This window comes from Budorcas taxicolor, chromosome 14, assembly GCF_023091745.1.
Source record: "Budorcas taxicolor isolate Tak-1 chromosome 14, Takin1.1, whole genome shotgun sequence".
Lineage (NCBI taxonomy): Eukaryota > Metazoa > Chordata > Mammalia > Artiodactyla > Bovidae > Budorcas > Budorcas taxicolor.
Window position 1 is genome coordinate 58,063,951 of NC_068923.1, and position 72,089 is coordinate 58,136,039.

General features: G+C 40.4%; 1 protein-coding gene across 1 annotated transcript; it reads right to left on the reverse strand.

Annotated features, from left to right (window-relative positions):
• Positions 1 to 15,460: 15,460 nt before the first annotated feature.
• Positions 15,461 to 24,897, reverse strand: FABP12 (fatty acid binding protein 12). Its single transcript, XM_052651935.1, has 4 exons — positions 24,825 to 24,897; positions 22,513 to 22,685; positions 18,976 to 19,077; positions 15,461 to 15,535 (listed from the first exon to the last, which is right to left on the reverse strand). The coding sequence occupies exons 1-4, from the start codon at positions 24,895 to 24,897 to the stop codon at positions 15,461 to 15,463; spliced, it is 423 nt and encodes a 140-aa protein (XP_052507895.1).
• Between the last annotated feature and the right edge of the window lie 47,192 nt (positions 24,898 to 72,089).

Sequence of the window (72,089 nt, forward strand, 5' to 3'; positions counted from 1 at the left end):
ACATACATGGGAATCAGTTCAGTTCAGTTGCTCAGTCGTGTCCGACTCTTTGCGACCCCATGAACCGCAGCACGCCAGGCCTCCCTGTCCATCACCATCTCCCAGAGTTCACTCAAACTCACGTCCACAGCTAAATTGAAAAAACGGACAACACCAAGTGTTGACAAGGATGTGAAGACACTGAAACTCTCATATACTACTGATAAGAATGTTAAATAGTATATCCACTTTGGAAAAGAGTTTGACAGCTTCTTTAAAAGGTAAGCATTCATTTACCATGGTTCTTTTCATTTGCATTCCATGCAAAAGTCTATGTCATGAATGTTTATAGCAGCCTTTTTCTTTTAATATAATAGTCAAAAGCTCAAAAGAACCCCAGAGTACATTAAAAATGAATGACTAAACCAATTGTTGTATGTCTGTGACACCATAGACGGTAGCCCACCAGACTCCTCTGTCCATGGAATTCTCCAGGCAAGAATACTGGAGTGGGTTGCCATTCCCTACTCCAGGGAATCTTCCTGACCCAGGGATCAAACCTGGGTCCCCTGCATGGCAGGCAGATTCTTCACCATCTGAGCCACCAGGGAAGCCCAATGAAATACTATGCAATAATAAAAAGAAATAAATGATCGATACACATATTTGTGATGAAGGAAGCCAGAACAACAAAGAGTAAATAGTGTATGATTCCATTTTACTTAAAACTCTAGAAAATAAAAAATAAATTATAGTGACAGAAAGCAGATTAGTAATTGCCTTCTGATGGTGAGGTGAGAAGAGATGGAGAGAGTGGGGAGGAAAACAAGGAAACTTGAGAGAACTAGATACGTTCATTTTCTCGACTGTGGTGATGGTTTCACAGGTGTATGTACCTTTCAAAGCATATCAAATTGCATAATTTAATATGTGCAGCTACTCTAAGTCAATTATATCTCAATGAAACTATTACTTTTAAAAAGAATAGTTAGCTTAAAATTGAACCAGGAAAACATATGGACAACAAATACCTAGAAAAGACAAGGGACTGAAAAAATAGAAAACTTAGCATTGAATGTATCAAAGTCTTCCAGATAAATCCTTCTATGATGAATGGTAGACATAGTAGGAAGAAATGAAGCAGCATATGGAATATCTTTCAAGAATTGTTCAAAGGAAGATGTGCTTGTGCAGTTAGGTAGAGATAAATGGTGGGCTGAAAAGACAAGAAAGCCAGCACATCCGATAATCTTGTAAAGCCTCTTCCAGTAAAGAAAATAAATCTCAAAGATTGAGAGTTTGAAAAGATTTAAAAAAAAATACATAAAGGAAATCGATCAGCTATCAAGGCAATATTAGAAGAAAAATTATTATTGCTTAAGTCAGCTGTCCCCAACTTTTGTGGCACCAGGGACTAGTTTCATGGAAGACAATTTATCCATGGACTGTGGCGGGGGCGGGGGGGGGGCAATAACAGTTTTGGAATGATTCAAGAACATTACATTTATTGTGCACTTTATTTCTATTATTAGATCAGCAGGCCTTAGATCTCAGAGGTTGGGGACCCCTGGCTTAAGTTACCTTTTATGCTGTACATAGCACCACCTTGAGGAAAACCACAGGAAATGCTATTTCACATTGACGTGAAAGTATTCATCACTCAGTCTTGTCTGACTCTTTGTGGCCCCATGGACTGTAGCCCTCCAGGTTCCTCTGTCCATGGAATTCTCCAGGCAAGAATACTGGAGTGGGTTTCACGTCCCTTCTCCAGAGGATCTTCCCAACCCAAGGACTGAACCTGGGTCTCCCACCCCACATTGCAGGCAAAATTCTTTAACATCTGAGCCACCAGGGAAGCCCCATTTCATGTGTAATAGAGCCCAATTCATTTACTGATTCATTCAACCTTCATTTACCATGTGCCAGCACTTCTAAGTATATTCAGCATCATTCTAGGTGCTTGGAATACAACAATAAATCAAAAATAACAATAACCAAAAAAAAAAAAAATTCCCATCCTCTTAGAGCTTATCTATCAAGGAAAACAACTTTGCTTTAAATAATTCATGGTCATGTGTGAATTCATTTTACAAACTTAAAAAAATATGTACTTTAAGATTTCAGAGGAAGCCTTTGTATGGAAAATAAACATAAAAGACCACTGTATATTTTCAAGTAGTTTTTTCACATAGGGATTTGGATAAATCAGAGGGTTTTTTGGTGCCACACCATAGTCAATTCTAGGATTCTTTAAAATAAAAGGTATTCATTTGTAGTTGAAGCTAATTCTGATTTTTAAACCCTAGTGCTGATCGCCCTCATTCGCTTTTGGAAGAAGGCATAATGATTTACTGAGCAAACCAACTACAAACATCATCGACAAGGGCAAAAACCTACTGGTGTTGTGAAAAGACTTAGCAATTCAAAGAGAGGGACTGAAGGACCAATCTGAACATTCAGCACAAATAGCACCCAGCAAAAGAAATATATTCAGGAAGTAGGGATGAACTTCAAAAAAACCTTTTAGTTACATTTTTAGTGAGAGTTGAGATGCTGTTATGTTGATTTAAAAATATCATTCAGAAAATAATAAAGAATTATTGAAAAGAGAAAGAAAACAAAAATAAAAATGTCCCATACCTCTTTCAGGACTGAGGCGCACATCCATCCCATCTTCAGAGATGTAGGCTTATTTGGACTTACAGCTGTGATTCCATCCTGGAATGATTCTTCAAGCTGGCTTAAAGCTAAACATCAAAAAACAAACAAACAAAAAAAAACAAAAAAAAAGCAACTAAGATCATGGCATCTGGTCCCATTACTTCATGGCAAATAGAAGGGGAAAAAGTGGAAGCAGAGGCAGATTTTATTTTCTTGGGCTCCAAAATAACTGCAGATGGTGACTGCAGCCATGAAATTAAAAGATGTTTGCTCCTTCGAAGGAAAGTTATGAAAAACCTAGACAGTGCATTAAAAAGTAGAGACGTCACTTTGTCAAAAAGGTCTGTTTAGTCAAAGCTATGGTTTTTCCAGTAGTCATGTATGGATTTGAGAGCTGGACAATAAAGAAAGCTGAATGCCAAAGAATTGATGCTTTTGAATTTTGGTGTTGGAGAAGACTTTTAAGACTCTCTTGGACTTCAGGGAGCTCAAATCAGTCAGGCCTAAAGGAAATATTATACTTTTCATTGCCTGAAGCTTTATTTTCCATTTATCTTATTATGCTCAGGTTTTCATTAAATCCTTGGGCATTTCAGCTTATAGGTATACACCATTTTATTGTGCTTGAGCTTGTTGCTTTTTACAGATACTGTATTTTTTCCTTTCTTTTACAAATTAAAGTTTGATGGCAACCCTGCATTAAGAAAATTTATCAGATCAGAGCCTTTTTTTCAATAGCATTAATTTTTAAATTAACGTATATAAGGTTGTTTTCTCAGATATAGTGCTATTGTACACTTTGTAGCTACCATATAGTGTAAATTTAACTTTTATATGCTTTTGGAATCAAAAAAATATATGACTCACTTTATTGAGATATTTTCTTTATTGTGGTGGTCTGGAAGCACACCCAGAACATCTACAAGGTATGCCTGTACTGATATATTTTAAAGGAAGTTTAAAATCTGTATTTGCTAGTTGCATCATCTCTGGGTCTGTTACTATTGATAGATTTCCCCTCTCATTATATATCTTATTTTCTATCCCTTTTTTGGGTTGTGTTTTAATTATTTTGTTTGGATGCCTGGACATAGTGAATGTAACATTGGTGAGTGTCTGAATGCTGTCTTCCTTGAAAGAGTATTGGTCTTTATTGTCACAGGAACTTAAGTTACGGGCAGATTAGTTTAATCCTTCCAAGGCTTTTTTCTTTTTTTTTTTTTTTTAATGTTTGTTTAAGTGCTACTGGAGAAGACTCTTATGAGTCCCTTGGACAGTAGGGAGATCAAACTAGTCAATCCTAAATGAAATCAACCCTGAATATTCAATGGAAGGACTGATGCTGAAGCTGAAGCTCCAGTACTTTGGCCACCTGACTGCGAAGAGCTGACTCACTGGAAAAGACTCAGATGCTGGGAAAGATTGAGGGCCAGAGGATAAGGGAATGACAGAGGATGAGATGGTTGGATGGCATCACTGACAATGGACATGAGTCTGAGCAAACTCCAGGAGACAGTGAAGGACAAGGAAGCCAGGCATGCTGCCATTTGTGGGGTCATAGCAAGTCCATGACTGAACAACAAGGGTGGCCTACCCTCACCCTTACTCTAGAAATAGTTTAGTGCTAGTACCAAGAAAAGACTGTGCTGGGGTCTTCCTGAATGCTGTCGTTGAATGTCAAAGGGCTCCACTCTGACTGGCCAGAGCTTAAACAACTCCCTGCCCTGTATGAGCTCTGTGAGTTCTTCAGTTTATGGCTCTTTAGTCATTCTTTCCATGGTCTCTGAAGTTTTATTCTAGTATAAGCAGCTGAGGATTTTGCCAAGATGGAGGAAGACCTTTAATAGTTTTCTAGAGCTCTTTCTTCTGTAAATCTTTCATCACCAGTGCCCTGCCCTGCATCTTCCAGCTGACTCAAACTTTCTCCTTTTTAATGTCTGTCTTCTCAACTCAGTGAGCCTACTATCTTCTTGTAATTTGCCTCTGTGCATTCCCACTGGACAAGTGTCCCCAGGCAGAAAGCTGGGACAGTGGTGAAGTTTCCCCTCAAGTGTTTCTCTTCTCTGAAACATCATGGCCCTATGTTTCCTGTAAATTCATTATCTAAAAATGCCTGCTTCATATACTTTGTCCAGCATCCTAGCCATTTATGGGGCAAAGGTAAGTCCAAATCCTTGTCAGTGTATTATGGCTAGATCAAATTTTCTTTTGACTTCATCTGCACTTGCAATACAGTGTGAGTGAGGGCATGGCAACCCACTCCAGTATCCTGGAGAATCCCATGGACAGAGGAGCCTGGTGGGCTACAGTCTGTAGGGTCGCCAAGAATCAGACAGCTGAAGCCACTGAGCACACAAGCACGCATATACTAATGAGTACAGATGCTCACTTCAGTAAAGCATATTGCCAGCTTTATGAGACTAGAATTCTTTAGGAACATGTATCTGAGGTCCTAATGCAGGAGAAGACGTAGCTTTTCCTCTTTGCCCATCCTTAATGGAGTAGTGGGAATGGAGGTGGGTGGTGACAGTCAAGACTTGAGATGTTAATACTCATCAATACAACGCACTGCCTCTTTGAATGCCTACATCTGTGCAGGAGATGGTAACTCTCTAGGGAAACAAACAAACAAAAAATGAAGTGTAATACTACAAGAGAAGAAAGGAGCTGGAATCTAGATTGAAGACTATGCTGACCTGAACTGTTCTATTGCAAGCTGTGGGCTTTCCAGGACTTTATAATTTTGAAACACATTTTAGACTCTCCTCAAGGGAAAAGACAAAATAAAGATTACCAAACACAAGATGTTACATCTTGCATTCCTATGTTTCACATGTGATAAATTTGTGCTTGGTATTCATGGGTCACTATTACCAAAAAAATTAACAGAAAATCCCAATACTTTACCATGTGTGTACTTAGTCGCTTAGTTGTGTCTGACTCTTTGCAACCCCCTGGACTGTAGCCCACCAGGCTCCTCTGTCCATGGGGACTCTCCAGGCAAGAATACTGGAGTGGGTTGCCATGCCCTCCTCCAGGGGATCTTTCCAAATCGGGGATCGAACCCTGGTCTCCCACATTGCAGGCAAATTCTTTATCATCTGAGCCACCAAGGAAGGTCATACTTTACCATAGGCATTGAAATAATAGTAATAGGATCCTGGAGAATGAATTACTCTTCCATTCCTTCTCTATCCTTTGCTAGCCTTCAATATCTTTTAAAGTAAAACGTAACACACAATTAGAAATAATCCTGGCTTTAAGCATAATCTCAGAAATAAAGGTGAAAGCCTTACTTTTTTTTCAAAGCCTTTTATCTGACTGCAATGTTACTTAGTGATTGAGGGCAAAGCCTTTATAATGTGATAGCCTGGGATCCTGGATGTGTCATTAGTATCTCCATAATCTTGGGTATTATTTAACTTCAGTGACCTAGTACATGTCTTAACACATAGTAGGCAGGCTTTACCAGTCAGAACAAGTAGAAACCACACAGCAAAGAGATTTTAATGTAAGAAATTGTTGAAGCTGGTATTAGAGAACTAAAAATGTCACAGAGATAACAGAGAGAAAGCAGCAGAATTCAGCTACTAACACTATGGGTTGCAGGAGCAAACGAAGAGGAATGGGGTTTTAGACTTCAATAGCTTGGAGGAAGCCTCCCATATGCTAGGACTCAGACTTCAGAGTAGAAGGCGCACTGCCAAGCTGGTCCTGGCATCCCCTGAGTATATGAAGAGACTGGGTTAGTGAATGAGCTTATCTCATTTGTTTCCCTTCTCTCAGGGATTCCTGTTCTAATTTTTCTGAAGTCCTGTGTCTTACAAACCAGTGTTTCATAGAATGAAACTGTTATTTCAGGTGGGAAGTAAATTTGACCCCTACTACTGGATCATGGCCAGGAAGCAACTCTCTAGTATTTTCTAAGTAAATTAGCCACTTTGGGCAATCAGTTTAGCTGGTTTTCATGTCCTGTTTAGTTTTCCAGTGAATTTATGAAATCAGACATTATATGGCATAGCTTAGAGGCAAAGTTACTTAATAACACATCTCTCTAAAATCTAAGACCAAAACGTTTTAAATCATGCTTAGCACTCTCCTTTCAAATTCAATCTATCTGTAAATTCTGTTAACTCTAATTTAGAACTGTATTCCAAATTCCATGACCTCTTGCTATCCCCACTGCCATCTCTATTGCAAGTCACATCATCAACATACCTGAATTATTGTTTCAACTTCCTGACTGATCTGCTTAAACGACAGGCTCATTCCCTAACTCCCTCATGTGCCACGTCGCTTCAGTCATGTCTGACTCTTTGAGACTCTATGGACTGTAGCCCACCAGGCTTCTCTGTCTGTGGGTTTATCCTGGCAAGAATACTGGAGTGGGTTTCTGCGTGCTCTTCCAGGGGCTCTTCCCAACCCAGGGACTGAAACTGCATCTCTTACATCTCTTAAATTGGCAGGTGGATTCTTTACCCTAGTGCCACCCGGGAACTCGCTCCGAGCTTTACTCAAATGTCGTATGTTTTGTTCCTGCCAGCATGGCCCAGCTATACTTCAGACTTCCAGCAGCAGTAGGTTGCAGTAGCTGCATCTGATTTCAGTTCAGTTTTCCAACTCTCTCAGAACCATGGCATCCCAGCAGAGGAACCAGGCCCACTCATATGGAGTCTCCTTCTCAGAAATCTGGGTCTCAACCCCACCGGTCTCTCATAAAGGTGGCTCTCAGCAGACGGGAAGTGAGTAAAAGGTGTCCTATAGAACACCACTCCCCAGCATCTTTGGCACCAGGGACCAGTTTCATGGAAGATAATTTTTCCACAGGTGGGCGGCGGAGGTGGGGTGCAGGGGTGGGAAAAGTCGGTTCAGGTGCTAATAACAGTGTGAGCAATGGGGAACAGCGAGGAGAGGCAGGGGAAACTTTGCTCTCTTGCCCCCTCCTCACCTCCTGTTGTATACATCCTGTTGCTCCTAACAGGCTGAGACCAGTACAGGTCCTCTGCTGGGTATTGGAGACTCCTGCTCTAGAACCTTGCTAGAACATGGGAAAAGCCAATGGAATCATGCATGGGATTTTGGGACCTCCTACACAAACAGAAGAGTTCTGCATTGATCTGTTTTATACATTAAGGCTCTGCATACAATGTATTTGGCAAAACTATCAATTAATAGAAAAAAAAGATGTTGAAAACTGCCTGTGACCAAAATCAGGTCAATCAGTTTTGCAGCGTATGCAAAGAAGTGCTCAGATCACAAAATAAGGCAGGTATAATTCTTTGCCATAAGGCTTAAATGAGCCTCTTTCTGTCAGCTAGAGTCATGTATGTATCTGGTGCTAGACTGGATTCAGTATATTCATTTTGTTAAATGTCAAAGCTCATCAACAATTCTGCTCAAAGTAGGTTTAGACTAGTGGCTTTAGTTTTCCTTTCATTTTTTCTATAGGATTCCAAATGGTCTCTAGCAATTGCCAAGAATAAATCTGCACTAGACACCAGAGAGCAGTCAGAACTTGGACAACCACAGACAAGACCTTGCACCTTCATCCTCAAGGGCACCTCAGTTCTCCAACCTCTTGAGTGAGAAATTCTATTTTATGAGCCTCAGAGCCCTGTCTCGTACTAACAGCATCTTTCCGTGTCTTCTCCACACTGAAAGAAAGTGAAAGTGAAGTCGCTCAGTCATGTCCGACTCTTTGTGACCCTATGGGCTGTAGCCCTCCAGGCTCTTCTGTCCATGGGATTTCCCAGGCAAGAATACTGGAGTGGGTTGCCATTTCCTTCTCCAGGGGATCTTCCCGACCCAAGGATTGAATCTGGGTCTCCTGCATTGCAGGTAGTCTCTGTACCATCTGAGCCACCAGGGAATCTGTGTCAAGGTAAAAATTTCCCAGATTCATAGCATGCAACTGTAGTCTTCCACTGATTCTTATTACATACTTCTTATCTACAAATGCTAAGCTAAAGCTTACCTGACCTTCTGTTTCTCTTAGTCAGCTCCTCCAGTCCCCGAATCTTAGATTTTATTCCTTTTGTTTGTACACTGAGCAAGGATTTCCTGACAAATCTGTCTCATACAAGGATAGATTAGTCATTGTTTGGCTGCTTTTGCTTCTTAAATCTTCAGGTAATCTTTCTGAACAGCTGAGGGCATGAGAGTTTAGGTAGGGCAGGTTTCTCAGGCTTTACATGTTCAGATAAATGGTTTTAACTATGCATTTATTTGTATTATTATTACATAGAAAGACTCTCAAAGAAACTCTAATCTTGATTTCTGGGAGGGGCATTCTGGCATCAGGGTTAAAGAATATAGACTTGGAGTCACAGAGAACTTGCTATGAACTTAGACCATGGTATTGATGAACTGAGGAACTTCAAGCAAAAAAAAATTAACCTCACTGGGTTTTAGTTTGTACCTTTGTTAATATTGTACAGAAGAGAAAGAAGATGAAGTTTGCACAAACAGTGGTAAACACAGTGTCCGGCCCTTAATAACTACTCAAAAAACAGTCTGCTATTAATATTATTATTTTATTTTCCATCTCAAATTACTGAATTACTCAAAAGGAACATCATTTTTCCAAATGTGTTTACCAGAAAGAAAATGCTCAGCATTTTTAATTCTACTGTTTAATAAAACCCAAATATCCTTCCTTTCTGTAGTCAGTGGTATTCTGATTTCTATTCTAGTAATATTTTGACCAAATCTGAACCAAAGAATATAATTTAAAAAAAAAACAATAAAAATACTTTAAACATTTTTAATATTTATTTTTTGGCTGCGTCAGATCTTAGTTGAAGCATATGGAATCTTCAACCTTTGTTGTGGCAGATACAGCATTGGGCATGTGGGATCTAGTAATAGTTCCCTAACCAGGAGTTGAACTCCCTGCATTAGGACCAGGGAGTCTTAGCCACTGGACCACCAGGGAAGTCAAAAACTTTCCCAGCTTAGGAAATACAGGTCAGGTCATGTCTTTCTAGGAATACCTCCACATTCCCTAAGTATACTGAATAATGATCATTGACTTGAACTGTGTTGGTGCAGTCCACACCGAGGCTGCAGCCCAGAAGGCTGAGTCCCTAGGACAGATGGGAAGGAGGACACAGGGTCCACCTGTTCTCCTGCTGCCACGAATGCTGTCCTCATCCTTGCTGCTCCTGCCACCCTGATTGTTAATATTCTTTCCTCCTGAGCTAGACAGTTATTCACCAAGAAAGTGGTATTAGACCTTCCTTTCCAGGTGGAAACATTTGTTTTAAAATCTGCTGCAGATCTTCCTTGACTCACAATGGGGTTACACGCTGATAAACTCATTGTAAGTCAAAAACATCGTGTCAAAACATGCGTTGAAAACATTTACCCTACCAAACATCATAGCTTAGCCTAACCTACCTTAAAGGTGCTCAGAACACTTATATTAGCTTGCTGCTGCTGCTGCTGCTAAGTCGCTTCAGTTGTGTCCGACTCTGTGCGACCCCATAGATGGCAGCCCTGGGATTCTCCAGGCAAGAACACTGGAGTGGGTTGCCATTTCCTTCTCCAATGCATGAAAGTGAAAAGTGAAAGTGAAGTCGCTCAGTCGTGTCTGACTCTTCGCAACCCCATGGACTGCAGCCTACCAGGCTCCTCCGCCCATGGGATTTTTCCAGGCAAGAGTACTGGAGTGGGGTGCCATTGCCTTCTCCTACAGACAGGCAAAATCATCTAACACAAAGCCCATTTTATAATTATATATAATTTTTGTATATTTTATAATTTTATAGGTATATGCATATTTTTTAGGAAATATATGGCAAGAATACGGGAGCAGGAAATGGCAACCTACTCCAGTATTCTTGCCTGGAAGATTTCATGGACAGAGGAGCCTGGCAGGCTATAGTCTATGGGATTACAAGAGTCAGACATGACTTAGTGACTAGACCATCACCACCAGACAGGGGAAACAGATCAAAATTCAAAATCTGAAGTACAGTTTCTACTGAATACATATCTCATTTGCACCAGTGCAAAGGTGAAAAATCTTGCTTGGAACTGTCATATGTTGGGTCTTGTCTGTATTTATAGATACCTTGATATTAGCATACTGATGTGGTACTTTCCAACAGATCCCTTCTCTTAAGAGTCAATCCAGGACAGTGAACACAACTTAGCTCTTCTTCCATCACCAGTTCTCACACGGTGCCAGGTACATATTGAATGTACAGTGAATCCTGAATTACAGCATCACTTTAAAGCAGTGGAAGTCTTGATGGATTTGGTTATAGATGGATTGCCAATTTTAAATGGATACCTGAGGGATATTCTATATCCATCAGCCAGAGTGAGTGACCCTTTATTTTAATAATTTTCAGTCAGGTGAAGGGGTGAGAACAAGGTAAACTGTTCACTCCCCCTCTTGGAAAACTTTTGCTTGCTGCAGTTGTATTTGTGAATGTATGTTTTGGAATACTCTAAAGTCTCTAGACTTGATCAGATTGTTGATGAAATCATATTAACATCAATATTCAAATGCCCAGGAGTCATCAGGGGGTCCTGTGTTCTGCTGGACACGATACCTATCCCTGTAGCACAAGGCTTCTTGCACTGGCTCCTATGGCCCACAAGACTACCCCCTACCAATGCAGACAAGAACCCCTCATACCAAAGACAGAAGCACTGATAGGGATGGTCCCACAGCCACTGACCCCTGTGGTGTCAAAGCGGTGCTGGGTTCATTTCCAATGGGGGAGAAGGGTCTTTCCTATCTCGATGCAGCAAGCTGTTACCTGGGCTCCACCACAGAGCTGCCCACATCCACAGCCTACACCAGGTCCTTCAGCCTCTGCCTAGACTCTTTCCTCTGTCGACTCCAAGAAGTCCAGAGGATGTTTTTCTATGTCTTCCATTGTCTTCTGCATTGTTCCAATATGCCCAAAGCAAGCACTTCTCTCACTTCTCTGGAGTGCCAAGACCCCTTATAGACCAATGCAGGCAAATAAGCAATGACATGCCATGAGTTCAAATGGTCAAACTCCATGTTCTCACCTGGACAAAGTTGTAGCACCCCACCGCATGTTTTAAGATGAAGAAAACCTTATGTGTTCCTTAGTTTGATATAGTGTTATATTTGATTTGTGCTATACACTGTGAACCTGTTTCTACCTATATTCCCTTTGTATGACTGTGGGGTAAATAATTAGGAAACATGGATTCCAGTTTCCAGTTCTTCCTGAAACCATTGGGGTGATATTGACATGTACAGTTTGCCAGTCTGGATCTGTTTGCTAATCTGACCTACAAGATAAAGTGATGAGTCCACATTTGATGCAAATAAAACAGAATATATTTTCCTTTGTGTTGGTTTTCAGTGATAACTTAGATGATCAGTTATTGCTCTCCTTCCAAACCTTCTCACATACAGCTGAGATATAACCTGTGAGTTATTCTCTGTACCAATTAATTTCTTTAAAATTTGTATTATTTTCCCAATATTGTGGAGTTCATGTTCATGTTGAAATTAAAAGATGGACACAATACGCCCACAAGAGAAAAGTTAACCTGAATCCATATCCTCAAATATATTATAGCAACTCTGACTTAAATAGGATGTATCATTCCAGTTTCTCATAGCAGCCAGTGCCAAAGTACTCTGTCAGTTTAGTGCAGTCTCCCAGGCATGTCTGACTCTTTGAGACTTGATGGACTGCAGCACGCCAGACTTCCCTGTCCATCACCAACTCCCAGAGCTTGCTCAAACTCATGTCCCTCAAGTCGGTGATGCCATCCAACCTTCTCATCCTCTGTCATCGCCTTCTCCTCCTGCCTTCAATCTTTCCCAGCATCAGGGTCTTTTCCAAGGAGTCAGTTCTTCAAATCAGGTGGCCAAAGTATTGGAGTTTCAGCTTCAGCATCAGTCCTTCCAAGAATATTCAGGACTGATTTCCTTTAGGATGGACTGGTTTGATTTCCTTGCAGTCCAAGGGATTCTTGAGAGTCTTCTCCAACACTATGGTTCAAAAGCTTCAATTCTTTGGTGCTCAGCTTTCTTAAAACAAAACCTTTTTTTCTTTCAAACAAAACCTTGTGCTCACCAGAACCCAGGAGAAAGGAACAGTGACCCAACAAGAGACTAACCCAGACTTGCCTGTGAGTATCCAAGAGTCCCCAATGGAGATGTGGGTTGGCGGTGGCTTGCTGCAGGATTGGGGGCACTGATGCAGCAGTGTGTGCACAGAGCCTTGTGAAGGAGGTCACATTTATCTTCACCTCCACCATAGTTTGGTTTCAAGTCAAACAACAGGGAGGGAACACAGCCCCGCCCATTGACAGAAAATTGGATTAAAGATTCCCTTATGATTATACAGTGGAAGTGAGAAATAGATTTAAGGGCCTAGATCTGATAGATAGAGTGCCTGATGAACTATGGAATGAGGTTCATGACATTGTACAGGAGACAGGGATTAAGACCATCCCCATGGAAAAGAAATGCAAAAAAGCAAAATGGCTGTCTGGGGAGGCCTTATAAATAGCTGTGAAAAGAAGAGAGGCAAAAAACAAAGGAGAAAAGGAAAAGCATTGGAATGCAGAGTTCCAAAGAATAGCAAGAAGAGATAAGAAAGCCTTCTTCAGTGATCAATGCAAAGAAATAGAGGAAAAGAACAGAATGGGAAAGACTAGAGATCTCTTCCAGAAAATTAGAGATACCAAGGGAATATTTCATGCAAAGATGGGCTCGATAAAGGACAGAAATGCTATGGACCTAACAGAAGCAGAAGATGTTAAGAAGAGGTGGCAAGAATACACAGAAGAACTGTACAAAAAAGATCTTCATGACCCAGATAATCACGACGGTGTGATCACTCATCTAGAGCCAGACATCTTGGAATGTGAAGTCAAGTGGGCCTTAGAAAGCATCCCTATGAACAAAGCTAGTGGAAGAGATGGAATTTCAGTTAAGCTATTTCAAATCCTGAAAGATGATGCTGTGAAAGTGCTGCACTCAATATGCCAGCAAGTTTGGAAAACTCAGCAGTGGCCACAGGACTGGAAAAGGTCCGTTTTCATTCCAATTCCAAAGAAAGGCAATGCCAAAGAATGCTCAAACTACCGCACAATTGCACTCATCTCACATGCTAGTAAAGTAATGCCCAAAATTCTCCAAGCCAGGCTTCAGCAATACGTGAACCGTGAACTCCCTGATGTTCAAGCTGGTTTTAGAAAAGGCAGAGGAAGCAGAGATCAAATTGCCAACATCCGCTGGATCATGGAAAAAGCAAGAGAGTTCCAGAAAAACATCTCTTTCTGCTTTATGGACTATGCCAAAGCCTTTGACTGTGTGGATCACAATAAACTGTGGAAAATTGTTCAAGAGATGGGAAGACAAGACCACCTGACCTGCCTCTTGAGAAATCTGTGTGCAGGTCAGGAAGCAACAGTTAGAACTGCATATGGAACAACAGACTGGTTCCAAATAGGAAAAGGAGCACGTCAAGGCTGTATATTGTTACCCTGCTTATTTAACTTCTATGCAGAGTACATCATGAGAAACGCTGGGCTGGAAGAAGCACAACCTGGAATCAAGATTGCCGGGAGAAATATCAATAACCTCAGATATGCAGATGACACCACCCTTATGGCAGAAAGTGAAGAGGAACTAAAAAGCCTCTTGATGAAAGTGAAAGTGGAGAGTGAGAAAGTTGGCTTAAAGCTCAACATTCGGAAAATGAAGATCATGGCATCCGGTCCCATCACTTCATGGGAAATAGATGGGGAAACAGTGGAAACAGTGTCAGACTTTATTTTTTTGGGCTCCAAAATCACTGCAGATGGTGACTGCAGCCATGAAATTAAAAGATGCTTATTCTTTGGAAGAAAAGTTATGACCAACCTAGACAGCATATTCAAAAGCAGAGACATTACTTTGCCGACTAAGGTCCGTTTAGTCAAAGCTATGGTTTTTCCAGTGGTCATGTATGGATGTGAAAGTTGGACTGTGAAGAAGGCTGAGCACCAAAGAATTGATGCTCTTGAACTGTGGTGTCGGAGACGACTCTTGAGAGTCCCTTGGACTGCAAGGAGATCCAGCCAGTCCATTCAGAAGGAGATCAGGCCTGGGATTTCTTTGGAAGGAATGATGCTAAAGCTGAAACTCCAGTGCTTTGGCCACCTCATGCGAAGAGTTGACTCATTGGAAAAGACTCTGATGCTGGGATGGATTGGGGGCAGGAGGAGAAGGGGACGACCAAGTATGAGATGGCTGAATGACATCATGGACTCAATGGACGTGAGTCTGAGTGAACTCCAGGAGTTGGTGATGGACAGGGAGGCCTGGCGTGCTGCGATTCATGGGGTTGCAAAGATTTGGACATGACTGAGCGACTGAACTGAACTGAACAGAGCATGGCCCAGCCCATCAGAACAAGACCCAGTTTCCCTCACTTTCAGTCTCTCCCATCAGGAAGCTTCCATAAGCCTCTTATCCTTATCCATCAGAGAGCAGGACAGAATGAAAACCACAGTTACAGAAAACTAATCAAACTGATCACATGGACCACAGCCCTGTCTAACTCAATGAAACTATGTGCCATGCTGGGTAGGGTCACCCAAGATGGATGGGTCATGACAAAACGTGGTCCACTGGAGAAGGGAATGGCAAACCACTTGAGTATTCTTGCTTTGAGAACTCCATGAACAGTATGAAAAGTACTCTATGGTACAGGCGTATTCAACACGGCATCCAAAGCTACCGGCATTTTTGCAAAGATTCTCTCATATTAGCTGTCATAATATTTTTATTTAAACAGCCTTGGCAGTTTGGATCACAGTTTGAGAGTGCTTAAGAGTTTGAGACTCGGTTTGTTTGTACTCTCTCATATGTTCGTGTGCAGGTAACATTGTTCACCATACTTTCCTTGAAGACAAACAAAGGATAAGATATTTCAGTACTGCTGATGAAACTGACATTTAGAAAAAGGCAAACTAATTGCTATGCATACATACATTCCTTAAAAATCTGGAAAAGAAATCTATAGACAACTATAAATCAAAACTATTTACTGAGTGAATTTGCCATGTCTACATATATAAGATTTGGCACTAATAAAACAGAATATTTCACTTGTGATAAAGTAATATTCTACTTAAAGGGTATATATATATCAGTTCAGTTCAGTTCAGTTGCTCAGTCATGTCCGACTCTTTGTGACCCCATGAATCGCAGCATGCCAGGCCTCCCTGTCCATCACCAACTCCTGGAGTTCACTCAAACTGACATCCATTGAGTCCACGATGCCATCCAGCCATCTCATCCTGGGTCGTCCCCTTCTCCTGCCCCCAATCCATCCCAGCATCAGAGTCTTTTCCAATGAGTCAACTCTTCACATGAGGTGGCCAAAGTACTGGAGCTTAAGCTTTAGCATCATTCCTTCCAAGGAAATCCCAGATTTGATCTTCAGAATGGACTGGTTGGAGCTCCTTGCAGTCCAAGGGACTCTCAAGAGTCTTCTCCAACACCACAGTTCAAAAGCATCAATTCTTCGGTGCTCAGCCTTCTTCACAGTCCAACTCTCACATCCATACATGACCACAGGAAAAACCATAGCCTTGACTAGACGGACCATAGTCGACAAAGTAATGTCTCTGCTTTTGAATATACTATCTAGGTTGCTCATAACTTTCCATCCAAGGAGTAAGCGTCTTTTAATTTCATGGCTGCAGTCACCATCTGCAGTGATTTTGGAGCCCCAAAAAATAAAGTCTGATAATGTTTCCACTGTTTCCCCATCTATTTCCCATGAAGTGATGGGACCGGATGCCATGATCTTTGTTTTCTGAATGTCGAGCTTCAGGCCAACTTTTTCACTCTCCTCTTTCACTTTCATCAGGAGGCTCTTTAGCTCCTCTTCACTTTCTGCCATAAGGGTGGTGTCATCTGCATATCTGAGGTTATTGATATTTCTCCCGGCAATCTTGATTCCAGGTTGTGCTTCTTCCAGCCCAGCGTTTCTCATGATGTACTCTGCATAGAAGTTAAATAAGCAGGGTAACAATATACAGCCTTGACGTGCTCCTTTTCCTATTTGGAACCAGTCTGTTGTTCCATATGCAGTTCTAACTGTTGCTTCCTGACCTGCATACAGATTTCTCAAGAGGCAGGTCAGGTGGTCTTGTCTTCCCATCTCTTGAACAATTTTCCACAGTTTATTGTGATCCACACAGTCAAAGGCTTTGGCATAGTCCATAAAGCAGAAAGAGATGTTTTTCTGGAACTCTCTTGCTTTTTCCATGATCCAGCGGATGTTGGCAATTTGATCTCTGCTTCCTCTGCCTTTTCTAAAACCAGCTTGAACATCAGGGAGTTCACGGTTCACGTATTGCTGAAGCCTGGCTTGGAGAATTTTGGGCATTACTTTACTAGCATGTGAGATGAGTGCAATTGTGCGGTAGTTTGAGCATTCTTTGGCATTGCCTTTCTTTGGAATTGGAATGAAAACGGACCTTTTCCAGTCCTGTGGCCACTGCTGAGTTTTCCAAACTTGCTGGCATATTGAGTGCAGCACTTTCACAGCATTATCTTTCAGGATTTGAAATAGCTTAACTGGAATTCCATCTCTTCCACTAGCTTTGTTCATAGGGATGCTTTCTAAGGCCCACTTGACTTCACATTCCAAGATGTCTGGCTCTAGATGAGTGATCACACCGTCGTGATTATCTGGGTCATGAAGATCTTTTTTGTACATATATATACATACATATATAAATCACATATTATATATGATATATATGATTCAATGTGTAAATATATGTGTATATACATATACAGGTATTTATACAGAAAAAGTTTATTCATATGAACTTGAAGTTTGTTTATATGAACATTTTTAAATGCCTACATTGAAGCGTTTTTATAGATGCTCTATATTTTTCAAAGAATAATATACATCAGTACAGTATTTCATGATTTTCAGAGCACTGATATACACATGATGGTATTTAATTCTATCCAAAAAATTTTTTTCTACGTTTTGAAGGCAAGAAAACTGAATCTTGGAGAAGATGAATGACTTTTCCAAAGTCAAATAAGAAGTGAACACAGAGATGGAAATCCATGTCTTCAGATTCTGAATCTAATATTTTTTCTAATGAACTATAAAACCTATCTGGTTAGTGATTAAGGTCTTTATAGAAAGCAATAAAATAAATTATCCTTAGTCTTCCACTTCCTACTTTATAAGGGAATATATTCCATTGTTGAGAAAAATATCCTTACATTAAGAAATGAGGATAGATTTTTTTTATGTTTCCTTAGAAAGAACTATTTTATACTGTGTCCAGAACTAACAATTTATTCATTTTAGTGGAGGCAGGGTTTGAGAAGAGGACAGTCATGAACACGTTTCCCTCCATTCTGTACAAACAAGAAAGATGACTGGGGAAGCCATCCTGAGAGGAGCAGGATAGACTAAAAAAATGTAGACATTGGAATTAAGCCAACCTGGATTTTAACCCCAGCACCACCACATTTTCACAGCCAAATATCCTCAGGTAAGTCAGTTTCTGATTCTCAATTTCCACACCCATTAAATGGATTAAATAATGTTATTTCACAGGAGTATTGTGAAGATTGGTTAAATAATACATGAAAACATGGGGACATGGTAGCCATTAAGTGTTAGTTTTTACCTGTGTCAATTGATCTAGACATCAAACAGACAGCACTTAAGCTTTGTCCCTCTAGTTTAAATTTCCTTTTCATGCTTTCACTTGGTGTTATCTGGAAAACTCAGAAATTCACCCTGGTGTGGAGCAAAGGATCAGCAAAAACTCTCAATCCCTGCCGAAATCTTTCTTGCACAAATGTGTGCTTGTTTTGGCTTCCACACCAATCCAAAAATTAGGCAAGACAATTTTAAAAATTCTCTCTAGGTTTTTAGTTTCTCAATCCTTACACATTTTCTGATCTTTATGATCATATATTTATCTGCCAATATCCCCCATCCCATTCTTATAAAGCAAGAGAAAATAGAAAAATTACATTCACTCCTATTGTTTTAGAACAAGCTGAGTGATTTTATATACAGTTATTGCGTGCATGCTCAATCGCTTCAGTCATGTCCAACTCTTGGAGACTCTATGGACTGTCATCCATCAGGCTCCTCTGTCCTTGGGATTCTCCAGGCAAGAATACTGGTGTGGGTTTTCATGCCCTCATGCAGGCAGTCTTCTTGACCCAGGGATCAAACTGGCATATCCTGCATCTCTTGCATTGCAGGTGGATTTTTTACCCACTGAGCCACCTGGGAAGCCCATATATAGGTGTTAAATAGGAAAAATGAGAAACAGTTCACTCACCACCACCAGTTTCTCATCCACCAACTTCCTCCTTATGGTGATCTCTTTGCCATCCCAGTCCTGAACCTGAATCAAGGAGCCATCATCTAAGATTACCGTACTCTAAAAAACAGACAAGACCAAATTCAGCTCGGACTGTGACATATGAACTCTAAAATTTTATCAGGAGACAAATTCTTTTCAGCTGTTGTGATATTCTCAGGTAGTTTTAGAATGGTGTTTACAATTCCATTTATTTTGAGACTTCATCAACAGTAAATTTGTTGGCTGATTCTTCTGGGGAAAAAGGTTTTAAAAGAGTGAAAACTAAATTTTACCTTCAGGAGTAAGTAAAGTTTTTACAAAATATATTTATTGTACAGGCCAAGTGTTATGTTATTGTGTAAAGAATCACAAGTGAGTTTCAACTTTAAAAAGATATGTGAAGCTAATTCAAACTCCCAATGTAAGATCCCATTTCCTCTTCTTACCCCAACAATATAAAAATAATTATAGTGCTGTGGGAATATAAAATGGTGTGGCATGTATTACAGTGAAAAATGATGGCATTTGGAGAACTTCCAGTTGATGAACCTATTATTTTTAAAAATAAGTTTATTTATTTACTTCTTTATTTTGGGCTGTGCTGGGTCTTCACTGCTTTGCTCGGGCTTTTCTTTAGTTGCAACAAGCAGGGGTTACTCTCTAGTTGCGATGTGAGGGCTTCTCACTGTGGTGGCTTCTCTTGTTGTGGAACACCCGCTGTAGAGTGTGTGGGCTCAGTAGTTGTGGTTGCTGGGCTCTAGAGCACAGGTGCAATAATTGTGGAGCACAGGCTTAGTTGCTCCTCAGCATGTGGGATCTTCCTGGACCAGGGATTGAACTCCTGTTTCCTACAATAGCGGGTGGATTCTTTACCACTGATCCACTGATCCACAGGGGAAGCCCTGATGAACATATTAGTGTGCTGGGAAGGTTGTGTACCTGGAGGGGTATGGAAACTTCAAACCATTTCCCACATACCTTGTCTTATGCATTTCTTCTCTTTTGTTGTTCCTGAGTTGTATGCTTTACAATAAAATGGCAATAGAGAATAAAGCAATAATAATAGTAAAATAAATAATAAATAGAAATGATAATAATCGTAACAACAACAGTAGCTGGCACTTTGTAGCACTATTTATTGTGTGTGAGGCACTCTTCAAGAGTATTAATATATTCATGTAATTCTCACAGCAACCTTATGACATAAGTACTATAATTATTGGGCTTCCCAAGTGGCTCACTGATAAAGAATCAACCTGCCAATGCAGGAGGCATGGGAAGTGTGGGTTCTATTCCTGAGTTGGGAAGATCTCCTAGAGAAGGAAATGACAACTCACTCCAGTATTCTTGCCGAGATAATCCCATGGACAGAGGAACCTGGAGGGCTATAGTCCATTAGGACACAAAGAGTTGGGCATGACTGAGTGCACACACACTCTATAATTATCCCCTTTTGCAAATGAAATGACTGAGTCACCATGAGTCTGTGACTTGCTCATAGTCACACAGTTGATTGATTGATTGGTGGCAGAGGTGGGATTTACACCCACACAATCCTGAGCCAGAGTTTGCAGCCTGCTCCTCAAAGTTTAGAGATAACTCTGTTTAAACTCTATTGCAGTTCAATTCAGTTGCTCAGTTGTGTCCAACTCTTTGCGACTCATGGATAGCTTGCAGCATGCCAGCCTTCCCTGTCCATCACCAACTCCCAGAGCTTGCTCAAACTCATGTCCATTGAGTCGGTGATGCCATCCAACCATCTTATCCTCTGTCATCCCCTTCTCCTCCTGCCTTCAATCTTTCCCAGCATCAGGGTCTTTTCCAGTGAGTCAGTTCTTTGTATCAGGTGGCCAAAGTATTGATGCTTCGGCTTCAGTATCAGTCCTTCCAGTGAATATTCAGGACTGATTTCCTTTAGGATTGACTGATTTGATTTCCTTGCTGTCCAAGACACTCTCAAGAGTCTTTTCCAAGACCACAGTTCAAAAGCATCCATTCTTTGACACCCAGCTTTCTTTACGGTCCGACTATCACAGCCATACATGGCTACTGGAAAGGCTTACATCTCAGAGTTTATGCATCCACTGAGCTGGGTTTTCTACCAAAATTATTTACAGTCTGTCCTGTGATAGAGATAATGATAGTTACCAAATTTCCTTTCTGCACTTCTATACTTTCCAGTCTTTTTGTTCTAGTAGTTTTTTAATTTATTATAGACATCTTTATTAAACATTTTTGGTCAAAATTCTTCCATTTGATATTATACAGGAATGTGAAGTCTCATATTATTTAACAGCAATCTGATAATGTGGTATTCAGTTCCTTTTATTAGGACGTCACTCTCCATATTGTTTAACTATCTTCTATTGTGTGCTTTCATTCAAATGATAAATATTTATTGAGCAAATATTAATATTATGTAACATCACTAGGTTCTGTGAAACAGAACAGACAAGACATCCTTTCTTGGAAGAGCTTACATCCTAGTCTGGGGGAACAGACAATAAACATAAAATATAAATAAACTGTGTAATGTAGGTAAATTGTACATTCAAGTCGGAGCCCATGAGTGAAAGTGTGTGTCAATTCCAGGTGTAGACAATAAAAAGCCTAGTGTCTCTTTCCCAATTTTGTTGACCGAGATCACAAACTTCACATGGTCCAGCTACAGATTAGTTGAATCTCCTTTAGCCTGGTCCCTGGAGAAATTAAGAGGGACAGATACTTTATGCCCCCATCTCCAGCCTCCTCCTCCACAAAGAAACTTCTCCAACTCCATCATAACACTGAATATGTACTATGAGTTAGAACTCCAATTGTGTAAGTACTGAGAGCTTGTGGATAATTTGTTACTGTGATATAACCTCACCTTTACCTGCTAATGGGCTTTCCATGTGGCACAGTGGTAAAAAATCTGCCTGCCAATGCAAAAGACACAAGAGACTTGGATTTGATGGATTTGATCTATGGGTCGGGAAGATCCCCTGAAGAAGGAAATGGCAACCCAATCCAGTATTCTTGCCTGGAGAATCCCATGAACAGAGGAGCCTGGTGGGCTACAGTCTATGGAGTCGCATAGAATCAGACCTGACTGAGCATGCACACACATACACACTCATGCATGCCAACTAATACATGTTTTTATTCATTGTAAATCCATGTATGGAAAACTGCTACAAAATGGAAAGGCAGACCTTTTGTTTTTGAGGTCTAAAAATGATTCTGTAAGTGTTTTCTGTTCAATATTTGTGTAAGAATTGTTAAAAACATCATTTTCAGTTCTGGTCCCAGATACCACAGCCTCTGGTGATAGAACCTGGAAGTAGGCATTTTTTTACCAACATGCCGTGAGATTTGTATGTATATTAAAATTTGAGTTCCTCAGACCAAGGCTTAAGCCAAAAGTTTATCTAACACACTTTAGATATGTTCACCATAATTGCTTATTTACCTGGGAAGATTTCAAAATTAGCATTCGTAATTAAATTCATCTGAAAATGTTGAAGGCCTCACCTTGGTTTTATGGCCACCTGGTGTGGTTTCCTCAAATTCTTCTCCCAGTTTAAAGGAGATTTCATTATTTTTAAAGATGCTTTTGGTTTTTATAGTGATCAGATCTTCTTTTGTCATGATGGTCACAGTGGGCTTTGCCAGACAGCCAAGTTTCCTGCTGGCTCTTCCTATTCCTGGAAACCAGATAAAAGGACACAGTGATTAAATCTGTTGTTGCCTCCCAAGACTCTCGTTAGCTGTATATGCTAATTAGGAGGTTTTAGAGTTAAACAAATTTGACTCTGCTTGCATTCAAACTTCTAAGCTAGTAGCACCACCATTATATGTTAGAATAGGGTATTTTTTACAGAAAAAAAAAATCTATCTCCAGTTTTGATCTAACAGCTGTCATGTTTTCTGGTCTAGTAGCTATTAATCCTATTGTTTCATGGATCCTTCTGAAAATTTGCTTAAAAATATGAACCATCTCCTTATTTTAAAAATGCACTCATTTACATAGAGACAAAACCCTTTGGCATGAATTCTTCCAGATCTTTATTTATTCTCTTACATTCTTTTATGTTCACATGTATAGGATTTGTTTTTATCTATTATGTATTTTTCCTGTTGTGAAATATATATAACATAAAATTTATCATTTTAACCATTTTAAATGGCAGTACATTTAAGTGCAATTTAAGTACAATTAAGTGTCAGTAAGTACCTAAACAATGTTATGCAACCATCACCACTATATATAGAATTTTTAAAAATACAAATGTTTTATTATAATGATTGTTATTCAATTTGATTTTCCTCTATATCTGTATGTTTTGGAGAGTTTCCATGTCAGTACATACAAGCATACATTTTTGTCATAGCTACATAATATTTCATAGTATGTACATTCTGATATTTATTTATTTATGCCCTATTGATGGCCATTTTTGTGTTTCCATTTTTTTGTTATTACAAATAGTGCTGTTGTGAACATGGCTGCACATAGAACTTTGTGCAGTACATAACAGAGTGTATTCTATAAAAACAGTATTACATATACTTCAATACGTAAGTTAAATTTCTAAGAGGAGGCACATTGGGGAGACACAGTAACATGTCCATGTTCATGGAATTCATATTGTGAAACATGATGACAAAATGTGATAGGTTGGAAAATGGTCCCCAGAGATACTCACATTCCAGACCCTAGAACCTATGAATGTTGCTTTATATGCCGAAGGGGACTCTGCAGTTTTAGCTAATTTAAGGCTCTTGAAATAGGGAGAGTATCCTGGATTGTCTAGGTGGACCCCAAATGTAGTCACAAATGTCCACATGAAATGTCCAAGAAATTTTCCTTTTAAGAAGAGGAAGAGGGATATTAGACTCCAGGAGAAAATGTGACTCTAGGAGCAAAGAGTGACTCGCCATGGCCACATGCTAAGGAATGCCAGCAGTCTTCAGAAGCTGGAGCACAAGATTGATCCTCAAAAGGCACAGAGCAAATGTTTGCAAAATGTTCATTTTTCAAAATAATAATGAACAGACTTGTGGACACAGGTGAGGAAGAAGAGGGTGGGACAAATTGAGAGAGTAGCATTGACGTATATACAATCTCTCAGTTGCATCTGACTATTTCCTCCTCTGTCCATGGGATTTTCCAGGCAGAAATGGAGTGGGTTGCCATGCCTTCTCCAGGGGATCTTTCTGACTCAAGGGTTGAACATGTCTCTTGCATCTCCTGCATTGGCAGTCAGGGTCTGTACCACCAGCACCACCTGGGAAGCCCAATATATACACTACCATGTGTAAAATAGATAGCTAGTGGGAAACTGCAGTATAGCAAAGGAAGTTTACCTCAGCGCTCTGCGATGACCTAGAGGCGTGGGTTAGGGGAGGTGGGAGGGAGGCTCAAGATGGAGGGGATATGTGTGTACATATAGCTGATTCACATTGTTGTACAGCAGAAACTAACACAAAGTTTATACTCCAATTAAAAATTATACTCCAATTTTATGTTGGAGTATATATACACCAATTAAAAATTAATTAATTTTTAAATGTGATTTTTTTGTTTTAAATTATTTATTGAAATCATTTACTATTTAGTATCTGGTGCATGTGTATTTATCTATGCAAATCAAGAGTAAATTATGTGAGAGCAGGGATTATGTCAATTTCAACTAATTTTGCACAGAACTGTATCTAGGTGCTAAATCAATATTTATTGTTTCTATGTGAAAAACTGAAGGAAGAGGTTCACACAGAGCAAGCTCTGTGCTGTTGAAGCTCCCACTTTTACTGGCTGTGATATGCAAGTAAATATGGCTCACCCAGTTCTTTCATATATTCTTCAAAATTTTCACAAGAAATGGATTTCCATGTTCCTTGGAACAGATCAACCATTCTGCTTAAGTTGGCTTTAAGGAAAAATTGCATCATATAAATAAGTATGTTCCTTGAAATATGTTTGAACCTGTTTTCAATGCAATTCTAGTTGATAGTGCAGAAGAGTCAGGAAAAATAAATAATAAGGTACTCTAATCTTTGTCATTGTCCCATCAAACCACCCAAAGCAGGAAAGCTCTCTCAAATGTAAGGAAGTCAAGATGAAAATGGAATATGGTACAGATTTTAGCAGGACTAGATGTAATTTTTCCAACTCTAATTTAGGGTCAAAACTAATGCTGCAAATTTTTTCTGTTTCCTTCCATAAGAACCGCTACACACAGCAAGTGCAGACTGAGGCAGCTGTGTCTTATGTCTGAACTCCAGGTCTCTCTCTCTGTTTCTCTAGTCAAGGATGATCTAGAAAAAAAGCCAATGTCTTAGCTGTATAGAGAGCTTTTAACATTTTCACTTTTGATCAGTTCAGTTCAGTTCGCAAAGAGTCGGACACGACTGAGCAACTTCACTGTATCAGTTCAGTTCAATTCAGTAGCTCAGTCATGTCTGACTCTTTGTGAATCCATGGACTGCAGCATGCCAGGCCTTCCTGTCCATCACCAACTCCCAGAGTTTACCCAAACTCATGTCCATTGATTCAGTGATGCCATCCAACCATCTCATCCTCTGTCATCCCCTTCTTCTCCTGCCTTCAATCTTTCCCAGCATCAGGGTCTTTTCAAATGAGTCAGCTCTTTGCATCAGGTGGCCAAAGTATTGGAGTTTCAGCTTCAACATCAGTCCTTCCAATGAACACCCAGGACTGTTCTCCTTTAGGATGGACTGGTTGGATCTCCTTGCAGTCCAAGGGCCAAGAGTCTTCTCCAACACCACAGTTCAAAAGCATATGTTCTCCAGCGCTCAGCTTTCTTCATAGTCCAACTCTCACATCCATACATGACTGTTGGAAAAACCATAGTCTTGACTAGATGGACCTTTGTTGGCAAAGTAATGTCTCTGCTTTTTAACATGCTGTCTTGGTCATAACTTTCCTTCCAAGGAATAAGCGTCTTTTAGTTTCAAGGTTGCAATCATCATCTGCAGTGATTTTGGAGCCCCAAAAAACAAAGTCAGCCACTGTTTCCTCATCTATTGATACTTTGAACTAAAAACCAGAGAGACTCCAGAGATGGCATTTGAACCAAAAAGTTAAGTTTAGCCAGGGCTAGAACAATCGTATTAAGTCATGTACATATTGAGCAAGAGAATGGAGCAGAAAGAAAAGGAAGGAAATACAGCAGCTATGATGAAGTCTTTCCAATGAATATTCCAGTTGATTTAGGGTTGACTGGTTTGATGTTGTTTCTATGCAAGGGACTCTCAAGAGTCTTCTCCAGCCCCACAATTTGAAAGTGTCAGTTCCTCAGCATTCAGTCTTCTTTACAATCCAACTCTCACATCCGTGACTACTAGAATAACCATAGCTTTGACTACATGGATCTTTGTCAACAAAGTAATTGCCTCTGCTTTTTAATACACTATCTAGGTTTGTCATAGCTTTTCATCCAAGGAACAAGCATCTTTTAATTTCATGGCTGCAGTCACTGTCCTACCACCCTGAGGGTAATTAAACCACTACTCATTCAACCTGCATCCACACACTGAGCTGACCTCTCCGCAACTCATGTCCAGGCTTCTTCTACTCCTTCAGCTGATCACTAGGACCCACCCATAATCCTAGGAATGATCTGAGGGGGTGGGTGCTGGTATTCAAGCAGTGGGGACATGGTCTGGGCTACCTCCTCACAGTTACCTCACATCTCCTGGTCTTACCCAGCCTTGATCCCAGATGCACAACTTTGATTTTACTTGGGGCAAGCCCGCCTGAGTTTATGACTGTGGGTCTGATAGATTCCAGCTCATAATGGACAGTTCCAGACACATGGTAATTTAGTGTTCTCTAATCAAGAATTCCATCTATACCCAGTCCCTGTAACACAACAAGAACTCTTTGCAAAAAGCATATAAGTTCCCATTGCAGGTGGTGTGGCCTTGTTCCCCGGTGTCAGAGGTCTGTGTTGTGTAGCTCCCTCCCTGCTTTACCTATGTATTACACTGGGTCTTTTCCCAATACTAACACCTCCAACAGCATAGGGTTTACCAGATCATCTGACCCAAGTAGCAGAGCTGCTTATATTGCAGCCCTGACTGACTTCCTGCTTCAGGCCTCACTCAGAGCAGAGATATTCACTTGTCATCCAGGATATGGGCTGGAACACGTTTCTGGATGTGGAGTCTGTTTCCTTCTTTCAAGTAGAAAGGTAAGATGCAGCAATTTGTCTTATAGATGTCTTCACCTTCCCTTGACCCACCTGGATCACTAAACACCTTATAACCCTTGAAGTTCCCTAGTTGTCACGCTCTTTAACACTCATGCTTTGCCACGTCTGTGTCTTACCAGTGCCTCCAGCATGCCAGCCACTTCTTTCTCACCCTCCTGACCAATGCAATGTTGTGTAGGATGTCCAGACAACCCAGATCTTACCTGAATATATATTACAACAGAGAATAGAAGGTAATGAAGCCTCAAACAGACCTGTACATGTATATAGTCATTCGTTTCATGTAAATGCAAGCAGTTTCTGATCTTTCCAGATTGGGAGAAAAAAAAGTGCCAAATCATGTGCATACTGTGTACTTGAGGCCATATTCATCTGCTCTTGCAAAAATAACACATAGCACAGCAGCCACAATTGGGGCTATTATTTGAGCTTGCTGTGGCCTACAGTCATTCTCTGATTCATTGGTTTCTACAGGGACCAGACTGGTGAATTAAAAGGAGCTATGATATAAACCTCTGTCGCCTGCATTCCTAATACTGTTTAGAGTAGCATTAATTTCTACCATTCCTCTTCATCACCACTTCCAAATGCAGTATTGTTAGATTCACCATCTTCACCAGGATTGACCAGAGGCTGGGATAGAGAGGAGAATGGAGTGTAGAAGTACAGTTTCAAAAGATTCCATATCACCATCTTACTACGACAGCTCATTTGGTTGGAATGGGAAGAATTCAAGATGGAGGCTACTCTGATGGCCACCTGTATCAGTCCTAATTATATATATAGTCAAGGATGGGGGCAGGGGGTAATCACTGGTTGGGTCCACAGACTTACTGGATACATTGAGAGCCAGAATGTTGATTGTTTCCTGGCTCTAGTACATCTCCTCTCTAACATGATGCTTTGGAACTCTGTGAATCAATGTTAATTCAGATCCACTACCCTTATAATATTTGAATATCCCTTTTTTCCCAGAATGTATTTTCTCCTCTGAATTACAGTATATCTTTTTTGAGGAAAATGGAGGCGGTAAACACACTGTATTTTCGCCGTGGCATTTTAAGATTCTTCCTTTTGTGGACTTGGTAACCTCTTTAGCCTCTGTTTTTTGGGTTTGAAAACTGCCTGAAGTTTGAGATCTGGGCGAAGGATCATGAATTTCCATTGGCATGATCACCCTCAGCCTGCTGCTCATCCATTCTTGTCTTTTGATTGTATTGATTAAGCAGTATACCCATTAGTTATTCATCTATTTTGCCTCTAGAGGTGCCATGTTCTATTAAGCATCTCCACAACTCCCTCCAGGTCAAGCCCTCTTAGCTATAACCCCCCTGGCTTCTGGCAGTAAAATGCTGCCACCCAGTCCCTATTGCTTCCCATTTCCCTATTGCTATCAATGAGCAAACTGACTGATTGAGATAGAATCAATATGGATACACATATAGCCATAAATATCTTTTTCTCTTTTTACAGAAAGATATAGTAACTATATTGATCCATACCAGAAGTACAGATCTTTTCATTTTCCTGCAGAGAAGGAGAGATGAGAGCCCCACAATATAAGAGTTGCCAGTGTTTTGGCATATTGAACTTGAGTTATTTCAGCTAAGCAATTTGAAGTGCGTTGGAGCTGGACAAGGCATTGCGCATACTCTGAAGAGACTGGCATGCTAGGAAAACTCAGGCTTCACTCATTTGCTATTCATTCAATAAATCTTTGTTGCTGTTGTTTCTTTTATTTAGTCACTAAGTCGTGCCTGACTCTGTAACCTGATGAATGGCAGCATGCCAGGCTCCTCTGTCCTTCACCATCTCCCAGAGTTTGCTCAAATTTACGTCCATTGAGTTGGTGATTCTATTTAATCATCTTATCCTCTGTCATCCCCTTCCCCTTTGCCTTCAATCTTTTCCAGCACCAGGGTTTTTTCCCAATGAGGTACCTCTTCTCATCAAGTGGCCCAAGTATTGGAGCTTTTCAGTATCAGTCCTTGTTATGAAGATCCGGGTTGATTTCCTTTAGGATCAACTGATTTGATTTCCTTGTTGTCCAAAGGACTCTCAAAATAAACTTTTGAGTCCCTGTTAAATGAAAGACCCCAGTGCTGGGCATGGGGTATATAATGATGAATGAAAGAGACGTGAAAAATGTTTCCAACATTATGAAAGAGAATCTGAAGTGATGCTAAATTCCTAAATGTTTCCATATGGGGATCTATCTGTACAATATAAGCATGGAGAAACAATCCTTTTTTAGAGCAGGGATTGGCAAGCTATGATCTATGTCCTAAATCCAGCCACCACCTAGGTAAAGATTTATTGGAACACAGCCACACTTATTATCTGCGGCTGCTTTCAGGCTACAGTAGAAGAATAGGGTATTTGGGACAGACACCACATGGCTTGCAAAGCCTCAAATATTTACTGTCTGGCCCTATACAGAAAATGCTTGCCAATCCCCATTTTAGAGTCTTGTATGTATCTACATGATAGTTGCTCAGTCGTGTCCAGCTTGTTGCCATGGACAGTAGCCCATCAGGCTCCTTTGTCCATGGAATTCTAGAATAGTAGAGAGGGCTTTCATTTGCTCTTCCAGGAGATCTTCGCCACTAGGGATCTCCCACATTGTAGGCATATTCTCTACCATCTGAGTCACCAGGGAAGCCCTTTAGAATCTTAGATCTGACTTAAATTAATATTTAAAACTCGGGATCATAACAATTACTATGTTTGTAGGCTTTCTTTGGGCTTCCCTTGTGGCTCAGCTGGTAAAGAATCCGCCTGCAATGTGGGAGACCTGGGGTCGATCCCTGGGTTGGTAAGATCCCCTGGAGAAGGAAACAGTTACCCACTTCAGTATTCTGGACTGAAGAATTCAGACCATAGAGTCCATGGGGTTGCAAAGAGTCGGACATGACTGAGAGATTTTCACTTTTTAGAATCAAACCTCACACACATCAGAGATGCTCAGAGGGCTCAAACAAAACTTTGTGCACACCATGACCAAGAGACCCAACAGAGACTGAGCCAGAGCATGTATGAGTGTCTCCTGTGGAGGTACTGATCTGTACTGGCCTGAAATTGGGGCAGAAGCTCTGGGTGCAGGAGACCTGGTCACACAGTCTGTGGCATAAGCCATCTCGGAAGAGGTCACCTTTAAGCCCACCACAGAGCCGCCGAGCAGACTACCCACAAACTGCAGAACAATTATACCAAAGAAATTCCCTCACTGTTAAGAAAGTTCTAGGCCACACAACAGATGTCCCAACCTGGGGATCTAGCAAAGGGACTGAGAACCCCCAGGGAATTTGACTTTGGAGGCCAGTGGGACTTGATTACAGAACTTACACAGGACTGGGGAGACAGACTATTGGAGGGCACAAACAAAACCGGTGTGCACCAGAACCCAGGAGAAAGGAGCAGTGACTCCACAAGAGACTGACCTAGACTTGCCTATGAGCGCCCAGGGGTCTTTGTCAGAGGTGTGGGTCAGCGGTGGCCTGATGCAGGGTCAGGGCACTGAGTGCAGCAGTGCCTGCATCAGGCCTTTTGAAGGAGCTCCATTATGTTCATTACCTCCACCATAGTTGGGGGTCTCCGGATAACTCAGTCGGTAAAGAGTCTACGTGCAATGCAGGAGACCCCGGTTTGATTCCTGGGTCAGGAAGACCTGCTGGAAAAGGTATAGGCTACCCACTCCAATATTCTTGGGTTTCCATGGTGGCTCAGATGGTAAAGAATTTGCCTGCAATGTGGGAGATCTGGGTTCCATCCCTGGGTTAGGAAGATCCCCCGAAAAAGGGCAAAACAATTCACTGCAATATTCTGGCCTGGAGAATTCCATGGGCTGTATATAGTCCATGGGGTCACAAAGAATCAGTTAGGACTGAGTGACTTTCACTTTTCACTTTCCACCATAGTTTGGCCTCAGGGAGAGAACACAGCCCCACCCATCAACAGAACAGGGAGGGAACAAAGGGAGGGAACACAGCCCCACCCATCAACAGAAAATTGGATTAAAGATTTACTGAGCATGGCCCAGCCCATCAGAACAAGACCCAGTTTCCCCCACAGTCAGTCCTTCCCAACAGGAATCTTCTGTAAGTCTCTTATCCTTATCCATCAGAGGGCAGACAGAATGAAAATCACAATCACAGAAAACTAATCAAACTGACCACATGGACCACAGCCTTGTCTAACTCAATGAAACTATGAGCCATGCCTTGTAGGGTCACCTAAGATGGGCGGGTCATGAGTTCTGACAAAACATGGTCCACTGGAGAAGGGAATGGCAAACCATTTCAATATTCTTGCCTGGAGAACCCCATGAACAGTATGACAAGGAAAAATATATGACACTGAAAAATGAACTCCCCAGGTAGGTGTGTACCCAATATGCTACTGGAGGAGAATGGAGAAATAACTCCAGAAAGAATGAAGAGATGGAGACTCTTGATGCCATTGGTGAAGGAAGTAAAGTTCAATGCTGTAAAGAGCAATATTACATAGGAACCTGGAATGAATCAAGGTCCATGAATCAAGGTAAATTAGAAGTGGTTAAACAGAGATGGCAAGAGTGAACATCAACATTTTAGGAATCAGTGAACTAAAATGGACTTGAATTTAATTCAGGTGACCATTATATCTACTACTGTGGGCAAGAATCCCTTAGAAGAAATGGAGTAGCCCTCATAGACAACAAAAGAGTCTGAAATGCATTACTTGGGTGCAATTTAAAAAACGAAAGAATGATCTCTGTTCATTTTCAAGGCAAGCCATTCAGTATCACAGGAATCCAAGTCTATGCCCAGCTAGTAATGCTGAAGAAGCTGAAGTTGAATGGTTCTATGAAGACCTACAAGAGTTTTTAGAACTAACACCCAAAAGAGATGTCCTTTTCATTATAGGAGACTGGAATGCAAAAGTAGGAAGTCAAGAGATACCTGGAGTAACAGGCAAATTTGGCCTTGGAGAACAGAATGAAGCAAGGCAAAGGCTAATAGAGTTTTGCCAAGAGAACACACTGGTCATAGCAAACACCCTCTTCCAACAACACTAGAGAAGACTCTACACATGGACATCACAAGATGGTCAATGCAAAATTAGATTGATAATGTTCTTTGCAGCCAAAGATGGAGAAGCTCTATAAGTTCAGCAAAAACAAGACTGGGAGCTGACTGTGGCTCATATCATGAACTCCTTATTGCCAAATTCAGACTTGTATTGAAGAAAGTAGGGAAAACCACTAGACCGTTCAGGTATGACCTAATCAAATCCTTTATGATTATACAGTGGAAGTGAGAAATAGATTCAAGGGATTAGATCTGATAGACAGAGTGCCTGAGGAACTATGAACAGAGGTTCATGACATTGTAGAGGAGGCAGTGATCAAGACCATCCCCAAGAAAAAGAAATGCAAAAAAGCAAAGTGATAGTCTGAGGAGGCCTTACAAATAGCTGAGAAAAGAAGAGAAGCTAAAGGCAAAGGAGAAAAGGAAAGATATAAGCATCTGAATGCAGAGTTCCAAAGAATAGCAAGGAGAGATAAGAAAGCTTTCCTCAGTGATCAGTGCAAAGAAATAGAGGAAAACAATAGAATGGCAAAGACTAGAGATCCCTTCAAGAAAATTAGAGATACCAAGGGAACAATCTTGCAAAGATAGGTACAATAAAGGACAGAAATGGTATAGAACTAACAGAAGGAGAAGATATTAAGAAGAGGTGGAAAGAATACACAGAACTATACAAAAAATATCTTCATGACCCAGATAATCACGATGATGTGATCACTCACCTAGAGCCAGACTGAATGTTAAGTCAAGTGGGCCTTAGGAAGCATCACTATGAACAAAGGTAGTGGACATGATGGAATTCCAGTTGAGCTATTTCAAATACTAATAGATGATGCTGTGAAAGTGCTGCACTCAATATGCCAGCAAATTTGGAAAACTCAACAGTGGCCACAGGACTGGAAAATGTCAGTTTTCATCCCACTTCCAAAGAAAGGCAATGCCAAAGAATGCTCAAACTACTGCACAGTTGCACTCATCTACATGTTAGCAAAGTAATGCTCAAAATTCTTGAAGCCAGGCTTCAGCAGTATGTGAACAGAGAACTTCCAGATGTTCAAGCTGGTTTTAGAAAAGGCAGAGGAACTAGAGATCAAATTGCCAGCATCAGTTGGATCATCAAAAAAGCAAGAGAGTTCCAGAAAACATCTACTTCCACTTTAGTGACTATGCAAAAGCCTTTGACTGTGTTTATCACAACAAACTGTGGGAAATACTTCAAGAGATGGGAACACCAGACCATTGTACATACGTCCTGAGAAATCTGTAGGCAGGTCAAGAAGGAACAGTTAGAACTGGACATGGAACAACAGTTCAGTTCAGTTCAGTTGCTCAGTCATGTCGGACTCTTTGCGACCCCATGAATCGCAGCACGCCAGGCCTCCCTGTCCATCACCATCTCCCGGAGTTCACTCAGACTCACGTCCATAGAGTCAGTGATGCCATCCAGCCATCGCATCCTCTGTCATCCCCTTCTCCTTCTGCCCCCAATCCATCCCAGCATCAGAATATTTTCCAGTGTGTCAACTCTTCTCATGAGGTGGCCAGAGTACTGGAGTTTCAGCTTTAGCATCATTTCTTCCAAAGAAATCCCAGGCCTGATCTTTAGAATGGACTGGTTGGATCTCCTTGCAGTCCAAGGGACTCTCAAGAGTCTTCTCCAACACCACAGTTCAAAAGCATCCATTCTTCAGCACTCAGCCTTCTTCACAGTCCAACTCTCACATCCATACATGACCACAGGAAAAACCATAGCCTTGACTAGACGGACCTTAGTCGGCAAAGTAATGTCTCTGCTTTTGAATATGCTATCTAGGTTGCTCATAACTTTTCTTCCAAGGAGTAAGCGTCTTTTAATTTCATGGCTGCAGTCAACATCTGCAGTGATTTTGGAGCCCCAAAAAATAAAGTCTGATAATGTTTCCACTGTTTCCCCATCTATTTCCCATGAAGTGATGGGACCGGATGCCATGATCTTTGTTTTCTGAATGTTGAGCTTTAAGCCAACTTTTTCACTCTCCACTTTCACTTTCATCAAGAGGCTTTTTAGTTCCTCTTCACTTTCTGCCACAAGGCTGCTGTCATTTGCATATCTGAGTTTCTTGATATTTCTCCCGGCAATCTTGATTCCAGCTTGTGTTTCTTCCAGTCCAGCATTTCTCATGATGTACTCTGCATAGAAGTTAAATAAGCAGGATGACAATATACAGCCTTGACGTACTCCTTTTCCTATTTAGAATCAGTCTGTTGTTCCAGTCCAGTTCTAACTGTTGCTTCCTGACCTGCATATAGGTTTCTCAAGAGGCAGGTCAGGTGGTCTGGTATTCCCATCTCTCTCAGAATTTTCCACAGTTTATTGTGATCCACACAGTCAAAGGCTTTGGCATAGTCAATAAAGCAGAAACAGATTTTTTCTGGAACTCTCTTGCTTTTTCCACGATCCAGCGGATGTTGGCCATTTGATCTCTGGTTCCTCTGCCTTTTCTAAAACCAGCTTGAATATCAGGAAGTTCACGGTTCATGTATTGCTGAAGCCTGGCTTGGAGAATTTTGGGCATTACTTTACTAGCATGTGAGATGAGTGCAATTGTGTGGTAGTTTGAGCATTCTTTGGCATTGCCTTTCTTTGGAATTGGAATGAAAACGGACCTTTTCCAGTCCTGTGGCCACTGCTGAGTTTTCCAAATTTGCTGGCATATTGAGTGCAGCACTTTCACAGCATCATCTTTCAGGATTTGAAACAGCTCAACTGGAATTCCATCACCTCCACTAGCTTTGTTCATAGGGATGCTTTCTAAGGCCCACTTAACTTCACATTCCAAGATGTCTGGCTCTAGATGAGTGATCACACCATCATGATTATCTGGGTAGTGAAGATCTTTTTTGTGCAGTTCTTCTATGTATTGTTGCCACCTCTTCTTAATATCTTCTGCTTCTGTTAGGTCCACACCATTTCTGTCCTTTATCGAGCCCATCTTTGCATGAAGTGTTCCCTTAGTATCTCTAATTTTCTTGAAGAGATCTCTAGTCTTTCCCATTCTGTTCTTTTCCTCTTTTTCTTTGCATTGATCGCTGAAGAAGGCTTTCTTATCTCTTCTTGCTATTCTCTGGAACTCTGCATTCAGATGCTTATATCTTTCCTTTTCTCCTTTGCTTTTCACTTCTCTTCTTTTCACAGCTATTTGTAAGGCCTCCCCAGACAGCCATTTTGCTTTTTTGCATTTCTTTTCCATGGGGATGATCTTGATCCCTGTCTCCTGTACAATGTCACAAACCTCATTCCATAGTTCATCAGGCACTCTATCTATCAGATCTGGGCCCTGAAATCTATTTCTCACTTCCGCTGTATAATCATAAGGGATTTGATTTAGTTCATACCTGAATGGTCTAGCAGTTTTCCCTACTTTGTTCAGTTTGAGTCTGAATTTGGTAATAAGGAGTTCATGATCTGAGCCACAGTCAGTTCCTGGTCTTGTTTTTGTTGACTGTATAGAGCTTCTCCATCTTTGGCTACAAAGAATATAATCAATCTGATTTTGGTGTTGACCATCTGGTGATGTCCATGTGTAGAGTCTTCTCTTGTGTTGTTGGAAAAGGGTGTTTGCTATGACCAGTGCATTTTCTTGGCAAAATTCTATTAGTCTTCGCCCTGCTTCATTCTGCATTCCAAGGCCAATTTTGCCCATTATTCCAGGTGTTTCTTGACTTCCTCCTTTTGCATTCCAGTCCCCTATAATGAAAAGGACATCTTTTTTGGGTGTTAGTTCTAAAAGGTCTTGTAGGTCTTCATGAAACCATTCAACTTCAGCTTCTTCAGCATTACTGGTTGGGGCATAGACTTGGATAACTGTGATATTGAATGGTTTGCCTTGGAAACGAACAGAGATCATTCTGTTATTTTTGAGATTCATCCAAGTACTGCACTTCGGACTCTTTCATTGACCATAATGGCTACTCCATTTCTTCTGAGGGATTCCTGCCCACAGTGGTAGATATAATGGTCATCTGAGTTAAATTCACCCATTCCAGTCCATCTTAGTTCGCTGATTCCTAGAATGTCGATGTTCACTCTTGCCATCTCTTGTTTGACCACTTCCAATTTGCCTTGATTCATGGACCTGACATTCCAGGTTCCTATGCAATATTGCTCTTTACAGCATCGGACCTTGCTTCTATCACCAGTCACATCCACAGCTGGGTATTGTTTTTGCTTTGGCTCCATCCCTTCATTCTTTCTGGAGTTATTTCTCCACTGATCTCCAGTAGCATATTGGACACCTACCGACCTGGGGAGTACCTCTTTCAGTATCCTATCATTTTGCCTTTTCATACTGTTCATGGTGTTCTCAAGGCAAGAATACTGAAATGGTTTACCATTCCCTTCTCCAGTGGACCACATTCTGTCAGACCTCTCCACCATGACCCGCCCATCTTGGGTTGCCCTGCGGGCATGGCTTGGTTTCATTGAGTTAGACAAGGCTGTGGTCCTAGCGTGATTAGATTGACTAGTTTTCTGTGAGTATGGTGTCAGTGTGTCTGCCTTCTGATGCCCTCTTGCAACACCTACCATCTTACTTGGGTTTCTCTTACCTTGGGCATGGGGTATCTCTTCATGGCTGCTCCAGCAAAGCACAACCACTGCTCCTTACCTTGAACGAGGGGTATCTCCTTACCGACGCCTTTCCTGACCCTCAACGTGGGATGGCTCCTCTAGGCCCTCCTGCCTCCATGCAGCCACCGCTCCTTGAACGTGGGGTTGCTCCTCCCAGCTGCCCCTGGTCTCGGACGCAGGGTAGCTCCTCTCGGCCACTGCCCCTGATCTCGGATGCGGGGTGTCTCCTCCCGGCCGCCACTGACCTCCAACGTGGGGTAGCTCCTCCTGGCTGCCAACAACAGACTGGTTCCAAATTGGGAAAGGAATATGTTAAGGCTGTATATTGTTATCCTTCTTATTTAACTTATATGCTGAGTAAATCATGTGAAATGCCAGGCTGGATGAACCACAAACTGGAATCAACACTTCTGGGAGAAATATCAATAACCTCAGATATGCAGATGACACCCTTATGGCAGAAAGCGAAGAAGAACTAAAGAGCCTCTTGATGAAAGTGAAAGAGGAGAGTGAAAAAGTTGGCTTAAAACTCAACATTCAAAAATGAAGATCATGGCATCAGGTCCCAACGCTTCATGGCAAATAGTGAAACAATGGAAACAGTGAAAGACTATTTTGGGGGGGCTCCAAAATCACTGCAGATGGTGACTGCAGCCATGAAATTAAAAGATGCTACTCCTTGGCAGGAAAGCTATGACCAACCTAGAGAGCATATTAAAAAGCAGAGATATTACTTTGCCAACAAAGGTCCATTTAGTCAAGGCTATGGTTTTTCCAGTAGTCATGTATGGATGTGAGGGTTGGACTATAAAGAAAGCTGAGCACCAAAGAACTGAGGCTTTTGAACTGTGGTGTTGGAGAAGACTCTTGAGAGTCCCTTGGACTGCAAAGAGATCAAACCAGTCAATCATAAAGCAAATTAGTAGTGAATATTCATTGGAAGGACTGATGCTGAAGTTGAAACTCCAATACTTTGGCCAACTGATGTGAAGACTGACTCCTTAGAAAAGACCCCGATGCTGGGAAAGATTGAAGGCAGAAGAAGGGAATGATGAAGGATGAGATGTTTGAATGGCATCATCGACTCAATGGACAGGAGTTTGAGCAAGCTCAAGGAGTTAGTGATGGACAGGGAAGCTTGACATGCTGCAGTCCATGGGGTCACAAGGAGACAGTTGCAAGTGAGCTACTGAACTGACTGAAGCTTTCATTGCTTGGGATACAAAAATAGTGGATAATATTTTGCCTTCCACAGCTTTTTCATCAAAAAAACACATTTTTATAACTATGTCACAGATAAGACCAATAGAAAATTTAATATAAAAATTCAAGTTCTGGTATTTTACAAAATCATGTGAGATAGAGATGGTTATCAGTAAATACAAATAAAATATTTTAAAAATTTCTTTGAATGGTATGGGACTTTTGGACGCACGTATTTAAAATTCTTTGATTAGGAAAAAAGAATAGTATAAAAAACTCCTGCTGTCTGCCTCCCCAAGTCTAACCTGAACTAACTAAGGTTTTGTTAAATTTGAAAGCTTTCTGCAGAAATAACCCTGAATACCCCACCCTTTTAATGACCTTAGTGATGTTGAGCCTTTAGATTTTTCATGCATTTCTAAGATCTTTAGGTTAAAACTGTATAATAAGAAAAATATCTTTAATAATTCTCAAAGAAGAATGTATTGACAATAGGGAAAGTCTGTTTCAAAAGTTTAGGTTTTGTGGCAAACAGAAAGTAGTGAGCTGAAGAGTAGTATTTCCATATTAGTTGGGCTTTATTGGGGTGTTAACTCGATGCACATGAGTTTGAGTGAACTCCAGGAGTTGGTGATGGACAGGGAGGACTGGCGTGCTGCAATTCATGGGGTCGCAAAGAGTCGAACATGACTGAGTGACTGAACTGAACTGAACTGAATGGAACTCAGGAACACAGGCCTCTTTGCTCACCCCCTGTGTGTGTACTACTCAAGAACAGAAGAAGAAAGGTATTTCTTCATGTTCCTACTGTACAGAAGTGTAGATGAAAGTGACTAGCAGACAGAACTGAATGGAATAAAGCACATGGACACCCAAGAAAGCAATAAAATGGCACCCTTCCATGCCACTATTCGTCACACACTGAAGAATATTTTTTAGTAGGGTTGGGAAGTGTAGTGAGTTGAATTAAGTCCCCCACCCCCACCAAAAAAAAAGGTGTCTCTAAGTCCTAACCCTGGTACTTGTGAATGTGAGCTTGTTTAAAAATAGGGTCTTTGCAGTTGTATTTAAACTTGAGATCATCCTGAGGTTTTGGGTGTGCCCTAAATCCAAGGACACATGTCTTTATAAAGGAAGAAGAGACAGATTTGAGACCCAGAGACAGGGGAAAGATCAACTGAGGCAGAAATTGGAAGACAGCCATGAGCCAAGCACTACCCGGAGGAGCCACAGGAAGCTAGGAGAGAGGCCTGGCTTGGATTCTTCCTTAGGGCCTCTGGATGCTGTCAACCCCTTAACTTCATACTTCTGGTCTTCAAAACTGTAAGAGAATAAATTTCTGTCATTTTAAGCCACCAGCTTGTGAGGATTTGTTATGGCAGTCCAGGACACTAGTAAAGGGAGAAACTAATTTTTAAAGGTCTTAGATGCTTTATATTTAAAATAAGGAGTTCATTTAAAATTAAATTTAATTAATTAATTTTAAATTAGACATTTAAAATTATCAGGAATTGTCTCTATCTCACTGGATTTTGTTTTTGGTCAATTTAAAGTTATATTTACCAAGGAGAGATGTCAGTTTATATAAACAATGATAACTTTTTAGGAAATTTTGAAATAGGGGCTTCCCTGGTGGCTCAGTGGTAAAGAAGCCACCTACAATATAGGAGATATGGGTTTGATCCCTGGGTTTGAAAGATCCCCTGGAGAAGGAAATGGCAACCCACTCCAGTATTCTTGCCTGGGGAATCCCAAGGACAGAGGAGGCTAAAAGGCTACAGTCCATGGGGTCACAAAAGTATTAGATATGACTGTGAGACTGAGCATGTGTGTAATTTTGAAATAGAATAAAAGGCTAAATAAAAGTAGTTAATAATGGTATAATTATATAATAAAATTATATAAATTATTTATTTTAAGTTCAAGTAATCAAGATTTCTGGGAGAAATATCAATAACCTCAGATATACAGATGACACCACCCTTATGGCAGAAAGTGAAGAGGAACTCAAAAGCCTCTTGATGAAAGTGAAAGAGGAGAGTGAAACGGTGGGCTTAAAGCTCAACATTCAGAAAACAAAGATCATGGCATCTGGTCCCATCACTTCATGGGAAATAGATGGGGAAACAGTGGAAACAGTGTCAGACTTTCTTTTGGGGGGCTCCAAAATCACTGCAGATGGTGATTGCAGCCATGAAATTAAAGGACACTTACTCCTTGGAAGGAAAGTTATGACCATCCTAGATAACATATTGAAAAGCAGAGACATTACTTTGCCAACAAAGGTCCATCTAGTCAAGTCTATGGTTTTTCCAGTAGTCATGTATGGATGTGAGAGTTGGACTGTGAAGAAAGCTGAGCACCAAAGCATTGATGCTTTTGAACTGTGGTGTTGGAGAAGACTCTTGAGAGTGCCTTGGACTGCAAAGAGATCCAACCAGTCCATCCTAAAGGAGATCACTCCTGGTATTCTTTGGAAGGAATGACGCTAAAACTGAAGCTCCAGTATTTTGGCCACCTCATGTGAAGAGTTGACTCATTGGAAAAGACTCTGATGCTGGGAGGGATTGGGGGCAGGAGGAGAAGGGGACGACAGAGGATGAGATGGCTGGATGGCATCACTGACTCGATGGATGAGTTTGAGTGAACTCCGGGAGTTGGTGATGGACAGGGAGGCCTGGTGTGCTGTGATTCATGGGGTCACAAAGAGTCAGACATGACTGGGTGACTAAACTGAACTGAACTGAAGAAAAACATTTTTCTTATTTCTCTAGTCTTTTATCCTCTTCCCCTCTCCTGTCAGTTTTCTTTCAAAATATTCAGAATCATAAGACTTCTTTTGGGGAACACTGAAGGATTTAAGATTTAAACAGTAAATCTAAACCTTAAACTAAGGATTTCAAGATGAGATCATCCTGGATTTGGGGTGTACACTAAATCCAATGACAGATATCTTCATAATGGAAAGAGAGAGATTTGAGATGCAGAGACAGAGGAAAAGGTCATGTTGTCTAAAAAGATTTAGACAATAAAATAAGTTACTTGATCTTAGAAAATAGAACTATGTTGTTGCTATTCTTTGTCAGAATTTTAGCAGATTGCTAACTTTGGGTTGAGTGCTGTCCACTTCTGAGTGATCATGTGAGTTGGACAAATCAAAACACTGGGGAGTCTTCCTGTGGGGATGAATAGAGACAGGTCAGAGCCAGGCAGGCAGAAAGCCTATGATTCAGATCCTGCTGAGTTCCCAGGCTCTCCTGCCCTTCTCTTCCCACAGTCAGAGCTGTTTGAACCCCACCTGCTGCCTTAGCACTGCCCTGAGGCCACAGTTCCACGTTCACCCGTAAAGCAGCCTGAACCCCAGTGGTTCTCAAGCTTCAGTTGCATTTGTAAAAATGCCAACTCATGTGTGTTGCCCTAGATTTTCTCAATCCAAATGATCAGGGCCCAGACCTGGCAATATGAATTCAGAATTCCTCCAGGTGATTCTACGCCAGTGCATGACTCAGCGATGATGGACAAACAAGCTAGACCAGTGGTTCTACAAGTGTGGTCCCTGAATCAGCATCATCACCATCCCGCGGGAAGTTGTTAGAAATGCAGATTCCTGGGCCCCACCTCAGGCTTGCTGAATCAGAAATGGGAAGGGAGTCCAATTATCTGTGGTTTAACAAGTCTTTCAGTGATTCCTGTGAGAGCTCAAATTTGAGAACCATTGTCCATACTTAGACTCACTTCCAAAGAACAGAGTCTGGATAAGGGGAAAATGGTAATTCTGAAAACCTGGTGAGCATCACTTTAATCAGGTGACCAGGTTTAACACCCTTTGTGTTAAATCTTGCTGGTGTCATGTGCCTCCTGACACGATGTCCTTCACCCTTGTGGTCTTCTTCCTACAGAACCATAATCCAAATCTAATCATTAGGAAACACCAGACATGTGAAAAAAAAAAAAAAAAGAGAATATTCCACAAAATACTCTTCAAGACTACCAAGGTCTTGAATAGCAAGGAAAAACTGAGAAACTGTCACAGACTGGAGAAGACTAAGGAGACATGACAATTGAATACAATGTAGGATCCTGAATTGCATCCTGGAACAGAAAAGGACAATAGTGGGAAAAGTGGAGAAAAATGTGAATAAAGTCTGAAGTTGAGTTACTAGTGTTGCACCAGCATTCATTTCTTAATTTGACAAATGTATCCCATGAAGTAAGATACTGACATTAAGGAAATGGGATGAACAGTATATGGGAACACTTTGCATATTTTGGAACTTCTCTGTAAATCTAAAAGTATGCCAAAAAATATTTTAAAAAGTCAACAACAACAACAAAAAAAAAAAAAATAGGGGAAAAAATTGTGGTCCACAGATCAACAGCATCTACACCACCTGAAAGCTTGTTAGTAGTGAAAATGATCAGAACCCATTCCAGACTGGCTGAATCAGAGTGTGCATTCTTTTTCAGAAGATCCTCAGGTCAATCATTCAGTGTACAGTAAAAGTTGAAAAACCCTGCTCTTTACCACAAGCCTGGGATTTAGCATCAGCTTAACCTTGTCTGGGCTTGAAACACATACTAGTTTCTATTTTGAGCCACTGTCTATTTATTAAAACCCAAACTCTGTTTTCAACCTGATTGAGATCAATAAGCTCTGTGCCACTCCTTAGGGGCCTGTGCTTATATGTTATAACATCCCCCAAAGGCTCAGACCCTACCTTTTATTTATGAGATATTTTTTTGCGTAAAAGGTGGGAGTCTTGCCTTTGATCCCTAAGCCTGCCTGGGGCCTGCTACCTGTCACAGACTTCCCTCTTGCTGACATGCCTTGTATTTTAAGTGCTGCCTCCTCAAAGCACCCCGTCATAGTGTTCCATGCACCTCTTGTGCCGATAGCACTGGGATTTCCACTTATTGTCACTAAAAAATCAGATGTTATACTCTATTTGCAGATTCAACCAGGCCTGGAAATATCTAGAGATAGGATGGCATGTGCAGAGCTTGCTTCTCCATCAGATAGTTCAACAAAAAGAGCAGGATTTCCAGAAATTCCAATGTTTACTGAAAAACTGGGTTCAACAGGATTTGGGATTTGAGATAAAAGCTAGAGGCCTAGGAATGAAACCGGAGAGGTAAACAATTTTCTCTGTGTCCAGATTTTTTCTTTTGGTGTCATTGAATCTCAGAAATAAGAACATACTGATTTTATAAAGATAGTTTGCTTTTATGGATATTATAAAATCCAGCCAGAATGGTGAGCATGGACACTTTTCCTGAACATGTTAGCATTAACTTTCTTTCTTGGAGAAAAGGATTGTAGTGAATTCCTGAAGTTTAAAAGTTAAGAGACATGACTCCTTGAAAAGATGCCTGGCCCAAAGGAAGACCAGCCTTCTTGTTTTTGTAGGGAAAACACTGGGCCCCCGTCTTGGGGCATCTTAGCAAGCATCATCCTCAGGAAATATTGCGTGAATCAGACCAACTCTTCAGGGAAGAGTTGCACCAGCAGCCAAATGACTTGTGAGCAGCTGAGCAACCATGCAACGACCTTTAAGTTGGAACCAACCTGGTGAGTGGGACATGGGAGAGGCTGATGGGATTCCATACCTGTCTGAGCAGTGGAAGAGCTCTGGATTGGACTGGGAGTGCCCATGTCGGCAGGGGGTAGATAGTTCCTGAGTATCCAGTTTACAACTCTCTGGTGCACTGAGTGTGCTCTGTTTGCAGTGACCTGGAGACACCCATTTGAACCAACACATTCCACTCCACAAATGCACCAATTTCCAATCTTTTTGTGTAGTTTCTTTTAATTTAAACATTTGAAAAACTCTAATCTTGCTGCTTAACAACTAAGGGGAGAAGAGATTTTTCTCACATTTTGATTAGGATAGACAGGAGACTTGTATTATCTTTCATAATACAAGTAACTAGAGTAGTTTCACAATCCAGAGAAAAAGGAGAGCTGGGGAAGAAAGGAGCCAGGCTACCTGAGGGCATTGACCCCTGGCTGCGGTGGAGGAGGCAAATTCACCCTGAGATGAACAGTGGGGACTTCAGTGTCAATGTTAGGAAGAAATTCCACTCTTTTGGAACAATTTAACATCATCTTTAAGATATTCAAGTTTAAAATTTTGACACTTTGGAATCTAAAAATTGCAATGAAATACCCAGTGAGAAAAAACATGTCATAGAAGGTAGTACGTTTACTCCTTTGGCTGTGGGATCCTAATTTGCATTATAAAACCAATTAGCTGTAGGCTAGGCAGTATGTGAGTCATTTTTTTCTTCTCACATTAATATCAACTGTGAAATCTAAAGTGAATGATGACGTTCCCAGGACAATTGCATATGATTCCTCTTCAGCAAGTTCGGGCAACTTAAGAGTAGCTGTCATAAGGCAATACGTCATCTAACGCTATTTTAATAATGATGGCTCCACTGGAAAGGACCATAAGGGAGAAAATGAGTTTAGTGTCTGGGCTGTGTCTGAAGTCAAAGTGAAGCTGAAAAGCAAATATTATATTGAAATTAATTTAGGGTTTTATTGATAACAGATGAGAAATTAGCTTCAGGGATGTTTAAAAACACACCAATAATTTTGAAAAGCAATGAGATCCATTCATTCATCTGTAGGTATACAAAGTTATTTACATTCTGATCAAAAGTATGAGAAAAAAATCATAGTAAAATGTCTGGAATGAGATGCACTAAGTTAAGAGTGAGTGTCTTCAATGATGGGACAATGGAAATGAACCTATTTCTTCCCATTTCTCAATAATTTCAGTTTGTCTGAAATTGTTCAATAATTAAAAGAATAAATTCCTTTCAAAAATTATAGCACAAAAGGACAAATAAAGATATGATTACATGATATGATGATATTAATCATAATATACAATTCTACTTATATGAAGTATCTAAAGTGGTCAAATCATAGAAATAGGAAGTAGGAAGGTAGTTGCCAGGGGCTGTGAGGAGGGGAAGCGGTAGTTTCAGTGTCACAAGATCAAAGATAGAAAGATTTAGAGATCTGTGCACAGCAATGTTAATATACTGAACACCACTGACCTATACACTTAAACATGGTTAAAATGGTAAATTTTAATTTTACTTTAAAATTTTTAACTTAAAAAAAAAAGTAAAATGAATAGTACAGGACCTCCCTAGTGGTCCAGGAGCCAGGAATCCTCCTGCCAATGCAGAGGACAAGGGAAGATCCCACATGCCTAAAGGCAGCTAAGCCCGTGGTCTGCAACAAGAGATGCTACAGCAATAAGAAGCCCACATACTGCAAGGAAGAGTAGCCCCAGCTCCCCACAGCTACAGGAAGACAGTGTGCAGCAATGAAGACGCAGTGTAGTCAAGAATAAACAAAAACATTAAAAAAAAAGAACAGTACAATATGGGACCATATGTAAAATAACAATGATGAAAAGATTAAAATGTTTAAGTAAAGTATATTCAACAAGGACTTGGGACACTGTCAAGATATGGGAGTTAAGGTCAGAAATGAGCCCAAAGTGCCCGCCTGATGCTGGCACCACGCAAGAAGTTGGGCGTACAGGAAGGGAAGCAGTTTTGCAGAAGAAAAGGAGATACAAGATATGAATTCAACTTAAGGAACCAGTGTCTATAGGATAACCAGTCTAAAGTTTGCATTAGAAAGCTGGATACACAGATCTGGAGCACAGGATATAAAGATCTGGATTAGAAAGAAAAAAAGGAAAGAAAGACCCAGTGATCTGAAGTGGGTGGGGTCACCCTAGATTAGAGCGAAAAATAAGATAAATGCAGGCTAAATGAAAATGAACATGTAACAACAACCAGTGTGTGGGGTAACTGAGAAAAAGGGAGTGTATTTATTTCTTAGGGCTGCTGTAACAAATTACCAGGAACTGGGCAGCTTACAACAGAAATGTATTTTCTCACAGTTCTAAAGGCCTGAAATCTGAAATCCAGGTGTCGCTGGAACATGCTCCCTCCAACGATTCTGGCAAAGACTCCTCGGTTCTTCACACTCCTGGTGTCTCTGTGCATTTCATGACTTGTAGCTGCAACACTCCAGTGACTGCACCATCCAGTCTCTGCCTCTGTCTTCACACTGCCTTGTCTTCTGTGTGTGTGCCTTTTCCTCTTCTATCTCTTCAAAGGAAACCTGTCATTAATCTAGAGCTCACCTTTACAAGCTAGGCTGATCTCACCTCAAAAAATTCCTAACTATATCTGCAAAATCCCTTTACTACATAATATTACATCCCCTGGTTCTAGGGGTTAGGATGTGGATATCTTTTGGGGAGTTACCATTCAACTCACTATATGAATAAGGTCAGGAAATTATAAGAACTTTGGGGGTGGGGAAGGATGAATTGGGATTTAGAGATTAGCAGATGCGAACTATTGTATTTAGAGTAGATAAACAACAGGCCTACTTTATAGCACAGTAACTATATTCAATGCCCTGTGATGATACACCACATTGGAAAAGAATATGAAAAATAATATATATATGTAGATATATAAAACTGAATCACTTTATTGTACAGTAGAAATGAACACATTGCAAATTAACTATACAGTAAGTCACTATGGCAGACGCTGCTCATAGCACCAACTGTCTCGCTGTTCCTCACTGTGTGGACTGTTCACTGAATCCATGGTAGACAAGGTGCAAGCTAAGAGGCTAGAGGAAAACTCAAGGAGCCATAGAAACTGCAGACACGTTTATTCTCTCCTGGCTGGTGCAGCAGCCATAGCAGTGGACATAACACAACTTCAATATCGCCACCAAGCCTCAGATGGTGCTTATATAGGCGTACTGCACAAAGTAGCCTGTAATCAAACGAGTACCCATGAGATGCATGCCCAGTACTATAAGTGATCTCAGCTGTTACATAATCATTATTTATAAAACATGGGGTAAGAGTAAGAGGCCGTGGGGCAAGAAAGCGTGACCATACCATCTTGGCTGGTTTGCTCTTTCCCTACAGTCCGTATATATGAACTTTCAGGTTTAGAGCTTTCAAAGATGTGAGCATGCCCAGAGGAAGGACAAAGAGGGACAAGAAGAAGAAGTAGCTGAAGAACCAAAGAGATCCATGATAGAGGAAATGGCAAGGGGATTTTCTTTATTTGAGGAGGTACTGTTAGTTTAAAGAATTTGCCTGCCAATGCAGGAGACACAAGAGACATGGGTTCAATCCCTGGGTTGAGAAGATCCCATGGAGGAGGAAATGGCAACCCACTGCAGTATTCTTGCCTGGGAAGTCCCACAGTTAGAGAACTGGGCGGGCTACAGTCCATGGGATCTCAAAGAGAAACGACTGAGCAACTGAGCACCATCGTTCATTGTTGTTAATTTTCGAAGCATAGAACCTGAATGTAGAACAGTACACAAAGGTTGCAGCAGCCATTCAGAATGCAACTCAGTGTTACTGCCTCTTCTATGACAGAAGAGCTACTACCCAGACATCACCGGATCATGTTTTCAAGAGGGTGGGTAGAATTAAATCTAGAAGGGACCCAGAACCAGTGCCATCAGTAGCAGGCATGAGTGAAATCACTGCTTGCCCTCCATCTCCTATTACTAACGACCCTTCAGCTCTACCATGTCCCACCTCCTCTCCCGCCTCCAGTCGGTAACTCTTACCTGTTCACTAGATGCCCCTTACCCACTCACTGTATTCCAGCTGTCATCCTGAACCACTGTACTTTCCAAGGTACTATATCATAAGATTAAAAGAATGTGTTTTCTTTATTTTTTTATGTATTATTTGTGTGAGAAATATCGTAAGCCTTTTAGAATACAGTATTACACAGCTGATTATTTTAGTTATTTACCTCAGCTAACTTTGTTGGACTTACAAACATTTTGAACTTACAAACGAGCTCTCTAAATAGAACACGTTCATCTATAGGGGACTTACTGTACTTCAGCAAAATGAATTAAAAAAAAAAAACTATGGGGAAAAGGATCTCTTTGTATGAGGCAGTCAATAAGTCCTGCACTAAAAAAAAAAACAAAAAAAAACCTGCTTAATTTTGTGTAACATACCTTTCCCCAAATGCATTTGGCATTCTCTTCTCCAGTGTAAATATAAAGATGAATAAGGTCCCATCCCAGACTTTATGAAGGCCAGTGGGAAAGCAGCCTGTTCTCAAAATAATTGGATTGCACTGTTTATGTGCTACAATAGAAAAATGTTCAAAGTGATGGAGGCCCAGTTAGAGGTAGAATCAAAGAGTGTAATTGGAAACTGGCCAAAAAAAAAAAAACTGCTGGGAAGGAGGCTTAATTCCAGGAGGAGACTTCATGGCCAGTGGCTTAGACGCTGGGAAGGGCTTATGGAGTGTTTAGAGAAAGAAAGTTTGGATGACCCTAGAGGGTATGGCCTGAGTAAACAAGAGGTTGTGCTGAGACTGTGCACAGACTTTTATCCTTACTTTTGTGTCCCTCTCTAATCAAGATCTGGAACACTAAAGGGAGTCCAGTGTGGGGAAAGAAAGAAGACTGCTAGTTACCATAGAAATTAAAGAATCACCTAGGGCTCTGTGAGTTTAGATTGATCTACTTTGAGCACAGGTTTCCAAAGATAAAGGTTAGAAGGATGCTGAAGAACAGGGTGAGACTTCCCTGATGATCCAGTGGTTAAGACTCTGTGTTTCCAATAGAGGGGGCACAAGTTCAATCCTTAGTCAGGGAACTAGAATCCCAGATGCTGCGTGGTGCGGCAAAAAATAAATAAATAAATAAAAAGCAGGACAGCAGTGGGAATAGGCAACATGTGCGACACGGGAAAGAGGACTGTAGTACTGGCCAGAAGCAATGATGATCTCTGGGCTTGTCAGCTTGGGAACATGGACAAAAAGCGACACAGCTGAAGGGAAGTGACAGCTGAGAAGGGACATGGGAAAACAGAGTTCACAATCCCTCACACAAGATTTCGAATCTCAACAGCTCTGAAAAGCTAGCATTTAAAAAATAAGTCTGGTGCAAGTCACTTGGTGGTGAGCCCAACCTGAGTTAACATGAGGACATTTGTAATATTCACACTCTACAGTGAATAAACACATTTTGCTGAAGAAACACTGGATTTGATTACAGGATATTGCTCCCATAATACATGGCACATGCCTCATCTTACCTTTCTCAGACTTGATAAACGTCAGAAACAGGTATTTCTGAGTTCAAGACCTAACGTTTTTGATATGTCATTTTGCACCTATAGTAAGTCCAGGGTGAAAGCTGCATTTGAGGAATTCAACATCAACTTGCTCTCCTGTCAAGGGAAAGTATACACAGATCAGAGGTGTGTGTGTGTGTTTGGGTGGCGGTGGAGGCCGGGGCGGGGGAGGGGGGGGGGGCGGCGGTGCATAGACAATTTTCCAGCAAACTAGAATCATTTCTATCTCTAGTGTAAATTTTAAGTAAAATGTCAGAATAATCCAGGACAAAAACTCTCCTCACAGGAAGAGTTATTAAATTTTAACAACTTGAAACAAATTTCACAGTAGGGCTAAAGCTTAAGGCCTAATGTGTACAGTGGCACTGTACATAGATTTTCCTGTATCAAAAATCCAGCTCAGATTTTTCATCTGAGCTAACTTCTATGAGAAAATTTCAACAAGTAAACTTTACATATTTTCTTCTCTGTGATTTGCTTCCATTTCTGAGCTCTTACTGAACCAGACCAGCCTAACAGGGACTGCTGCCTGTCTTCACATGCCCTCCTTGACTCACAGAACACTCGGATTTCTTTTGAAGTGAGGCCTTTGGAATACAGCCATTTTCTAGAGGCTATTTTTACTTGCTCAAGCAGATTTACAAGAGTGATCTGCAAAACCTCACTTGTTCCCTTTAGGTGGATTTGCTGAGAAATGTGAAGAAGAGAGGAGAAAAAACAATCAGCCTTCCCATGCTTTCTATTTAGAGAGAAGAAAAGTGGACTTTGAACAATTAGTAACAGTTTAGAAAAAGAAGGCATCCTTTGCTGGCTCACAAAGTCTTGATTCCTGGACCAGGTCTAATTTAACTTGGTGAACAGGGAAGAGCATTTTACCAAAGCATGTGTGTGTATGTTGTGTGTGTGTGAACGTGCATGCACACGCACACACATATATACATCATAGACCACTGAAGGGACAATTTAGGAAGTACAAACTACCTATGTGTAAACTAAATGATGCAAGGATATATTGTACAGCACAGGGAATACAGCCAATATTTTATAATAACTTTAAATGGAATATAACCTTTAAAAATTATATTCCTGAAACTTACATAAATTTGTAAATCAACCATACCTCAATTAAAAAAAAAATCCATGTCCACCAGATAAAAAAGTATTTCTCTCTCCCCTCCCTCCTTTCTCTTCTCCTCCATCAGCCTTCCCACTACACAATGACCTCAAAGATGACTGGGATTCAGTGAAAAGCAAACATGTTGTTGCAAGTAAGTTTTCAGAACAGACGAGTTCATTTGATCACATCCCAGTTTCCTAATTACTATGAATTAATTATAATGAGAGGAAATACACATAAATTATAACTGCTCTATTTTTCCATTCAGCAGAAATAATACAGTATGGTGGTACTAGTGGTAAAAAGCCCACCTGCAGGAGAGGGAAGAGACCTGGATTCAATCCCTGGGTCAGGAAGGTCTCCTGGAGAAGGGCATAGAAACCTGCTCCATTATTCTTGCTTGGAGAATCCCATTTACAGAGGAGCCTGGCAGCTATAGTCCATGGGGTCACCAAGAGCTGTACACGACTGAAGGGACTTAGTAGTAAGCATAAATAATTGCAACACATCCTGAGATTAACACTTACTAGTTTATCTCTGCCCAGAGTGGGACAACTAAAATGAGACATCATGGCTTTTTAGACCCTGTTTAAATCGTTCGATACTGTATCTCTCATTCAGTTTTCCATGCGTCATTCATTCACTCAATACATATTTCACATGCACTTTTTCTTGTGCTCGTAGCATTTCTGCCAGTGTCAGAAACAAGGTGAGCACACAGACTTTTCAAGAGAAGAAAGTTAACCGTTGCTTGACAAGCAGCTATTCTGGGCCCAATAACTTACTTTGTCATTTAATTTATTCTCCAAAACCATGGTTATTATTATCCCCATTTTCTAAAGATGGGAAACAGATTTAGAGAAATAAAAAAGCTTTCACAGAGCTCATACAGCTAAAAGATGATGAAAACCAGATTCATCTTTTCCATCAGAGATTTATGTACCACTTACCAAGTGTCTGGGAGTGCCCTGGGATATACCATGATACAAAACAGACAAAAGTCCTTCCCTGCTACCACTTCCCACTGTAACAGTGGCCTCTTAACCCTGGTTGAGAACACACTAGGATCATCTGGAGAGCTTCTAAAACACACCTGCACCAATGTCTCTGTGTGTGTGTGTGTGTGTGTGGCAGGTTGCGGCGGAGGGGGGGGGGGGGCGGGGGGGTTAGCCGCTCAGTCGAATATGACTGTTTGCAACCAATGTTTACTCCTGGTAATTTCTGGAAGTAAAACCCAAGTTTAAAGACTTTTTAAAATTCACTAAGTATTTCAGGAGTGAGTCCAGTATTGAGAATCTTTCATTTATTAGATTATGCTGAATACGAGGTCACCACTCAAAAAATTTACACTGTACAGAAGTTACAGATAAATGCATAAAAATATAACTCACTTGGAAAACAATTTTGAGGTAATGTATAAGCAAATTTAAAATTGCATCATACATATTTAAAGTAAAGGAATTCATGAAAGACACAATTACTTTTGAAGTTGGGATGGTGTTATGCACAAAATTGCACCTCTCCAACTCATATTTTAACATTCAAACCCCACTGTCTGAGAATGTGGGTATATTGGGAGATAGGGCTTTTAATGAGGTAATTAAGTTAAAATGAGGTCATTAGGGTGGACTGTAGTCCAGTCTGAATAGTGTCTTTACAAAAAGAAGACATTTGGGCACACAGAGAATCAGATCCAAACACAAAGGCGAGACCATGTAAGGACACAGCAAGAAAGCAGCCATCCATGAGCCAATAAGAGAGGCCGCAGGAGAAATCAACTCTGCAGACACCTTGATCTTGGATGTCTGGCCCACAGAACTATGGAGAAAATTAATTTCCATTGTTTAAGACACCCAGCCTGTGGAATTTTTTTAGGGTACCCTAGCAAACTAACACCCATCATGGAAGTATAATTTCTCAAATGAAGAGAGCAAAGAAAAAGCACTTGAAGGCAGTGTATGCTTTTGCCTAGAGTAAAAAATCTAGTCCAGTTCTCAAACTTGAGTGGGTAACAAAACCATTGTGGAATTCAGTAAAGAGCATATACTCAAGGTTATCTTAATTCCACAAGTTTGAGCCATTCTATTCTTTGCTTGCTTCTAGTGATTCTGATAGGCAACACTGAAATGGTGCAACTCAGATGGGACTTGAACCTATGGTCTTTTAACTGAGATCACACACTGGGTTTCAGGACTCAGTGAAGCTCAGGTTCTTGGAGTCTAACTGCAGAAAGAGTTCAGTGAGAGGCAAAGTGATAGGTAAGAAGTGGATTATTTAGAAAGAAACATACTCCATAGACAGAATGTGGACCATCACAGAAGGTAAGAGCAGCCTTGAAATATGATGTGGTTAGTTTTTATGGGCTGGGTAATCTCATAGATTAATGAGTGGAAGGATTATTCCAACTATTTTGGGGAAGGAGCAGAGATTTCCAGGAATTGGGCCACTGCCCACTTTTTGGTCTTTGATGGTTGGCCTCAGAACTGTCATGGTACTGGTGGGTGTGTCACATAGCCTGTTAATATGTTACAATGAGAGTATACTAAGGCAAAAAGTCTGGTGGAGATTGACTCATCTGCCGTCTTGGACCTAATGGTTCTAGAACCTATTTTGTTCTAATCATTTTATATAATGTCTTCAGGCTGTGTAATTCTTTTAAAGTTTGTGCCATGCACCCTTCTATTCTGTTTTAACACCATTTAGAATCATTAGACTAAGAAGGTGGGAACTGGGAGAACTTTCCAGTAGTCATGTATGGATGCGAGAGTTAGACCATAAGGAAGGCTGAATGCCCAAGACTTGATACTTGGTGCTGAATTGAAATTGTGCCACTGAAGAAGACCTTTGAGATCCCCTTGGACAGTAAGGATATCAAATTAGTCAATCCTAAAGAAAATCAACCCTGAATATTCATTGGAAGAACTGATGCTGAAGCTGAAGCTCCAGTATTTTGGCCACCTGGTGCCAAGAGCTGACTCACTGGGAAAGACCTTGATGCTGGGAAAGATTGAAGGCAAAGGAGAAGGGGATGACATAGGATGAGATGATTGGATGGCATCACTGACTCAATGGACATGAATCCGAGAAAACTCCAGGAGATAGTGAAGGACAGAAGTCTGACATGCTGCAGTCCATGGGGTCACAAAGAATTGGACCCGACTTATTGACTGAACAACAACAACATTGGCAGGTGAAAAGTGGTTGTTACTGGGGAATAGAGAGAGGCTAGAGTAAGTATGACACATATGGAGGAGGGTGGTAATGTTAAGGAAATATACAAACTAGGAAAGAAAGAGAGATGGTTAATTTTATGTGTCCAGGTGGCTGGGGCGTGTTGCCTAGATAATTGGTCAAGAGTTATTCTAAATTAGTCTGTGAAGGATTTTTGGATGATATGAACATATAAATGGGTAGGCTTTGGGTGAAGCAGATAATATGAGTGGTCTTTGATGTTCTGAATAGGACAAAAACTGACCTTCCCCAAGCAAGGAGGAGTTCTGCCAACAGAAAGCCTTTGAGATAGGTGTAGATAGATAAATGATAGACAGATAGATAGGCACATGAATACACACATACTGCTAGTTCTGTTTCTTTGGAAACCCTGATTAATATGGAAGGAGAAGTTAGAAAGATAACACAATACATTGAAGGAAGACCTTCACAAACAAGTTGAAGAGTTTGAACTTTATCTTGTTGGGGGCTATATAAGTTTTCAGATAAACCAGATGAACCTTCAGAGTACGGGTTTTGCTGTTGGTACTCAAGTACAAAGATCAGTATAGAGTACATATTAATCCCTTTTCTATTTAAACTAATACCACAGAAAGAGGAGCAGCTTTTCAGAAACATCACTGACTCTATGGACATGAGTTTGAGCAAACTCCAGGAGGCAGTGAAGGAAAGGGAAGCCTGGCTTGTTGCAGTCCATGGGATCACAAAGAGTCTGACATGACTTAGTGACTGAACAACAAAAAGGAATTTTATAGCCTACATTTCTAACTTGGTATCCAAAGACTCCTGCTCATACCCGTCTTGTGTCTCTAATGCCATTGGAGGATGGGAGAAGATGCTGCTTGTATTTGCTTTAAAATTTTGAAACCATCTGTGTTTATCATACCCTTGTTTAGCTTTGTAAAATAGTCAAATTTTCTTAGCTCTAGACTAGTATAGATGTCCTTCTTAATTTGTTTAAATTTGTCAATTCTCTCTCTGATATTTTACCTTGTCTGTGCTGAGATGCCACTTCATTCCTTCATAGAGTCTTTCATTCCATTCAGCACTCATGTAATAAACATATATTGAGTACCTATCCTAAACTCTACACTGTGATGGGCATTGGGGATATAGTACAGTGTTCAACAAGACAAAAGTCACAATCTTGGCCTCATTATAATCTCATAAAATTATACTTATTGCAAGAAATAAGGGGAAATGTTATAAAACATACTGATCAAGACACCTGATGGGATCCTATTAGCTAAGCAAAATGTGTTGGAAGTTTTCTTTGCACATGCCAGATTTCTAGAAAATTCATGGAGCAGAACTATCATGAATGGAGATTCCAATAGGCATAAACTACTTCTCCAGGAAATAGGCTCTTTTCCTCCCTCTCTCCCCTCCCTTTCACTTAGCAAATATGTTTCAATCCATACTATGGAAATGTTGAGTGAAGATACAAAAGCCACCTGGGGGATCTTCCCAGAGCTTTCAATGCAATAGGGATTAAACAGAAAACATTTCAAAAATTATACAGATCAATGTAAACTCTGGCTGTAAGTGCAATGAATAAAAGGCACATGTAGAAATGACAGAACTCACTTAACCTGAATCATTAGAGTCAGTGTCAAGCACAAGTACCTGGGTTCTTATTTATAGAAAATTCTACCAGGTTCTAGTTGAGCAGTTTCTCAGTTCACTGAGCCTCTATCTATGCTAGAAATATCATTTTTTCCCTCCAAAATGCTCTATAAGTTATTTGCTATTAAATACGCCCCAAAGAGCTTACACTTTTAATTGTGTAGCCACACAACTCTGTATCTGATTGTGAGGATGAATATTTTCCTTTTGAGTAAGTAAATAGTGTCTGAGTTGACAGTGGATCTCCCATTGTGATTAGGATGGAATAGGATAGTGAGTTAGTTGTAGAAGTCCCAGTAGGGGATTGCAGATAGAGAGGGAAACCTAGGAAACTTTGGGAGACCGCTGGAAGTTAATGATTACTCAAGAAAAGTCTCATAACTTTGTGGAACAAAGCAGGCTTGCTTAATTATAAAGCCATAAATAAGAGTACAAGATATGTCCTAGGTCATTAGTTGAAAGAACAATGTCACCACCCTTCTACTGATTTGAGTAAATGCTATGATAGTCCTAGTTTGACCTCATAGGGTCAGACACTCTCTTATCGGATATGACAGAGTAGCTAGTGATATAAACTTGATGTCTACTCAAAGAAGACATCTTTTCCCCTCCCTCACTTTCCTTTGATTATAAAATTGTAGCTCACTTAATCCTTGGTGAAGAGGCCCCTCACCTGACCATTTGCATCTCTCAAAGCACACTATATTAATAAATCGGTTTCTTGCCTATTACTTTGCCTCTTGCTGAATTCCTTCTGCATTGAGGCACGAAGAACCTGAGCCTCAGTAAGTCCAGGCACTATGTGAATTATTCTAATTCGAAGACCATTGGTTCACATAACAAACTAGGTTTAGGCTGTTTGGGTTCGAATCTGAAGTACTTGGTTGCAGCTGGACAAAGATAGAGATACCAAGACAGTCTCTGCTATAATAATATCAAATATCCCTTTCTGGGTACAAAAGAGCAAGCCATTGCTGTGTACTCATTCCACATGTGATCTAATGGGCTATGGTAATAGTTTTCATTAGACTTACCTGGAGAGGAACTTCCTTGATAGTCCAGTGGTTGAGAATCCATCTGTCAATTCAGGGGTCACAGGTTTGGATCCTGATCTGGGAAGTTCCCGCATGCTGTGGGGCAACTAAGCCCATGAGCTATAACTATTGAAGTCCACATGCCTAGAGACTGTGGTCCACAACAAGAAAAGCCATAGCAATGAGAAGTCCATGCCCTGTAACTAGAGAAAAGCCAAGCACAGCAATGAAGACCAATAACAGCCAATAAATGAAGTAAATAAAGAGAATTTTTTAAAGAATCACCTGGGGAACTCAAAGACTGTTACTTGAGTCTAATCCTCAGAGAGTTGTGTTGGTCTTGATATAACTGGGTTTTAGAAGAAACTCTCCAATTAAAAGGAAATGTAAATTACATCTCCACCAACAGTGGGAATTGGTGCAGCCACTATGGAAAACAGTAGAGAGTTTCCTTAAACAATAAAAGTAGAGTTACCATATGATCCAGGCATCTCAACCCTGAGTATATATCTGGAAAATATAAAAACTCTAATTTGAAAAGATACATGAGCCCCAATGTTCACAGGAGCACTATTTAGAATAACAAAGACATGGAAGCAACCTAAATATGCACGGACAGATGAATGGTTAAAGAAGATGTGGTGTATATATACAATGAATATTATTCGTCCACAAAAAATAAAAGAAAAGCTATGACAAAACTAGACAGCATATTCAAAAACAGAGACATCACTTTGTTAACAAAGATTCGTGTAGTCAAAGTTATGGTTTTTCCAGGAGTCATGTACAAATGTGAGAGTTGGACCATAAAGAAGGCTGAGTGCTGAGGAACTGATGCTTTTGAACTGTGGTGCTGGAGAAGACTCTTTAAAATCACTTGGACAGCAAGGAGATCAAACCAGTGAATCCTAAAGGAAATTAACCCTAAATATTCATTGGAAGGACTGATGCTGAAGCTCCAAAACTTTGACCACCTGATAGGAAAAGACCCTTATGCTGCACAAGACTGACGGCAGGAGGAGAAGGGGATGACAAAGAATGAGACGGTTGGATGGCATCACCGACTCAATGGACATGGGTTTGAGCAAACTCTGGGAAATGATGAAGGACAAAGAAGCCTGGTGTGCTGCCTTCCATGGGGTTGCAAAGGGTTGGACACAACTTAGCAACTTAACAACAACAACAATAAAAAAGAATAAAATAATATCATTTGCAGCAACATGGAAAAAAGCAAGAAATGGTGAGGAAACTGTCCCTCCTACTGAAATGTTGATGTAATACTATGGAATCCTGGAAAAGAAAGCTGAGTTCGCTTGGGACAAGACTGAGGAGTCCTTTCAACTACAGGAGCAAATATTTACTTTCATTTCTAACAAAGAGGGCACCCTGAAGTTCCTCAGCAGGTCACTGATAAGATGGCATTTAGTGTTGGTCGGTGTAGAATGGCAGGGAAAGATTAGAGAAAGAAAGCTAGGTGGGAGGGGTTGGCAATAACTTATCTGTAAGATCATGAAAGTCTGGGTCTTCCTGATGACTGAGCGAAGGAAAACAATGGGGTATATGAAAGACATATTTTGAAATAACAATCAACAAGAATTGGTCATTGACTATATGTAGGTGGTAAAGAAAAAAGAATGAGTCAAAATTATTCATAGATTTTAAGCCTGAGTGCTTTTGAAAATATGAAATCTTGGGAAACTTCATGAAGATACTGGGATCTTTGGGCCAATGTTATAACATGAACAGAATAACCAATTGTGGCCGTTGTGTGGTGAGGGATAAACACACTCTTAGTGTACTTCATCCATCTCTTCTCTACAGTTTATTAGAACTGCTGCTGCTGCTGCTAAGTCACTTCAGTCATGTCCGACTCTGTGCGACCCCATAGATGGCAGCCCACCAGGCTCCCCCATCCCTGGGATTCTCCAGGCAAGAACACTGGAGTGGGTTGCCATTTCCTCCTCCAATGCATGAAAGTGAAAAGTGAAAGTGAAGTCGCTCAGTCCTGTCTGACTCTTCGCGACCCCATGGACTGCACCCTGCCAGGCTCTTCCGTCCTAACACAGCATTTTTTTTTTTTAAAGACAAAATAACCCAAGACAAGAATGAGGTGATGCTCCAATCCCTTAATCAATTTGAAGATTTTCAACTTATGGAGCAAGGTTTCCCTATTATAAATTAAGAAGTCACTGTATTAATTTTCTAGGACTATTGTAACAAAATACCACAGAGTAAGCAGCTCAATCCACAGAAATTAATTTTCTTGAGGTTCTGGAAGCTAGAAGTCCAAGATTAAAGTGCCAGCCATCTTGGTTTCTCCTAAGAACTCTCTAGCTGGCTTGCAGATGGTGGTCTTCCTATGTGTCTTTACATGGCCTCTTCTCTGTGTGTCAGCAGCCTTGGTGTCTCTCCCTCTTCTTACAAGGACAAAGGTCATATTTGATGAGGACCCACCATATGACCTCATTTAGCTTTAATTACTTCTTTAAAGGCCCTATCTCCAAATATAGCCACATTCTGAGGTTATTAACGGTTAGAACGTCAATGTACAAATTTTGGGGTGTGTTGCACAATTCAATCTATGACAGTCAATGTGTTCTCTAACTATCATTCTTTTGGAGAATCTCAATATTCAAGAATCAGAAAATTAAGTTGAAGTATTTTGGAGAGGTATGTTCAAAGTTAAGGGAACTTCTGGCCTTTTCCATAAAGCAGATGAAATTAATCTATCATTTCAGTCCTAAGAACTATATAAAATAAACATTCATTATGCAACTAAATTACTCTTTTTTTTTTTTCCTCCCTATGATTATTCTAAACATTCAGGATCAGTTCGGTTCAGTCACTTAGTCGTGTCTGACTCTTTGCGACCCCATGGACTGCAGACTCCAGGCCTCTCTGTCCATCACCAATTCCAGGAGCTTGCTCAGACTCATGTCCATTGAGTCAGCAATGCCATCCAACCATCTTATCCTCTGCTGACCCCTTTTCCTCCGGCCTTCAATCTTTCCCAGCATCAGGGTGTTTTCTAAGGAGTCAGTTCTTCACATCAGGTGGCCAAAGTATTGGAGCTTTAGCCTCTGCATCAGTCCTTCCAATGTATATTCAGGACTGATTTCCTTTAGGATTGACTGGTTTGATCTTGCAGTCCAAAGGACTCTCAAGAGTCTTCTCCAAACCACAGTTCAAAAGCATCAATTCTTCAGTGTTCAGCTTTCTTTATAGTCCAACTCTGGATAAAAGAGGGGGAAAAAACACCAAACACTTCCCATCTCATCAAATCATTTCTATGTCCCTAGTTTTCTAGTTGCCTGTCTCCTTACAGTCTCAGCTAGTGTGTGGGAATTTCCCTTCAAGACGTTCATTTTATTCATTTATATATGTATTTAACTCATTCATTCATGTAACAAATATTTGAGTGTCTATTCTGGGCCTTTCATGTGTTGGGTCCTAGGGTACAACAGAGAACAAGGCAATCAAGGGCCCTGTGATACAGCCTGTACAACATGGGATGCAGCACAGACAAGCAAACAAACACCAGAGGTACTGTGTGCTAAGCATCAGGAGGAGTTTGAGGTGAGGTACCAGGGTTGCTCAGCCCAGGAACGCTTGACCAATCTATGGGATTCAGGAAGGGCTTCCCTGAGAAAATGACATGTAAGTAGTACCCAAAGAATGAATGGGAATAGCAAGAGCAAAAAAGAGTGGGGAGAGAGATTCCTGGCAATGAGAACAATGACAAATTCTCTGGTGTGAGGAAGAGAGCAAGGCCCCTTAAGGCAGTTGGAAGATGTTCAGAACATAGGAGCAGGCCATGCCAAGATGGGAGTGCATTACAACACCAAACCAGAAGGGAAGCAAGGGTTAGATCACAAGGTATGATTCTAAGGAAATTACCTTCTATCCTTAGGCAATTGGAAACTGGTAAAGAGACTTGAACTGGAGTCACTTGATCAGATTAGGATTTTAATGAATTCAAGCAGGCTTCTGTGGGGAGACGAATTGGAGACTAGACGAAAGGAGGCATGTTAGAAAGTTGTGGAACAAAATAAGAAAATGCTTGAAACTAGGGTGATGACAGTGAGATAAAGAAAAGCGTGACTTGTGAAAAAGTTAAGAATCGTGGAGACCAAGCTACGGTTAAGTACCACAGAGGACAGTGATTTTCCTTTTTCTGTGTTTTATTCACTGCAATATTTCAAATGCCATCCTCTAAACTCACTGAGGACAGCAAAGATGATGGCAAGGGGGTGTTGGATTAGCCGCACACCACTGACTGGATTCTCTGAGAGGATATTACAACAATGAAATCGACTTTTTTTTTTTTTTTTTAATTTTTGGTTTTTACTTTATTTTACTTTACAATACTGTATTGGTTTTGCCATACATTGACATGAATCCACCACGGGTGTACATGCGTTCCCAAACATGAACCTGCCTCCCACCTCCCATCCCATAACATCTCTCTGGGTCATCCCCGTGCACCAGCCCCAAGCATGCTGTATCCTGCATCGTACATAGACTGGCGATTCGTTTCTTACATGATAGTATACATGTTTCAGTCCCATTCTCCCAAATCATCCCACCCTCTCCCTCTCCCTCTGAGTCCAAAAGTCTGTTATACACATCTGTGTCTCCTTTCCTGTCTTGCATACAGGGTCATCATTGCCATCTTTCTAAATTCCATATATATGTGTTAGTATACTGTATTGGTGTTTTTCTTTCTGGCTTACTTCACTCTGTATAATCGGCTCCAGTTTCATCCATCTCATTAGAACTGATTCAAATGCATTCTTTTTAATGGCTGAGTAATACTCCATTGTGTATATGTACCACAGCTTTCTTATCCATTCATCTGCTGATGGACATCTAGGTTGTTTTTATGTCCTGGCTATTATAAACAGTGCTGTGATGAACATTGGGGTACATGTGTCTCTTTCAATTCTGGTTTCCTCGGTGTGTATGCCCAGCAGTGGGATTGCTGGATCATAAGGCAGCTCTATTTGCAATTTTTAAAGGAATCTCCACACTGTTCTCCATAGTGGCTGTACTAGTTTGCATTCCCACCCACAGTGTAGGAGGGTTCCCTTTTCTCCACACCCTCTCCAGCATTTATTGCTTGCAGACTTTTGGATCGCAGACATTCTGACTGGTGTGAAGTGTTACCTCATTGTGGTTTTGATTTGCATTTCTCTGATAATGAGTGATCTTGAGCATCTTTTCATGTGTTTGTTAGCCATCGGATGTCTTCTTTGGAGAAATGTCTATTTAGTTCTTTGGCCCATTTTTTGATTGGGTCGTTTATTTTTCTGGAATTGAGCTGTAGGAGTTGCTTGTATATTTTTGAGATTAGTTGTTTGTCAGTTGCTTCATTTGCTATTATTTTCTCCCATTCAGAAGGCTCACCTTGATTATTTTTCCTTTGTTATTCAGAAGCTTTTAATTTTAATTAGATCCCATTTGTTTATTTTTGCTTTTATTTCCAGAATTCTGGGGGGTGGATCATAGAGGATCCTGCTGTGATTTATGTCGGAGAGTGTTTTGCCTATGTTCTCCTCTAAGAGTTTTATAGTTTCTGGTCTTACATTTAGATCTTTAATCCATTTTGAGTTTATTTTTTTGTGTGGTGTTAGGAAGTGATCTAGTTTCATTCTTTTATAAATGGTTGACCAGTTTTCCCAGCACCACTTGTTAAAGACATTGTCTTTACTCCATTGTATATTCTTGCCTCCTTTGTCAAAGATAAGATGTCCATATGCGTGTGGATTTATCTCTGGGCTTTCTATTTTGTTCCATTGATCTGTATTTCTGTCTTTGTGCCAGTACCATACTGTCTTGATGACTGTGGCTTTGTAGTACAGCCTGAAGTCAGGCAAGTTGATTCCTCCAGTTCCCTTCTTCTTTCTCAAGATTACTTTGGCTATTCAAGGTTTTTTGTATTTCCATACAAATCTTGAAATTATTTGTTCTAGTTCTGTGAAAAATACCGCTGGTAGCTTGATAGGGATTGCATTGAATTTGTAGATTGCTTTGAGGAGTATACTCATTTTCACTATATTGATTCTTCTAATCCATGAACATGGTATATTTCTCCATCTATTAGTGTCCTCTTTGATTTCTTTCATCAGAGTTTTATAGTTTTCTATATATAGGTCTTTAGTTTCTTTAGGTAGATATATTCCTAAGTAAAGTCGTATGATTATCTCAATAGATGCAGAGAAGGCCTTTGACAAAATTCAACATCCATTTATGATAAAAACTCTCCAGAAAGCAGGAATAGAAGGAACATACCTCAACATAATTAAAGCTATATATGACAAACCCACAGCAAACATTATCCTCAGTGGTGAAAAATTGAAAGCATTTCCCCTAAAGTCAGGAAGAAGACAAGGGTGCCCACTTTCACCGCTACTGTTCAACATAGTTCTGGAAGTTTTGGCCACAGTAATCAGAGCAGAAAAAGAAATAAAAAGAATCCAAATTGGGAAAGAAGAAGTAAAATTCTCACTGTTTGCAGATGACATGATCCTCTACATAGAAAACCCTAAAGACTCCACCAGAAAATTACTAGAGCTAATCAATGAATATAGTAAAGTTGCAGGGTATAAAATCAACACACAGAAATCTCTTGCATTCCTATACACTAATAATGAGAAAGTAGAAAAAGAAATTAAGGAAACAATTCCATTCACCATTGCAATGAAAATAATAAAATACTTGGAATCGACTTTTGAAGGGCTACTGTGTTCAAAACACTGCTCTCGATGCCTTGCGCATACTGTACAATCTTATGTCATCCCTCATGAAAAATATAAAGTGGAGAACCCAAGAACTGGAGATCAAGGTAGTGTTCTCAGGGCACACAGTACTTAATAGTAGAGTTAGAATTTGAATCGAAGCCCATGCTCCTCCCATTATGATGTTCTGACATCACTGAAATCCCATCGTATGCTTGTCTCCCAGTAATAAGATGGAACATCAGTTTTTCCAGTGGCCACTTTCTACTTGTTCAGGGCTTGAAAAAGTAATCGACTTTTTGATGGCTCCTTCACCATTTACTATCTTCAGGCACTCAGCCTAACCAAATCCCCAGGGCTGAAAAGAAGAACCAGTCTAGGGTCACAATCTCAGACAAATTGGTCCAGGCTTACAGTCTGAACTCCCCTACAGAGTCTGAGATGGCATGAGGTCAGGGCAAACACTTTTATATTTTTCTTTCTATGAATTTTCTTGGATGACAAATTCCACCCTCAAAATATTTTAAAAAGCAATGTGGAAATTCAGCCTCATTTCTGACTGAGGGAAAATTGTGGGCTAAAGAGGGAGTCATGTGTTCCTTGGGAAACAATGACCACATGGTCTGAATTTTTAAAATAGTCAGAGAATTTAACTATGAGTCAGTTAGGTAGTCCAAATATATTTGTGCTTATGCTCCGTAGTGTCCGACTCTTTGCAACAGTTGGGACTGTAGTCTGCCAGGCTCCTCTGTCTATGGAGATTCTCCAGGCAAGAATACTCAAGTGGGTTACCATTTCCTACTCCAGGGGATCTTCTTAATCCAGAGATTGTCTTATGTCTTCCGCATTGGCAGGTAGGTTCTTTACTGCTAGCACCACCTGGGAACCGCTTATTTGTCCCCTATTCTCTGTCAGGTATTGTTCTAGCGTCTAACTGCATGGGATAAGTGAGACAAAGTCCCACCCTCTCAGAAAGCTGACATTCTGATGGCTGGGGAGTGAATCAATAAACATAAAAGTTGGACAATAATACCAGATTCTGGAAAATTTGATTTAAATAATTTTGGGAAGTTTCTAAAATGCAAAGTCCTAATTCTAGACAAATGGTTCCAGTTTTTCTTTTTCAATTAATAACAAAATACTTGAAAACAGAAACCTAGTTTTAAAGTGAAAATTTATTCAGTCACTGATAACCCTTTCATAGAAATGATGGAAAGTATTTAGTATCATAAACTAGTTCTCCATCTTTTAAGGATTTTAAGTCTTGAATATCTTTAGGAGACATCAAATTTTATTTTTATTTCTATAAGTATTCCTTATTACTTAGTATCAATTCAGTTAAAGCAACATCTTATACTGTATTTAAAATATAGCTATCCTATTAAATTCCAGTTTGGAATAATTTTTAAAATATATTCTTAATAGAAATTTTTAATGGAAAAGAAGACATGGAACAAAATCAAGAGTATTTAAGACAATAATTTCAGTTCTAGAGACACTAGAGGAGAAAGTTAGCTTGAGTGACCAAAGATTCTAATTAAAAAAAATAAATGAATTTGGATTGAGGGAAATTGCTAAAATTAATTCTTGAATACAATTTGTGAATATGTAGGAAATAAAATGGTGATCTTGAGGAGATCATGGTATCTTAAAAATAAATCATAGTTTTTAATAAGCCAGAACAAACCATGCTAGAACGCAGTGCCTTGATATTTTTTAAGTCATTTCTCCAAATCTTTCATAATATCTCTGTCAATAAGATTTTTAAAATTGTGTACCTAATACTGCAGTTAGCAAGTTTCATTCCTGCTTGCACAGTAACATGGATTAGTAGTTTGATGAAAGCTAGCAGGAACACTTTTTTTTTTTAATCTACTCTGCTCTGAATGAAGATATGGAAGGTGTGTTATCAAATGTACCGATGCTAAAAGTTTAGGGTCAAAGTTACTATGTTTGAAAGGAAAGGTTAGATTTAAAACATCTTGATTGACAGAAACAATTGTAAAAGGACAGACTTGCTGGGCTACTTTGATAGAAAACTCATTACTATTGCTACTTTTCCCTTGGATTTGCTAGGACTAGCATCCAGAGCTAACTAACCACTTATTTTTATACAGTATGCAGCACTGGGGGAAAATAATAAGACAATAGTTATTAACCAGAAAGGACTTGTTCTAAGGGTAAATGATAAATAAGATTTTGTTACTGCCGCTATTTTCTTCAAGTGAATGAAAGTATCAAATTTGAGAGTAGGGTAAAAAAAAGAAAAAATCCCATAGAAATAACATAACTTTCTTCTTAAGATACAAAAGCCTCCTATAATATCCTAAAAAAGCTATCTGCCCTTTCTTGTATTTATTCATGGCTATATCACAGTTAAAACAGTACCCAGAAATTAGTCATTCAAAAAAATGCTTGTTGATAGATTGAAAGATTTTATTTTAAGGAAGGGAAACTTACTCTTTTCTTAGGCACTGCATTTCATTTCTGAAAAATGCCAGTTGCTGGAATGCTCTTCCTTACACTGAGTCAAACTCGCTTTTCTGTAACCCCTGTCTGTTAGATATAATTAGGCTTTCCTGATATGGACAAAATAAATCTAGTTTTCTTTCAAATATTTTAAGACAGCTAACATTTCCCCCAGGAGCAGTTATTATTTCTTTAGGAAGTTTAATTCAGTTCAGTCGCTGTCATGTCTGACTCTTTGCAATCCCTTGGACTACAGCACACCAGGCTTCCCTGTCCTTCACCATCTCCTGGAGCTTGCTCAAACTCATGTCCATTGAGTTGGTGATGTCATCCAACCATGTTGTCCTCTGTCATCCCGTTCTCCTCCTGCCTTCAATCTTTCCCAGCAACAAGGTCTTTCCCAATGAGTCAGCTCTGCTCATCAGGTGGCCGAAGTATTGGAGATTCAGCTTCAGCATCAGTTCTTCCAATGAATATTCAGGGTTCATTTCCATTAGAAGGAGGTACCTAATTCCTGGAGGAATGATGCTAAAGCTGAAACTCCAGCACTTTGGCCACTTCATGCGAAGTGTTGACTCATTGGAAAAGACTCTGATGCTGGGAGGAATTGGGGGCAGGAGGGAAGGGGACGACAGAGGATGAGATGGCTGGATGGCATCACCAACTCGATGGACGTGAGTTTGAGTGAACTCTGGGAGATGGTGATGGACAGGGAGGCCTGACGTGCTGCGATTCATGGGGTCACAAAGAGTCAGACACAACTGAGCAACTGAATGAATGAACGAACCTAATTCCTGAACTTTGTTTAATGCGGTTTCGTATCCCTTGATCATTTTCATCACCTCCTCTGAATATGCCTCAAATTTTCAAAGGTTTTCTTAAAGTGTGGCTCCCCAGGTTAAGCATCATACCACATTATTGTGAGGTTAGATTATCTGTCCAAAAGAAAACTATAAAAGTAGCAATTATTGGGTTGGTCAAAAACTTCATTTGGCTTTTTCCTAACATCTTACGGAAAAACCCAAACAAACTTTTTGGCCAACCCAATGTTTCAGTTCAGTCTGAAATCAGTTCTGTAAGTGTTTTCTCAAACTACATGGAGGTCCTGGCTAACATCTGTGTTAAACATGTTAATTTTTTATTTTTCAAGAATAAGATTATATTTTTCCATTTTGTTTTCTACAGCAAGTCTTTTATTAGTCAAAGGATGAAATAAAACATCTGTTATAAGAAAAATGGCTGGGAATTTCCTGGTAGTTAAATAGTTAGGACTTGGTACTTTCACTGAGATGGCCCCAGGTTCAATCCCTGGTTGGGAAGATCCTCAAACCACATGGCATGGCAAATAAAATAAATAAATGAAAAATTTCTTCCTATATGATTAACTGATTCACTTTGCTATACACCTGAAACTAACACATTTTAAATCAACTATGTTCCAATAAAATTTTTTTTTAATAAAATAAGCTTCAGATAATTGGGAGGAAATAAAAAAACCTTTCCCCCTATTCTTAAAAAAAAAGGAAAAATGATTGATTCTAAATCATTTAAATTTTGTTTTAAAATCTCATACAGACCTAATCAGATAAGCATTTCTTGCTCTCTGCTTTCAGTCCTGAAGCCTGAAAGCAATATCCTAGTAACCTAGCAAAGGATCTGCATGGGCAGGAGGCCTGTGGAGGAGCCAGGTCAGTATGGGACACTCGGCGAGGGTTGTCTGAGAAGCCAGGTGGGTGAGAGGCCATTGGAGCACACAACCCACTGTTGCCCAAGTTCCCCTCTAGGCCAGATGGACATGAGCATTGCGTGAATGGCACTATTGGCAAATGAGAACTGGTTTCCTTGGCATGCCCCTGCCACTCTGCCCTGTGATCTGAAAGGAGGGAGCATGCCAGAATTCTCCCCCAGAAAGAAGAAAAAGAAGTAGCCATAGGGGCATATGAGGGCACATCCCTCCCAGCCCTCCTCACACAGTGGGAATGGAGGCAATACGTGTGAGAGGGAAGTCTCCCCAGCAAACACTGGGAGGATACCTGGTAAATCAATAAAAGTTCTGCCAACTTCAGCAACTAGTATTTGGAGTTACTTGCAGCTCTAGAAAGTTCAACAGTGAATGTTGGGAAAACCAGGTCCCCATTTCCTGGTGGTCACCTTCTTCATTCTCCCTGCAGTACAGAGACACTGGGCCTTCTGCTCACACCGCCTTCCCGGCTGCATAATTGCTTTCAGCCAAGGAAACCATGGCATAGCTGACCGAGACTCAGCCAGCCACCCTTGGGGGGTCACATGACCAAGGGATTCCTGGCACTTCAGTGGACAGAGGTTGAGTGAGTGCTTCCAGGGGAAGGCAGAGGAATAGGACATTTGGTGGTAAGAGGAGTCTCCCTAATGTCCTTACAATTTTAATCTGGTTCCAAACTTGCATGCTCTACTTGGCAGTATACAGATGGTGGCTGAAGCCAACCTTTCTCCTTAGAAAGCAGGTTGGTAATTATATCTTGATCCTGGAGCATTTTCTCTGGGAGTCTCACCCCCATCCACTCCCAGTTCCTCTCAGTTTTTAACAATTCTCTCCCTGGAAGGAATTCCAAGGATGAAATATTTTCCATTCTATAATATTCGCAGTGATGTTTTATGCCCCCTAGAGAGCGGTGTCTTGGGAACTCTGCTGATCCATGCATGGGTCAACCAAGATAGACCTTGTGCTCAATTTTTTTCTTTCGTGGGTCTAGGACCCATTTCCTTTTCCTTGACCAGGATGATAAGAGGTCGAGTTCAAATGGGATCAACAGTCATGTGGCCAAAAGGAGCTCTTTCCTCACCTGCCTTGCCAGGTAGCTTCTCTCTCTTACCATCTAGTGGGCTTCCCAGGTGGTAGGCGGTGCTAGTGGTAAAGAATCTGCCTGCCATGTTGATGTTTGGCATAAACCAACAAAACACTGTAAAGCAACTATCCTTCAATTAAAAATAAATACATGAAAAAAAATAATAATCTGCCTACCAATGCAGGAGACTCAAACGATGTGAGTTCAATCCCTGGGTCAGGAAGCCCCTGAAGTACAACATGGCAACCCACTCCAGTATAAGAATACTGTCTGGAGAATTCCACGGACAGAGGAGCCTGGCACGCTATAGTCCATGGGGCTGCAAAAGAGTTGGACATGACTGAGCACACTTAGATCCATGTTGTTTGCTTTCTACAATGATAATAAAGGCAGTGGGGGATCCTTGACCTACACTTTCCTGAAAGCTCAATCGAGTCCAACTCTTTGCAACCTCATGGACTGTAGTCTGCCAGGCTCCTCTGTCCATGAGATTTACCAGGCAAGAATACTGGAGTGGGTTGCCATTTCCTTCTCCAAAGGATCTTCCCACCAGGGATCAAGTCCTAGTCTCCCGCATTGCAGGCAGATTCTTTATCATTTGTGTCACCAGGGAAACCCTTTCCTAAGACCACTCAAAAATAATTCTTGCCTAGTAATATAGACTAAATTTGGCATCTGATTCTTTGTTCCTGTAGGCTAAAGAAAGGTAGGGTGCTACAACCTACCTCTATGTACCCTACAAGGTTATAATTTGTCTGTGGTGTGAGATGACAAGCCCCTATAGTCTGGTCCAGGAGGAAGAAATTTAATTTCTGAACTACTGAGCCACAGTTCATAAGTGGAAAGGATTCCTTGGTGGTACAAACAAGTCTTGGTAGGAATGTGACCTTCAGACATCACCGTATGGAAAAATTATATGCTCTGTTTATATATTTGCTCTTTCCTTCCCTCCATCCTCATTCCCAGCCAAGTCACAATCTTTTTTTTCTTGAATTTGTTTTGAGAGAAAAAAAAATCATAAAAATATTTTCCTGACAAAATCTTTTCTCATCACACCCTCAGCTGTATTTATCTACAGCTGTAGTAATGTTGTTTGCTTCTTGTACGACACAAAGACTGACAATAAAGAATAACAAATAACTGTAAAAATGCCTTTTTTTCAGAGAGTATTTGTATGACAGCTTGAACTGACATTATGCATATAGATCATCTTGAAGTGTTATTGCACGTTGAAAAGAAGATAAATCTATTGATAACTATAGATGTTATGAAGAAGAAATTATTTCTAGCTTTGTGCTAAAAATCAATTGGGTGAACCAAGTCCAAAACATGACACTGTAGCAGCAGTTTTAAGTCTTATTTTTACTGTTTATTCATTTGGATGCTGTTATACCAGAAGATCTTCACTCCTGAAGTTTTCAGCTAAACTTGGTCTCCTAGGAGAGACTGTTAACTTTCATAATTTCTTTTTATTGGTAAAAAGAAAATACTGGTTTTCCTTGTGACTGAATTTTCATATTTGTAAGTGCTGTGTTTATAATTCATGCTTGAGCAGGTGTGAAGAAGAAGAAAATAACTTGCTGGCTAGGTAGGAAAATGCAGTGAAAATGAACTGTGTATATACTGCAGGGAAGAACAAATTTAATCATTTCTTCTGTTGAGCACTAATCAGTATAGTGCAACTCCCGGTTTTGTACTGCATTTAATGTGCAACATATATGCTTTAATATGTTAATGTTTCTGCATTAATATTTTCAGTTTACTTAACCAATTTGCTGCTGAGATTTTTCTGTCCCATCACCATTTTTTTTTTTACAATTTTAAACAAGTTTCTTCATTAAAAACTATGGGGATTAAAAAAAAAGAATAACTACTGAAAGAAAGAAGAAATTTATTCCACTGTCTTCTCCTGTTTCTATTTCTCTCATACTTTTCTTGTGCTGACAGGACAGAATTTAGAGAGACCTACTAGCCCTCCAAACTGATGAGAATATACTAGAATCACCTCTCCAAACTAATGATAATATGCTGGAATCAAACCTCACACTAACAAACTAAAAAAAAGTAAAATTAAAAGCACACCATCTCTCAATCAGAAATCAAGGAATTCATAGCTTTCTTTTATTTGCCTCAGAGAAGTTGTTTTAAATCCTAGATACTAGGTGGACCATCCCCCCATCAGCTAAATAAAGCACACCTGTGGCTTGTGTTCAGCCAAAGGGCACAACTTTGCAAACCCAAACCATCCGCTACACCTCCACAATGTTGCACATTTCTTCCATCCCATCTCCCATTTCTGCATCAGGGAAGGACAGGGAGAAGGGGTAGCTGGGGAGTCTGGAAAGGTTATGTACACAGTGCTGTATTTAAAATGGATAACCAACAAGGACCTACTATATAGCACATGGAACTCTGCTCAACTTTATGTGGCAGCCTGGATGGGAGGGAAGTTTGGGAGAGAATGGATACATGCATATGTATGGCTGAGTCCTTTTGCTGTTAGCCTAAAATTATCACAACATTGTTAATAGGCTATGTTTCAATATAAAATTAAAAAGTTAAAAAAAAAACAAAAAACTCTTCAGCACACCCAGGTCAGGTTTTGTTTGTTTTGGTCATTACTGCTTCTGAATCTCCTCAACATTTTTCAGAAGCACAGACTTTGAGAGACTAGATGACCTCCCCCAGGGCACATTAGCTAATAGGTGCAGAGATAATAGGATAAGAGCACGGTGACCAAAAGTCCATTCTCTTAACCTTCTGTGCTGATTCCCCTCTATAAAGTAGAAAGCCATGGCAATCTTCCTTAGTGAACTGACCCTCGGTTGCAATGACTTTCGGGTGTTACTGTGACCTGGAAGAGCCAAGTTGCTGCAGGGGGTCCTGGCCACCCTTCCCAGCACAAGAGTCCTCTCATCTCACATCATGAGTGGGTCGTTCTGAGACCCTTTCGTTATCATTTTCCAGCCACTTGAAACAATGAAGTTTGATGGAAATTTGGCATAATTTTTTTTTTCTTTTTAGTCTCAGTCTATCTCAGTGGCTGTGAGAGCTTAAGCAGTTCATATTCTCAGTTCCAAATCTCTAAAACAGAGTAATCATCTCCCTCACTTCGACAAGGAATCAAACAATGACAGCGTATATGAAAGTACTTCACAAATGGAAAAATATTCTGTGTGACATAAAGTCCAAAGTTAAACTCCAAAAGTTGGGTCAGTGTGTTAGTTACCATACATGCACTGGCAAAAATAAAATAAAATTGCATTACAGAATTTTTTTTCTTCTGCTAGTATTGTAGCTAAGATTATAAAACACATTGATGTTTAAAATGCTGATTTAACAAAAGAGATTTTTCGCTATAATCAAGATGATGTTCAGACAGGTTTTACCCATTGTGGTTTGTTGTGTGGTTCTGGAGTGTAGCCAGATTAAACACTGAGGAGGTCAACTGATCAGAATTGAACCCTGGGGCCTCAAGAGCTGATATTTAGAGTAAAGCAGTTTGATTCTGCAGTGGTCAGGTGACTTAACAATTATGCCTTCATTTCTTCTTTGCTGTGAAAGTGAAAGTGTTAGTCACTCAGTCTTGCCCAACTCTTTGGGACCCCCATGGACTGTAACCCGCCAAGCTCCTCATCCATGGAATTCTCCAGACAAGAGTACTGGAGTGGGTTGCCATTCCCTTCTCCAGGGGATCTTCCCAACCCAGGGATGGAACCCGGGTCTTCTGCATTGCAGGCAGATTCATTACTGTCTGAAACACCAGGGAAA

Excerpts from the sequence above, each read along its gene's own strand:
- FABP12 (XM_052651935.1), bottom strand. The coding sequence starts at position 24,897 with ATGGTTGATCTGTTCCAAGGAACATGGAAATCCATTTCTTGTGAAAAT. Across the intron at positions 22,686-24,824 it reads AGAATATATGAAAGAACTGG|GAATAGGAAGAGCCAGCAGG; the intron begins GTGAGCCATATT and ends TCTGGTTTCCAG. Across the intron at positions 15,536-18,975 it reads TGGATGAGAAACTGGTGGTG|GAAAGTATGGTGAACAATGT; the intron begins GTGAGTGAACTG and ends TTTGTCTTCAAG.